At 44.3% G+C, this 72,089-nt stretch overlaps 1 protein-coding gene and 1 long non-coding RNA gene across 3 annotated transcripts; one reads left to right on the plus strand and one right to left on the minus strand.

Moving 5' to 3' along the window:
- Nucleotides 1–7,718: 7,718 nt before the first annotated feature.
- On the minus strand, nt 7,719–41,685 carry LOC145536444 (uncharacterized). 2 transcript variants are annotated; one of them, XR_014075853.1, is made up of 7 exons: nt 41,517–41,685; nt 18,486–18,582; nt 17,258–17,421; nt 9,996–10,152; nt 8,838–8,922; nt 8,704–8,748; nt 7,719–8,316 (listed from the first exon to the last, which is right to left on the minus strand). It is a non-coding gene; the product is annotated as an uncharacterized LOC145536444 (long non-coding RNA). The 2 variants fall into 2 exon arrangements; XR_014075854.1 differs by lacking the exons at nt 9,996–10,152; nt 17,258–17,421.
- LOC145535461 (histone H2B-like) lies at nt 23,504–25,794 on the plus strand. The gene has a single exon (XM_081563898.1). The coding sequence runs from the start codon at nt 24,956–24,958 to the stop codon at nt 25,433–25,435; it is 480 nt and encodes a 159-aa protein (XP_081420024.1). The 5' UTR covers nt 23,504–24,955; the 3' UTR covers nt 25,436–25,794.
- Nucleotides 41,686–72,089: the final 30,404 nt, after the last annotated feature.

Here is a 72,089-nt window from a genome sequence, read left to right on the forward strand (position 1 = left end):
TATGTTCTCCATAGCTCAAATATGAAAGCATGCTGCAAATTTTCACTCATGAAATAGAAACTTCGTACATTTCAAAAATGAAAATTGAGGTACAGATGATCTTACCTGAAATTTGTTATATTTTATACTTCACACAAAGACTTTTGGACGCAGGTTTCCTTTGTTTACATATGCAATACTCTATTATTTCACATATGAATATATGAGTGCTGTTAGTTCAGTTCAGTCGCTTAGTCGTGTCCGACTCTTTGGACATCAGGGATCAGTGAGAGGCGGCCTCCGGTCTGAGAGAGGAAATACGTCACGGAAAGACATTACTGAGCAGTGAGAGGCGGCGCCCTCTCCTAGAGAGGAAAGACGCCGCGAAGCCATGAGAGACGGTATCCGGTCCTAGAGAGGACCACCTCAGGGAACAGTGAGAGGCAGCGTGCGGTCCTAGAGAGGAAAGATATTACGGAAAGACGTCACGGAGCAGTGAGAGGCGGCGTCCGGTCCTAGAGAGGAAAACCTCAGGGATCAGTGAGAGGTGGCGTGCAGTCCTAGAGAGGAAAGATGTCACGGAAACACGTCACGGAACTGTGAGAGGCGGCGTCATACCTGTTTAATTTTCTGTCTTACAGTCTTGTTCATAGATCAAAGCTATTAAAAATTGAAAATGACATTTGAAATGGTCATCAGTCTTAAAATTCCTTGTGAGTTTATTCATTGGCAGTTTATAAAACTGAATGGATTGTGTGTGGCCATACTTTCTTGTTGTCATTCTGTGAATTTGAAGAATGTTTGAAGTTTTTTATGCCTTAAACATTAATACAGATGATGTCCAATATTTATCTGAATAGACTTGCTTTCAATTTGTAGTAGCCTATGCGTATGTCTTTCTTTATGGATTTGGGTAGAACTTGTGTTGGAACACTGAAAAATCTGTTACAGCAACCATGCTGACCTTTTTTCTGAGGGACATCATTAAGATTTTCATTGTCAATGATGAGCATGACATTTGTACTGTCATTTTGCACAATGCCTCGGATCCTATGGAAAAACGTGCTGTTAAGCCTCCTTTTGTGAGGATTGAAACGATCGTAGAACCTGGAATTTGTTGAAATATTTATGGTTTAAATACATCTTGTGTATATAATTACCCAGATTACTGTTGGGTATTAGATTGCAATGTTACAATATGTATGCTATACATGTGTTCCACTGGTATCCATTGGAAATGTGGTGAAGAGATATTTTGGTGGTGCAAGTGATGTAAATGATGTGTTCACAGTGTTTATATTCCTGTTATGCGAGTAATGGGTCTTGGATCCAGGTTTGAAATATGACTCCCTCGTCTTTTGTTATGCATGTGAAGTGCCAAAATTGAAGATGATGCAGGTACATACTTCAAAAGGTAAGTCTAGGGTTGAGGGTGTGAGTAGGGTGTAAGTAAGGGTGTGGGTTAGGTTTAGCGTGTGGGATAGGGTACCGGGTTAGGGTTAGGGTTAGAATGTTGGGTTAGGGTTAGGTTGTCGGTTTAGGGTTAGGGTGTCGGATTAGGGTGTCGGGTTAGGGAGTCTGCTTAGGGTGTTGTGTGTCGGATTAGGGTGATGGGTTAGGGTGTTGGGTTAGGGTTAGGGTGTCGGGTTATGTTGTCGGGTTAGGGTTAGGGTGTCAGGTTAGGGCTAGGGTGTCAGGTTAGGGTTAGGGTGTCAGGTTAGGGTTAGGGTGTCAGGTTAGGGTGTCAGGTTAGGGTTAGAGTGTTGGGTTAGGGTGTCGGTTTAGGGTTAGGTTGGTGGGTTAGGGTGTCGGCTTAGGATGTCAGGTTAGGGTTAGGGTGTTGGGTTAGAGTGTTGGGTTAGGGTTCGGGGTTTGGGTTAGGGTTAGGGTGTCGGGATAGGGTTAGGGTATCGGGTTATGGTGTTGGGTTAGGGTTAGAGTTTTGGGTGAGGGTGTCAGTTTAGGGGGTCGGGTTAGGTTTAGGGTGCTCGGTTAGGGTTAGGGTGTCAGGTTACGGTGTCGGGTTAGGGTTTGTGAGTCCAGTGAGGGTGTCGGATTAGGGTGTCAGGTGTCAGGTTAGGGGGTCGGGTTAGGGTGTTGGGTTAGGGTTAGGGTGTCGGGTTAGGGTGTCGGGGTAGGGTTAGGGTGTCGGCTTATGGGTAGGGTTAGGGTGTCAGGTTAGAGTGTTGGATTAGGGTTAGGGACTTGGTTTAGGGTAAGAGTGTCAGGTTAGGGTGTCAGGTGTTGGGTGAGGGTGAGGGTGTCGATTTAGGGTTAGAGTTAGGGTGTCGGGTTAGTGATAGGGTGTCGGGTTAGGGTGTTGGGTTAGGGTGAGGGTGCCAGGTGAGGGTGTCGAGTTAGGGTGTCGGTTGTCAGGTCAGAGTGTAGGCTTAGGTTAGAGTGTCGGGTTAGGGTTAGGGTGTCAGGTGAGGGGGTCGGGTTAGGGTGTCGAAGTAGGCTTAGGGTGTTGGGTTAGGGATAGGGTGTCGGGTTAGGACGTTGGGTTAGGGTTAGGGTGTCGGGTTAGGGTCTCAGGTGAGAGTGTCGAGTGAGGGTTAGGGTGTTGGGTTAGGGTTAGGGTTAGTGTTAGGGTGCTGTTATTTCTGCACTAAATGTATGTAATTCTCTATAGCTCACATTTGAAAATCTAGGCACAGATTGTCCTGCATGATATACAGAATACACTCTAAGAAAATTTGGAAAAAGATTTCCCAATGGAAATATTGACTTCTTTATGTTACATTTATGAATATCTGTGAGCACATTTTCCTACACAATATATGGAATTCTCCATGGTAAACCTTTGAATATATGGACATTCATTGTCCTACATTAAATATTCAATTCTCTCTACAACACATAGGAAAATATTAGCCTGGCTTTTGTGGGCATAGATTTTCAAATGTGGAATACACAATTCTGTATGTTTCACGCATGGCAATCAGTGTGCAGATTTTCTTACATAAAATATGGAATCACATACATTTTGCACATGATAATTGGAACAAAGACTTTTCTGCTATATTGACATATGAGATGCTGTATATTTCATATATGAAAATCTTAATTAAGATTTTCTGATATAAGTATGTAATTTTCTATATTTCATGTTATAGAAATCAGGGAACCAATTTTCCTACATGAATTAGGACACCTCTACATTTCACAAATAGAAATCTGTGAACAGATTTTCAGGCATGTCCCATGAGATTTTTCACATTTAGTATAAGAAAATCTCGGCCCAGACATTTGTACAAAAAATACAGAAATCTTTATGCGTCATATATGAAAATATGAGTGCCAATATTCCCATAGGAAATATGGAATTCTCTATATATCATCTTTCAACTAGGGCCGTCCATTTTCTACATAAATATGAAATATCTATGTATCACATATAAACAGCTCTGCTCAAACTTTACTAGAGGAAGTATTGAACATTATGTGTATCACATAGGAAAACCTGGGTGCCAGTTTCCCCACATGCAGTCAGGAATTCTGTATATTTAAGGTATCTTTCAAATTCTGCATACCAATTTTACTACACAAAATATGGAACCCTGTATAATTCAGATATGAAAATCATTGTGACATTTTTACTCTATTAAAAATAGATTCTCTGTATGTTACACATGACAATCTCAATGATGGTTTTACTATATGAAAGGTTGAATTTTTTGTATTTCAATTTATTAAAATCTGTATCCAGAGTTTTTTACATGAAATATGGAATTCTCTATACTTCCTATATGAAAACCTAGGTGGTGATTTTCTTACAGTAAATATGGGATACTCTACATTTCACACATGAAAATCTAGGCATTGGTTTTCTTAAGATACGGAGATCCAATATAGTATTGGTATTGCCCCTGTTTCACAAGGGAAAATATCGGCACCACTGTTTCTTCATGAAATGTGGAATTCTTTGCATTTCTCATACATATATCAAGACAACGATTTTCTGTCATGAAATATGGAATTCTGTATATTTCCTATAACAAAAACTAGGCACGAATGCTCCTTCATGGAAGTTGGACTTTGGTATAGTTCACATTTGAAGATCAGAATGGAGATTTTCTTATAAGAAATATGGAAATCGCTATATTTAGTATGAACCAGTGGTTCTCCAAGTACTGCCACGTGTTACCTGTTTGCATTTTTGTCCCTGTCCCTGGCGCGTGTGTGTTTGTGTTGCATGTGTGTGTGCATGGGTCCTGCCCACTGCAGACACAGAGATAAAGGTGACAGAACATGAGATGTGGAGCAACCAGAAGAGGAGGCACGAGGCGCTCACAGACTAGGGGAGACAGGTCCATGCATCTCTGTGATGCCCCTGTCCAGGACAGGAATGAGGAAAGGATGACAGGTGACAACTGTGGACAGTGACTCTGCAAATCTGCAGTTACATCAAGAGTCATAAACAAGCTCACAATTCCTGCTGTGATGTGTGTTTGTATCAGTAAGCAGTGGTGGGGGATTTGAAGAGTCACCCAGAGGAAATAAATCAAGTGATGTGGGGATTTAAAACCAACGTTTGTGGACCCCTCAGTCTCTGATTCATTGGCTATCCTGTGGAAATGCTGGACGAGGTTAGGGCAAGACCCCCGATTTTGAGGAGGCCAGGTTTCCTTCGGAGAAAGGAAGTGACTGGAAGGAGGAGGATTGGAATGAGAGCCGGGCTCACTGCAGATTGTTCCACAATTGTGAGAAGGCGATCTGGGCAAGTCCTAGGCTAGTGCTGCCTAGGATCAGCCTGTCAGCCAGCACACTCCCTCTCCAAGTGTGTTCCATATTGGCACCATGCGAGACAAATGACATGCTAATGTAGGCTCTCAGAGTGAATCCCCAGGCACCCTAGGAGAGCCTGGGTGTGAGCATGCAATCCGTCCGGGCACTTCCAGCTACCTGGCAGTGCAGAAAGGTGAGGAAAGCGCAGGTGGGCAGTGTGTGTGAGTGCCCCTCTGCCAGTGTCTGCCTGTGAGGGAGGGAACAGGGATGAAGCAAGGACGGCAGGCTGTTTGCATGCAGGGACCCTGGGACAGTGAGAGACAGGTACCTGTTCAGAGCCTGCTGTATTTAGGCTCCAGGCATTAGTGAATAGCACTCATGAGGAAGACACCACATTGCTCGTTTAAAAATGTCCTGACGTGAATTCCTTCCTTTTTCCGAGTGTGCTGCTGCACCCTGGATCCCTTGCCGAAAGGATAGGCAGGCAGAAAGCACCAGTGGGAAGTCAGTGACGATGGAAAGGAGCCAAGAAACAGAATGGGGTGGATTTCCAGGCACAGAAGAGGGGGCGGGGCTACAGCCCCTTGGATCTTTCTGTCCTTCTCAAGTGTAGCAGCATTCTTTCCCAAAAATGACCAGAGGCATGAGCACACCTTGCTTTGTATGTAAGCTTTGGTTGACTGACGGGACTCCAGCATAAGCAGCTGCTACCTGCAGACTTTGCCAGTTGAAAACATCACTCTTTATTCTCTTCCCAGAACGCTTGGATATCAGGACTATGCAAAGGATGGCTTCAGTTGCTCCTTTGCTGCTCCCGACCCCACAGGGCTGGGGAGACAGGGTAGGCTGCGGTGTGTTCTCAACCCGGAGGCTGAACGAGAACAGCACCATTTTGAAAGGGCCTGTATACGCTAAATGGGCAGACTTCAATGCCTCTGGCACCGGTGAGTAATGGCCCTTAATGGAGAGATGTCCTTAGTGTCTCACTGACTGGCATTTAAGCACATTTCATGGAGCTCCCTCATGCCAGCTAGAGCATGCCCCGTTTCTCCCCCTGTCCAAAGTGTGGCCAAGCCACCGTAGTCCTGTGCAGTGTTCATGTCCACCATGCGAGGGAGGGAGGGACGCCTGTCTCCTTGTGTGGTTCAGCAGAGATCGCCTGTGTTTGCCTCTAAGTTTGAGAAAGCATTCCCCAGCTATGTGAACTGACAAAGTCAGATCTCCCGTGGGTGCAACTCACACAGGAGGAGAGCTTAGGCTTTATGCCTAGGTTAAGTGTCTTTTATGAGTGCCGGTGTCCGGAGAGTGGCAGAGGGCAACAGCACCAGTCAGAGAGACAGAGACACACAGACACAAGCCCCTACTACACACGGAGAAAGATGGACAGAGAAACAGTGCGTGCCAGAAGCAGAGACAGAGACACAAAGAGCTCTGTACCCTGTGGCTCTGGGGTCCCTTAGCAATGGAGCTCAACTGTATCAAACTGAGTTTGTACCCACTCTCCTATCATCCAGACCACATCGGGTTCTTTGCTCTTTGGAGGAAACTATCCAGCCACATTGACCCCCTGCGTTTCATGGGACACCTTGGGAGAGCACCCTGAGGTTAAAGGTCCTGTGGGACACAGGAGTGTCTTTTTCGGATATGGAAGTGGGAATTCATGGTTTGAATTTCTGGAGGCCCTGGAAATGGCAGCTCGCAACTGGGTTTTGCCAGATGGAAGACAGGTAGTATGCCTGGAGGCGGGCACTCAGAGAAGTAGAGGCATCACATGGCTCGCTGGAGCCCCGGAAGCCAGGAAAAGTGGGTGAGGTGGGCCCGAGGCGACTCCCTTTGGGCTAGGGGCCTGTCCGGGGAGCGTGACGCCCACTACTCCCTCTGCCAATGGCTGAGACTGGGCCAAGCAGCCTGGGAGTGGTTCACAGCTCCAGCAGCCTAGGGGCCATTAGCCTGGGCAATCCGGCCGGCCTGCGCACCTTGCTCCAGGTGGTCCCCCACCACATTGTTCAGTCTCAGGGCACCCCCAGAAGGAGGCAGCTATGGCCACTGGGTGACGGCAGCATTTGCATCGGCTGTGCGGGCCGTCTGCTGTGCTGTCATCTCCAACCCCTTCACAGCTGCACCAGCTCGAGCCACAGCCAGGGCCACGTCCAGAGTGAGACGCTGCCAGAGGATGGAGGGAGCACCCTGGGACTCTGGATCTTCTTAGCTGGGAGGCCAAGGTTTCAGGGGATGGAGGCCCTGGGACGTGCTCTTGTGGTGGGGGCATAGGGGACCTTGCAGGCACCAGGTGGCGTACCAAGCAAGGAGGCGGCTCTCTTCAGTGTGGGGGTGAAGAAAGGAAGGTGAGGGCCTGGAAGAGTGAGAGATGCTGGGGATTGTGCAAGAGGTCAGGATGCTGGTGGAAGAAGACACCACGGAGGAGGTGGAGGTGGTGGCGGATATGGAGCTGGAGCAGTTGTCCTCACAGGAGCCAGAGGAGAAGCCGGAAGAGCAGAGGCAGGAATGTGCAAGGCCGGGAGCCCCGAGGGATCTACTGGCCCAGGCTGGAGTGGCTGGAGTCACTGGCAGCCCTTCAGACAGTGAGTTTAGCTCTGGGAATGTGAAAGACCACAGGGCCTACATTCTTATCAGGTGGAACAACCGTCAGAGGAGGAAGTGTCACTTGGTTCAGAGATATGCCATCATCCAGGGCATCGCAGGCTTCTGGGCCCAAGCCCTATCCTGACTGCTGCTCCTCAGAGTCAGCTGCTCAGGAGGAGGAGAAGGACCAGCAGCAGGAATAGAGGTGGGAACAAGGGCACAGGCAAGGTGAAGGGTGGCCGCGGGAAATGGGTGCTGGGGTGTGGAGGTCCAAGAATATGGCTGGAGCAGAATTCGGGCATGGCCAAGACACCTGTAGGTGTCTGAGCCATGACTTTGGGTGACTCCTTTTGGCCTGCATCTAAAGAGGAGCAGTACCCGGGGGTGGGGATTCTATATCAGGAGTGACCAGAAACATTAGGCCAGAGTAGCATTCCCAGAAAGTTATTATTGTATTTGTGGATAATCCCAGGCAATAACAGAGACAGCGCGAGCCCCTCAACCCATCCCGGTCAATCAGAGCCCCTGTAGTTGATCCCACTCGTGCAGTGCAGAAGCAGGAGGTTGTCCACACCCAAGGTGGAGCTGGAAGGGGCTGCTGTCTGGTACGCTGTGAGTGCCAGACGACTCCAGACACACTCTTGTGAAGACAGGGAGAAGGTGGGAGACCCAGGGCTTTCTTGTTAAACACAGATACCCACACACTCACCCGCAAACAAGGTGTTGCAATGGGAATGCCGTTCCTGACGTTTTAAGCAGTGACATGCCACTACTCAGCAGACACCAGCCAGTCAGAGATCAGAAGTGGTCAGAAACAGACCCTCCCTTGGCGAACGCAGACAACTTCATACGCCGAAGACCACAGGGGACTGAGAGCCGTGAACATGTCTGATGTAACGGCACTGCCTGGGGACATTGGTGGGGCGGACAGGCAAGCGTTGAGTGCCCAGAGTGCTTCCAGATGCCAGTTCCAGTGTCCCTGTGAAAGGTGGTTGCTGAGCCATGAAAGACGCTGGGATTCTTGGCCTGAGGAGGAGAGAAATTCAATCCGGGGCCAGTGACAAGGTTTCATCACTTAGAGCTTCTGTGTAATCAAGTTTTATTAAAGTATAAAAGAGATAAAGATTCTGACATAGATATCAGAAGGGGGCAGAAAGAGTGCCTCCCTGCTAGTCTTTAGCAGGAAGGTATATACCGAAGAGCAGGTTGCTGATTAGAGAAAGGAAATGTCTCAACACTCAGAGAGTGGCACCCGGCCCCTTACCCACAACATGTATCTTGAGATAACATTGGCACAAGGTGAGTCATCCTGGGCCATAAAAGGATTGACATGAATCTTGAAGAAAGGCAGGTTTCAAAGCAAATAGTCTTATTAACACAGATTAGGAGAACAATTGTATGAGTAAAACGTACTGGTTTGTTGAGGCATTCTCCCTTCTGAGTCCTAGGCGGAACCAACTTGAAGAAAGACAAGAGTCTAGGATAAATACATAGTTCATTAACTTAGCTTAAGAAAAACATTTCCATAAGAAAAACTCATTGGTTACCTCAAGGTTTGAGAAAAGTTAAGTTCAGGTGGAACCAGGTGTCGTCATGGCAACACAGAATTTTAAAGGAAACCTCCTTTTAATTCTGTAGAGAGAAGGGGAAAAAAATCTGACACTTGTAGTTTGTATCCTTCTGCCGCTTAAGAGAGAGAGAAAAAACGTCTGACACTTGCAGCGAATTTCCTCCGTTTGCGGGCCCATAGCCTTCCTGCCCCTTACCCTCTCACTTGTTCCTTCCCAGACTAGCCCTGTTGCTTGTGGCTCTACCTGACCAGGCATGTGGCATGACTGCCTCCTTGACCTGCAGCGGATTGTGAACAACCGCCAAATATCCGTCATGATCAGTGAAAAACATGAAGTCTTGCTTAGCTACATGATTGATTTGAAGGTCAGTGAGGGAGAATGAGGACAGGTGGGTAGGGGAGCTGGCCAGGGAAGTAGGGGATCATCTTATGCGGTGTGAGCACTTGGAGTGGAGAAGAGAAGCTGATGATGCCTGCCCCGCAGGCAAGCTGCGGACCCTAGAAACTTGCACATTTCCCCTCCTCCTGGTTCTGGCAGGTGCAGGAACTGAGGCATCCCTGGTCCCGCTGCACACTCCTAAGTTTCTTTTCAGAAAAAACCCTAGTTCAGGAACACAGTGATCATTAAGGAGGACTACCTTGTCATCACTGGTACAACCTGCCTCCCAGGGAGGTGAGGGTGGGTGGGGAAGGGAGTGGTTGCACCTCCTGCACGACCTTCCCTGCTTCCCCTGTCTTCCTCCAGGATATACGCCATGTCATTCCACTCTAGTCCACTAGTTCTGGGTTTATAAACGGGGAGCTCCAAGCCCCAGGCTTGAACCAGCAGCCTTAACTTCCTCAACTGGCTGTTGGATCACAATAGTCCAGGATCAAACAGGATTGCTGAGATGAGGTTGCTCTGGGTCTCTGCAGAATTGGCAATTTGTGTTGAGTTCTTCACTGTTCACGAAGGGTTCGGGTCCTGGTGAGCCCCATGCTGGTGAGCCCCCCTGGTGTTGCTAGCAGATAATCAGCGAAGACCTGTGGGTCGACCTCCTGCAGTATTTCCCAGGGAGGTAGATCCTGCCATGAAAGGTTACTGACAGAAACACAGGTTGTGAGGGGATCAAAGGTGGGCCCTGAAGGGACATACATGTAGAGGCTGGGACACTCTCCTTTCCCAAATGGGGATGCTCAGGCTCATGCAGGCTGGATGTGGAGCCTGGATTCAGGTCATACTGGTAGCAAGTGACTGGTAGCTGGGACTGGAACCTTGGGGACTTCGTGTGTCCAAGTCTCACTTGAAGAAGCTGTGATTACAAGATGAGAGAGTGCTAGGTGATTCTGATAGAGGCAGGGTGAATCAAGCACCTTTATCAGAATCATCTTTCCCCAGGTTGAGCCACCCCCAGGCCTCCTGCTGCTCACTGAGTTTGAGATTCCCCTGGGCCCCTAAGTCCTGACCTTCCTCCTGGGAAGCACCACCACGTGGAATGGGTTTCCCTCCTGTGTCCTTTTGCATTTTTGTGCTGACTTTGGGGTCTTCTGTCAATTTCCACATCCACTGATGGGCCTCTCAGCACCACCACCACAAAGCCAGAAACAACTTAAAGCTGGCTGGTGATACTACTGAACATCTGGGGAAGAAATGGACAGGGATCCCAAAAGGGCAGGACACGGTGCCTACTGACGCCATCTCCCATATTGCGGGACAATGGCATCCTCAGCTACTGAAACACCTGTGTTCCCTGTTTGTGTTTGTGTCACTGTTCCTTCCTCGTTTGTGTTTAAACGGGTGTGCTTATGTCGCCTGTGTTTGCGTGTCTTTCTGTGTGTGTGCATGTGTCTGGCCCACATCAGACGCAGAGATTAAGGTGACAGAACATGAGACTTGGAGGAACAAGAAGAGGAGGTATGAGGCATCCACAGGCTGGGGGAGACTGGTCAGTGTATCTCTGTGGTGCCCCTGTCCAAAAGAGGAATGAGGAAAGCATGGTCAGTGACATCTGCGGACACTGGTTCCACAAATGTACAGTTACATCAAGAGACATAAACAAGCTCACAGTTTCTGCTGTGTTGACCCCTTTTTTACTACCAGCCTTTTCCCATGACTGATCTCCTTAACTGGAAACAGCACACCCCCTCATACTCTGAAAAGCCCCAAGTGGTGATTGGTCTCTTAGAATCCATCTTCCAGACGCACCGCCCCACCTGGGGAGACTGCCTGCAGTATCTCCTCACCCTATTCAATACAGAGGAAGGCCAATGAGTCATGACAAAGGCTAGAAAATGGCTCCAGGCCAATGCCCCAGGGGGCCAATTAGATGGGGAGAACTGGGCTTGGGAGAACTTCCCAGAGGAAGAGCCTTGCTGCTACCCCAATACTGAGGGGGGAAGAAACCAGTTGGAGAGATATGGACAGTTCCTCTCTCCTACAGGGGATAAAAGATGGGGCTACGAAGCCTGCTAACATGGCTAAGACCACTGAGGTGCGACATGAACCGGATGAAAGTCTGGCCGATTGCTGCAAAGGGCTGTGTGAGGCCTTCTGGGTTTTCACACCTTTTGATCCTGAAACCCCCGAAAATCAACGGATGATAAATTCACCCTTTGATGGACAGGCCCAATCGGGTATCTAATAAAAAATTACATAAGTTAGAAGGGTTTGCAGGTAAAAATGCCACAGAACTGCTTTGCCAACAAAGTCTTTGTCAATCACAACTAAACAGCAAAAAGTGGATGAAGCAAAAAGTCACATTCTTGGCAGCTGCCCTGTCAAAATGTGCACCCCCGGTGGGACCACACCATAAGGAAAGGGGCTCAGAACCGAAAAGGACAATTCCCCTCAGCCACGGTCAGTGTGCCTACTGCAAGGAAAAGGGACACTGGAAAAATGAGCGCCCCAGTCGCCCTGAGAAGAAAAGCAAAGCAGCAGGCCCACCGAACCGGTATCAACCTGAGCCACCGAGCACTAATCTGATCGGGCTAGCTCAAGCAGAATCCAACTTGAGGGGACTGGACTCTCTCCAACTGGGTCCCTGAGAGCCCATGGTCAGAATTCAAGTAGGGGCCATCCAATGGGCTTTATAGTGGACACTGGCGCTGAGCATTCCATGGTCACTCAGGAGATAGTCCCCTTATCAGAAAAAGAAACTACCATCAATGGGGGCACAGGCACCCACACCCACAGGCACCCAGACATGCAGGCCGTTTTGCAGTCTTTGACAACGCCGACTGGGGGGCCATGAGGTAGAGCACGAATTCCTGTACCTGTCCGACTGCCCTATTCCCTTCATGGGAAGAGAACTGCTTGCTAAGTTGGGGGCCCAGATTTCCTTGTCTGCTGATGGGTAACCTCACCTAAAGCTAGCAGGCCCACCCTCCTCCTGGATTATGACTCTTGCTGTAAGGTGAGAAGAAGAATGGCGCCTGTATCCCTCCCTTCCAGAAGAAGGGACCATTCCTCTTGAATCAGAGACTGAGTACCCACCACTTTGGGCTGAGGAAAAGGCTCCGGGCCTGGCAAAACCCCTTGCTCCCATCCTGATTGATATGAAACGAGGAGCTCAGCCTGTAAAACTACAACAGTATCCGATTCCCAGGTAAGCGTGGCAGGGCATCCAGCCTCATTTAGACAGACTACTCCAACACGGACTTCTGATGAAATGCCAATCACCCTGGAACACCCCACTACTACCCATGAAGAAGCCAGGGACTCGTGACTAACATCCGGTTCAGGACTTAAGACCTGGAAACGAGGCAACAATTACTCTGCACCCGGCAATGCCTAAACCGTACACCCTACTAGGACTGAACACTTCCACAGCTGAACGGTTTACTTGCTCGCACTTAAAAGATGCCTTCTTCTGCCTCCAGCTTGCACCTGTCAGCCAAACACTATTTGCCCCTGAATGGGAAAACCCACACATGGGAAACAAGGTACAGCTCTCATGGACGAGGCTTCCTCAGGGTTTCAAGAGCTCCACTACTCTCTTCAGCGGAGCTTTGTCCACTGACTTCGTGAAATTTCCTCGACAGGAGTTACACTGTGTCCTGCTGAAACAGGTCATTGAGCACAACACAGGCTCGATGCCTAGAAAGAACAAAGGCCCTCGTCTTCTTGTTAATGGAAGCTGGGTATGGGGTATCAAAGAAAAATGCACACATCTGGAAAAGACACGTCAGACATCTAGGTTTTAACATCATCTGGGGCCAGCGAATGCTGGGAACTGAAAGGAAAGGAGCAGTTTGTGCTAACGCTACCCCTACCACTCGCCAGAGGGCCCATGAGCTCCCGGAAGCAGGAGGATTCTGCCGGATATGGATGCCTGGATGTTCAGACCTGGCCAGACCCCTATATGAGGCACTGAAAGAAGAAAAGGCTCCCCTTAAATGGAAGCCAAGAGGCGGCATTTCAAACAATTAAGGCCAATGTCTTCGATGTCTCAGCCCTAGAGCTTCCCAACGTAACCAGAGAGTTCAATCTGTGTTCACCAAAAGTACAAAATGGCCTTTGGAGTCTTGACCCAAACTTCAGGCCTTGGCAAAGGCCGGTGGCCTACTTGTCTAAATAGATGGCTACCCTACCTCCGAGCAGTAGCAGCCACTACCTTGATAGTCAGGGAGGCTGACAAATTAACGTTGCGGAAAAACCTAAATGTTAAGGTCACACACTCAGTTGTAACCCTGATGGATAGCAGAGGCCACCATTGGCTCACACATGCACGGATGACTCAGTATCAAGGGTTCCTATGTGAACATCCACGGGTAAAGGTGGAAGTTGTACGAACTCTAAAACCAGCTATCTTCCTACCAAAAGAAGCAGGGCCCTTGGAACACGATTGCTTGGAATTACTAGATCGAGTGTTTTCTAATAGACCAGAGCTGACAGACAAGCCACTCCACAACCCAGACCTGGTCGTATATACTGATGGTAGCAGCTTAATGGAAAACAGAAAGAAGATGGCTGGGTATGCTGTGGTGTCAGACTCTGAAGTGGAGGAAGGAGAGGTGCTTCCTCAAGGATGGTCAGCACAGAAAGTGGAGTTATGGGCATTAATCAGGGCACTGGAACTCAGCTGAGAGCAGCGAGTCAATACTTATACAGACTTGCAGTATGCTTCTGCTACTCTACATGTCCACCGAGCCTTATACAAGCAAACAGGACTCCTTACAGCAGAAGGGAAATGGATCAAAATGCAAGTCGAAATCCTGAAACTTCTGGAAGTAGTATGGGAACCAAAGGAAGTGGCAGTTGTCCACTGCAAAGGCCACCAGAAGGGAGGTGACCCGGAGGCCAAAGGGAACTGTCACGCTGATGCAGCCACCAAGGAGGCTGCCCGGGGGCAGCTGCCAGACAAATCGACAGCCCTGCTAGCCCTGGAGATACCAGCTGGCCCCAGGTACTCTCCCGAGGAGGAAAAATGGATAAAAACGGAAGGGGGAACCAAGGCCAAGATGGGATGGTGGCTCACACAAGACCACGAGTCTATGTTCTGGAACCCCTTGCCTACAAGCTGGTGTACCAGGCAACATGAACTGACCCATATGGGCAAGATTATCTTAGAGATGTTGCTAGGCCCATACTATCTCGTTGCTCACCTCCTCACACTCTGTTCTTCTGTCTCCCAGCGATGTGTAACCTGTTTACAAAATAATGCTCGCCAGGGGCCTAGTAGGTCGGCAGGAACACAACATTGTGGACTATCCCCCTTTGAGGATATGGAAGCAGGTTTCACTGAAATCACTCCAGATCAAGGATTTAGATACCTTGTAGATTTGATCTGCACCTTTTCAGACTGGGTGGAAGCCTTTCCTGCCCAAACTGTAAAAGCAGGACAAGTAACCAAAGCACTCCTGAAAGACATTGGCCCCAGATATCGAATGCCTCTGACCATAGGGTTGGACAATGGACCGGCATTTGTAACTGATGCAGAACAACAGGTGGCAAAGGCCTTGAAAACCCAGTGGAAATTGCATACTGCCTGCCATCCCCAGAGCTCAGGGAAAGTGGAACGCGTGAATCGAACCCTCAAACAAACCCTAGCAAAACTATGCCAGGAGACCAGCTTATCTTGGGTAGGCATGTTGCCTGCGGCGCTCTTAAAGGTGAGGGGTTCACCCGGGGCAGGGATACGGTTTTCGCCATTTGAAATCCTGTATGGACGACCACCCTCGCTAGTCAACTTAAGGGGAGACACCAGAGAACTGGGGAACTTGGACTTATATAGGCAGCTGCAAGGGTTAGGACACACAATCTCTCAAATACATACGTGGATAATTGATAGAATACCCATTTCCTTAGGCAGAACACTACATCCTCCCTAACCAGGGGACCGAGTATGGGTAAGGATTGCAACAAACAGCCTTTAAAATCCATGTGGAAAGGGCCCTATTTTGTAATCTTAACTACCCCCACTGATCTCAAGGTGGCAGGAACAGATGCTTGGACTCATTACTCCAGAGTCAAACCTGCAAGTCCGACTGATAGCCAAGAGAAGTGGGAAATGACCCTTATTCTGGAGGAACCCCTGTGCCTGCCCTTGCGAAGAAGGAAACAAGCACCCCAAAGCCCCGCTGGGGGCCACACTGGGAGCTGGTCCAGAAACACACGGCTGAAGCTGGAGGAACCAATAGGACCTACAAAAGGCAGATGTATTGGTTATTAATTGGCCTGGGACTCCCCCTATTCATCTTATTTGGAATAGGGCTTTCCTCTCTCCCCCAGAGTGGACTTGTATCCAAAAACTCTCTCTCTGCTTTGCCTACTTCTTCATAGTTCTTGTTTTTTGGAATCTCCTCCGACTGTGATCAACTTAAATATGAAAAGAGCATATTTCAGCCTTATAGTTCTGTTATGTTGTAAAGTCCCCTCCTCATCTGAGAGCCAGGATGATTGTTCTGAATGTATGGAGTCTTTCTACCATGAGGGTAAATGGGCCTAAGGATTCACTGACTATACATACAATCCTGTCGCATGTTACAGTTCAGCTTTCGCATGGACTAGGGAAGGGAAGCATTACTGGGAGGGAAAATTGGAGCCCACAGTGTGAAAGGCCTAACGTGCAATGGCACCCCAAGACAGATGGCCTGCTGGACTCGAGAGACTCATTTTGGGATGATAGATGGGGGTGGGGGGAGACCAGGCTAGGAAAGAAAGAGCCCAAGAGGTGGTCAAATGGTTAAAGGCCCAAGTAACCAAGTCAGACCCATTGGTATCGGTTCCAAAGACGGGGTCCTCTGGACTGTATAACCAGCTTCGAGCTTCCCTCAAAGATGAGTTAGAAATTCCCACTATTGGAAATAATCCTTTTATCCATCTAGCTGAGGAGGTGGCCCTGGAATTAAATGTCACTAGCTGCTGCGTTTGTGGAGGAGCACTGATGTGTAAAACATGGCCCTGGAAGTGTACTGCACTAGATGCCTTTCTGCTACTAAAATGGAATCGAACAACTAGCAGGCAGGCAGGGGGTCCTATTCAGAGTTGGACCCTGTCCAAGGAAACAGTAGGCAAAGAATGCCTAAGCCGAGAAGGGATAAAATATACCTGGGTCGGAGAAACAAAATGCAGAAGAGCTCTGGTCTATAATGGTACCTGTAAGAAACTTCCGTGGTGGCCAGGGGCCCCAAACTGGGATCAGGCTCCCCAATAAGGAGGGAATGGAAATCACACTTGCACTCCCTTCAACTCCACTTCTGGGATTCCAGAGCAAAACTGTACGGGAAATCAACCTGATACTAATCCTTTTCTTGCAATCCCAGGCATTACCCATATTGGAAGCATTTTAACTCCACAAACCCAGACTTATGGCAGCCCTGAGAGGGACTTTTTGGATTTGCGGGAGAAGGGCCTACTCATGATTCCCATCCAGATGCTGAGGAATCTGCACCATGGGAATAATTCAGTCAGGTTTCTTCCTCTTACCCGACTCACCAGGGGACACGCTGGTGTTCCCAATTCGCGACAACCTGAGACATAGAGAAAAATGATTCCTCGAGCTAGGGGGAAAACAAAGTTGGGGCAAAGATGAGTGCCCCCCAACAGATAATCCCGTATTATGGTCCGGCCACGTAGCCACAAGACGGCAGTTGGGGGTACAGGACCCCCATTTACATGCTCAACCGAATAATCCGACTGCGGGCGATACTTGAAAGTATAACTAATGAAATCGCAACTGCGTTGGAACTGTTGGCACAGCAACAATCCCAGATGAGGACTGCCATCTATCCAAATCGAATAGTGGAGGAAGGAGGAGCTTGTGGGAAATTCTACCAAACTGACTGTTGCATCCCAATAGGTGACAATGGAAGAGTTGTGACAGACATAGCTAAAAATATCGGGAAGATTGCCCATGTTCTGATTCAGACAATGTTTCTGGTTAAAACAATGTTTGGGATTGTCATAGTCATACTCACCGATGTCTGCTTATTCCCTGCTTCATACCTGTCCTAATCAAAGATGTAACAGGGTTCATTCATAGAAAGAGTTGTCAAATGGAGAACAACTACCTAGTTGTTGCTTTTAAGGGGTTACCAGCCAGGTGTGGACGATGATGTTCTCTGAGAGCTGCAGATGCCCCCTAAACATTAAGAGGGGGGAATGAGATAGAGACCAGATCAAAGCCCCCAATTAAAGTAACAACCTTTTGCTTTCCCTTCCTTCATCTTGTGTTAGCAGCTGCTGCTCATCAATCACCACTTCCACATCTGATCTCTTGCTTACTGGTCAACTCCTCTCCTCGGGAACTAGGGCTACCTGGGGTAGGGAGGGATCTGAGCTGTTCAAGCTGTATAAAAGATACCCAGAACAAAGCTGGGGCACTCAGTCTTTGGCGGTGACTCCACTGAGCCCACACCAGTGCTGAATAAACCCGGCTGTTCTGCATCTTTGAGTGCCGCTTGTCTCTTTCTGATGTCATGGATTCTATAACAACACTACTATGTCAATCAGCCAACTCGTGGCCTACTTTCCCATGGCCTTTATTTCAAACAGTCCTCAGAAACTTGGCTTGTCTGTACTTTTGCATTCTATCTGCCTTTTCGTCTTTTTGAGAGACTCTTGTATGGCAGGAGGAATTACTATGAACTGGGCCATCTTTAGTGGTAGGAAGGCTTCTAGCACAACTGGTACAGTTGGAGAAGTGAGAGAAAAGTCCTAATACAAAAATGTAACTTCCAAGTTAGTGCTATCTTCAGGTTGTATAAGTAGAGAAGTATTCAATGAGAAAGAAAATGAAATCCCACATAAACATGGTTATCTCATTATGATCTTGAAATTGAAATATGCTTAAGAGAACAGTCTATATATAGGTGAATCCTGGCTCCAGCTCTATTAAGTATTCACATTGTTTGAAAAAGTGTGACCGAGCAAGTCTCCTTTAAGTCACTGTCCCCCTTTCCTCAAATAATATCTCCTGAATTTCTAAGCCTTTGCACTGCAGTTGGTCTAGTCTAGTATGCTGAGGCATTAAGATTGTCAAAACTCATTGAGGCCAGAGACCACATTGTTTATTACATTTTGAAATATGTCCCCAAGGCTTGCAGGCAGGTCTGGAGCAGCTCCCACCACCCTAAAAAACTAGATCTTTGCTCTGAACTCTCCCCTTCATTCTCTGGTCCATTTTTCCTCCATCTTCTCACCAACCTGCAGCATTCTGTGTTCATTGCCCTGGAAGGATGCTCGGTTCTTGCAGTCTTCATCATCTCCACGAGTGCCTGCCCATGGTCCGTATTTGAACTGTCTGTTGATGGAATGAAAACATTTGAGTAATGAAAATTAGAGGCTGCAGACAGGCTTGCCTGGGAACTTCTTTATTAAGTTCCACAGAGGGACCCTGCCCTGCCTTGTGGCTGAGTTGACTATTATTAGTGATTTGAATCCTGTCGACTGGATCGTCTGGAAGATGAATAGTTTCCCGCTGAAAGTGGCACAAAAGACTTTTATGTGACTTCACTCGCAGTGCACATCTTCTCCACAATATCCTGTACCTGGTACTCTTACATACAAATATTCTCAGTTGGTCCTGTATTTGGCCTCTTTTCAAGAGGAAGTGGGTGTATTGGTTTTCTAGGGTTGCCAGAACAATGAGAACCATTCCAGGTAGCTTAAAAAATAAGTTTTCTCAAGCTTCTGGGGATCAAATCTATAATCAAAGGGTCATTATATTTGTTCTCTTCTGGACTGTGTCAGTCCAGAATTTTCTGGCTTTGTCTTCCCACAGTAATGTCTCTGTGTTCTTCATGACCGATCTCCTTTCCTTATAAAGAATCAGTCGTATTAACCCAACTACCTATGTAGAGGCCCTATTTCCAAATAGGGTCAGAAGAAAAGAAAATCCACTCCCACTTTGACTAAATATAATGTACAGAGAGTTATGTCTTCAACCTACAAATTTTGAGAGAATACAATTTCTTCATAATATTGATTTTCTTCTCTCAACTTGGTACTGCTATATATTCATCTGTCTCCCAAAGCTCACCCTACTATCCAAGTCGCCCAAACTCAGAAAGCAGCTGCTTAAGAACAAATGGGTTGTTTGGGAATAATACAGATGAAAACAAAATTCAAAATTTCTTATCAATCTAGAAATCTTCTCCACAAAGACATAATGGATGGAAAACATTTCTATTATTGAATAAGTATTAAACCATAATGTGATATACATGATAAGCAAACTACTAAAAGACTGGAAAGTAGAAAAGAGATATTTTAAATATGTATCCTAGCCAGCTGTTGACTGTGCTAAAGCCTTTGACTGTGTGGGTCACAACTAACTGTGGCAAATTCTTAAAGAGCTGGAAATACCAGACCACCTTACCTACCTCCTGAGACATCCATGTGCAGGTTAAGAAACAATAGTTAGAACCAAACATGGAACAACGGACTGGCTCAAATTGGGAAAGGAGTACGTCAAGCTTGAATATTGTCATCTTTCTTATATAACGTATATGCACATTACATCATGGGAAATGCAGGACTGGATGACACAGAAGCTAGAGTCACGATTGCAGGGAGAAATGTCAACAACCTCAGATATGCAGATTATACCACCCTTATGGCAGAAAGCCAAGAGGAACTAAAAGAGACTCTTGATGAAAGTGATAGAGGAGAGTGAAAAAGTTGGTTTAAAACTCAACATTCAGAAAACAAAGATCATGGCATGCTGCCCCATCACTTCATGGCAAATAGATGGGGAAATAGTGGGAACAGTGAGAGAGTTTTCTGATGGTGGTGGAGGGAGCTCCAAAATCACTGTAGATGGTGACTTCCGCCATGAAATTTAAAGATGCTTGTTGTTTGGAAGAAAAGCTATTACCAACCTGGACAGCATACTAAAAAGCAGAGACATTACTTTGCTAACAAAGTTCTGTCTAGTCAAAGGTATGATTTTTCCAGTAGTCATGTATGGATCTGAGAGTTGGACTATAAAGAAGGCTGCGCACTGAAGAATTGATGCTTTTGAACTGTGGTGTTGGAGAAGAGTCTTGAGAGTCCCTTCGACAGCGAGGAGATCCAACCAGTCCATCCTAAAGGAAATCAGTCCTGAATATTCAGTGAAATGACACGTGTTGAAGCTGAAACTCCAATACTTTGGCCACCTGATGCAAAGAACTGACTCATTTGAAAAGACCCTGATGCTGGGAAAGATTGAAGGTGGGAGGAGAAGGGGCTGACAGAGGATGAGATGGTTGGATGGCATCACCGACTCAATGGACATGAGTTTGTGTAAACTCTGGGAGTGGGTGATGGACAGGGAGGCCTGGCGTGCTGCAGTCCATGGGATCGCAGAGTCAGACATGACTCAGCCACTGAACTGATACCCTTCTAGAGCACTTTATTTCCTGTTAACATAGCCGCCAACTCCCCTGAGTACCTGGTGCTGCCAGAACCCCTGCAACCCAAGCAAGTGCACCACCCCCACACCTGGCCCCCACAGGGGAAACCCAACTCCTCCAGGGCAGCCTCAGGTGCAAACCCCAGTGGACGACCCACATGCAGAGGTGGAAATGAAACCACAATAGAAACCCAGGGGCAGTGTGGCTAAGGAAGAAGACCCCAGACCTTCCCACCAGCTGCACAAGCTGAAGATTCAATCCACATGATCCACTACGCAGATTCTGTGCCTATGGAATATATAAAAGGTCATTGAGAGCTCCCACAAAAGAAAACGCACTAGTTCTGATAGCTGTGGACGTTGGAGACAAGAACACAGAAGATTAGGACCAGATTAGAATCTGAGCTGCCCCCACAGCAGGTCCAGACAGCAGCACAGTGTTAGAGGGGTTTCTAGGGAGGTGAGGTGAACTGTGACTCCCAGCGAGGGAAAGGATTCTGACAGCAGTGACTCAAGAAAAACATTGATTATTTTTATGTTTTGACTTGTTCTGTACATTCTTTTGGATTTTTTTTCTTTTCCCCCCCTTCCCCCCTCCTGTTGTAGTTGTTGTAAATGTTCTCTCATAAGATTTCTCTAATTCTCCACAAAATACCAAATAATGTTCTTGATAATTGGACTCACATTTCCTAAATATTTACTGCAGTGACCAAGGAGAGCCCTGGAGGCATAATAGCCCATCAGAATTCTTCTATATTGGACCAAAAGATACAGACCTTCATTGCCCATTCTTGAAAAGGCACTGTCCACTTCATACCTGTACTACTCAGGGAGGCTCTCTCTAGTATCTTGCCCCAGGACCTCAATTCTTTTTTTTTATCTCATGAGGTTCTGCCAGTTTCAAGAAAGTGTTCTGTTTTTGTTCTGTCCTGTAGAGCCCTGTCCCTTTCCTGAAAGGCTCAGGAAAAGTTTGATTTCGTGGATTATCAGGATTTCATCTCAATGTTTGGCTGAGAGTGGTGTACTTACAGATTCTTATATCCTACACAATAGGAAATAATTACAACTGTAGGTGTAAAGAATACTTTGTAACAACTGAAAATGATACACTATCTTCTCGCTCACAGAGAGAAAAAGAAATAAAATACTAAAACGAAATTACTGAACATTCACAGAACTGTGAAAATGACTGTGGTGGGGCCACCTTGTTTCTCATAAGTGGTCACCAGTGTTCTCTTATAAGATGGAAGAGGCAGGAGATATGCCCACAATTAGTTCAAAATGCATATCTCCTAAGGGTTGATTTTTGTGCCTCTAAAATTAATGTATCTGTGCCATAAACACTCATATGTGATCATATTTGGAGATAGAGTATTTACCAAGTGATCAAGTTAAAATACATTCATTAGAGTAGGTCTTAATCCAAATGAGTTATATCCATATAATAAGGGAAAATCAGACATACATACATACATATAGGGAAGAAAATGTGGGGAGGTATAGGGAGATTTCGGCTATGTACAAGCCAAGGAAAGTGGCCAGGAATGGAGGCCCCTTATGCATTCACACCTTGCATAAAATCGAACTCAGATGAAACCTTGATTTGGACTTAGAGCCTCCACAAGTATGAGACAATACATGAATGTTGTTTAAGTGACCCAATCACTAGCATTTTGTACAGGAGCTCTAGAATACTTGAAAAGTGTTGAAAGTATTAGTATTAGTATTAGTGTGTCTGACTCTTTGTGACTCCATGGACTGTAGCCTGCTTCGCTCTTCTCTCCATGGAATATTCTTGTCAAGAACACCGAAGTGGGATTGCATTTCCTACTCCAGGGGATCTTCTGGACTCAGGGATTGAACCTGAGTCTCCTGCATTGCAAGTGGATTCTTTACTATTTGGCCATTTTCTAATACTCATATAATATTTAAATGATCTTAACTAGTTTTATAAAATGAACAATAAAGTAGATAAATAATCATACTTGTTACACTACTGTCATCAGACCCGAACACCCCAGGAAGACCATTATTGGTTTAGTCAGGATAACTTCGCTGTAGAGTGGCTCAGTGACTGTGGCTACCAGTTTGACTCCCTCCTTGGCTGACATGGAGTCAACATGAACTTTTTAGCTTCTCTGATTGAATGCCCTCAGCATCCCTATGATGTTAAGCTGAAAATCATGAAGGTATTCCACTTCAAAAACAACAGAATAAGGGCTGGAAAAGAATGACATTAGATCATCTGAACGAGTTAGGGTAAAAACTTCTGATTCTAGGCAGTGTGAAATGAGGTTTTTTCCTGAATTTTTTGTTGCACTTAACTTCTATGCTGTGTTGGGGTCCTCTTTGTAAGTGAACCCTTAAACAATGGTAATGGTGAAAAGGTTTCAGAATGGGGTATGTCTATCTCATCAATACCATCATCCACAAGTTGAGACTTGCAATTGTTAATTCAGCTATGAAGCCATTTCCCTTATTTTGCCTTTACAGAGAACCACAACATTGCAAGGTGATTCCTCACTAGGCTCTCTTATTTCCTCAATCATCAACTGAAGTGAATACTTAACTAGTGTTACTCCCCCTTGGAATCTTCAACATCAAACTGCTTTTCCCTTCTCCATCCTAGATTATCTGTGTATCAGAGACCTTTGAGTTTCCAGTTATCTCTTCAAAACCCAATTGTTTTGTATTTTTAATGTGTTTTTTTTAACTGATGTATTCATTTAATTTCTGAATTTGCAAATGTGAAAGAAACACAGGTCATTAAAATATCTAATGGATTCTATTTCTTAAAATGACTTCGTACACAATATATGTATTAGATTTAGGTCTTTAGTCCATTTTGAGTTTATTTTTGTATATGCTCTTAGAGAATGTTCTAATTTTACTTTATTGCATGTAGCTATCCAATTATCCCTGCAGCACCTATTGAAGAGACTGTCTTCTCTCCACTGTATATTCTTGTCTTTTTTATTATTGACCATGGCACATAGGTTTATTTCTGGGCTCTCTCTCCTGTTCCACGTGTCTGTTTTTGTGCCAATACTACACTGACTGGATTAATGCAGTTTTCTGATATAGTTCAAAGTCAGGGAACCTGATTCCTCCAGTTCTGGTCTTCTTCCTTAAGACTGTTTTGGCGATTCAGGGTCTTTCATCTTTCCATACAAAATTTAAAACGGTCTGTTCTAGTTTTGTGGAAAATGCCGTGGTATTTTCATAGCAATTGCATTGAGTATGTGGAATGCCTTGGATAGAATGTTTATTTTAACAATATCAATTCTTCCAATCCATAAACAAGGTAAACCTTTCCCTCTGTTTGTATTATCTTCACTTTCTTTGATCAGGGTCTTAGTTTTTCTACGTACAAGTCTTTCACCACCATAGGTACGTTTATTCCTAGGTGTTTTATTTCTCTCTCTTTTTATTCATTTTCTCTCACCCTGGTGGCTTTTCAGCAATAAGAGTGATCATTTTTTGAGAAATAACCACTAAAAATCATTAATCAATTCCAGTATGTGTGATATTTGGGGGACCTAAATAATGTTTAAAAGAATTTAAAATTTGCAAAATGTTAAATATTTTGTGTGTGTCTGTGCAAGTATTCCTACTTCTGTTTGTGTTCTGTATTTGGAGAATGGGATTTTGCAGTCTCTTCAAACTGATCATTGGTTTTGATAAGTTTTGGAGATAACAGCTGGTCAATTAATTCTTAGGATTTTCAGGAGCACTCTGCTGAGGAAGCCAGGACATTCTGCTCATGTCACTGTAGGTCAATCAGGAGAAGATTCTGTGTTGGAGTAAAATGTCCACCAAGTGACCTGAGTCTCTCTGATGCCTGAAAGAGCTTGAATTATCGAGGTCAGTCAGACTCTCTCAGGAAGCTCTAACTGATTATTTCATTTTTCAGCTTAGGTGACTTTGGTGACATCTTTCAAACTTCTCATGCATCAATAGTAGACATAAATCAGCTGAGGTGAATGGATGCCTGTTTCCTACATGAGGCAGAGTTCAAAGATTTTTCTGGTGGAGCTCACGGAAAGTTTGAAGATACCACTGAGTTTGGCTGACTGGGGGTTAAGCGTGGGGGAGGGGCGTGGCAGGAGTTGGGAGGTGGGTCATTCAGTGAGAAGTGACACGGGCTGCCATAGTAACAGGCCTCCCTGCATTGCATTTTATCCAATCAGATATGGACAGTGTCTGTGACGTCAGGGAAAGAGGGCTTCTAAACTCGGCCAACGGCCTTCAACGCCCGCACTGTTCTTCCCTCTGAGCTATGGAGGGTGGTGGCTCCGACATGGCTGAACCATCCTCTGACAACTCTCTGGAAGACCTGAGCTCCAAAGAAACTGGCACCTCGGAAACAGAGATCTCGGAAACAGAGCCCTGCAAACCAGAGTCCTGTGATGCCGAGCCAAAGAAGGCAAAGCGGAAGACAGCTAAGGGCCGCTGTCGCCGCCGCTGCCGTCCAGACAACTTCTCGAGCTTTGCCATCTATTTCCGCAGGGTGCTGAGGCAAGTCCATCCAGGCCTGAGTCTCTCCCATGAGGCCGTGAACGTCATGGATTCGTTCGTGAAGGATATGTTTGAGCGGATTGCCGAAGAGGCCGGGCGCCTGGCCCGCTCCAACAAGCACCGCACCATCACAAATCATGACATCCAGACAGCTGTGCGTCTTCTGTTGCCTGGGGAGATCGGCAAGTATGCCATGTCCGAGGCCACCAAGTCGCTTATCAGATACATCACCTACAGATAAACTGCCTCAGGATCGCCTGAACATCGCAAACGAGACTTTTTGTCTCTCACTTGGAGAGAAAAGACCTGTAGCGATGAAGAGGCACATCCACTCTGGGTTCTCCCCGTATGCCCTACTTCCATCTTTAAAACATTTCTACCCCAACGAAAACATTAAAAACTTCATTAACTTTGCTTCAATATGTGTCGGTTGTGTCATTCGTTCGATGGAAAATCATGTACTTTTTTCTTAACGTATTGCAACTCGTCACTTTCCTAAATGGTTATATCTATTCGTGGTTTCTCAGCGATTTTAGGGATCTTTATGGTCAAAATGCTTTCCCTAAAAGTTTCATTGGCCTTTTTCATTTTCATCCTCCCACCTATATTTAGGTATCATCCAGAGATTTTTATATGGGGTATAGCAGCTGATAAAGAACAGTGTGGTCTTCCCGGGTGGCTCAGCAGTAAAGAATCTGCCTGCAATGCAGGAGTCGCAGGGGACGCAGGTTCAAACCCTGGGTCATAAAGATCCCCGGGAGGAGGGCATGGCAACCCTCTCCAGTATTCTTTCCTAGAGAATCCCATGGACAGAGGAGCCTGGTGGGCTATAGTCCATAGGGTCTGCAAAGAGTCGGGCACCACTGTCGCGAGGTAGCATGCATGGACACAAAGAGCAGTGTGTGTGTGTGTGTGTGTGTGTGTGTGTGTGTGTGCGCTCAGTCACTCAGTCATGTCTGACTTTCTGACCCCATGGACAGGAGCCCGCCAGGCTCCTCTCTCCGTGCAATTTTCCAAGCAAGAATACTGAACTGGGTTGCCATTTCCTACTCCAGGGGATCTTTCTGACCATGGGATAGAAAGCGTGTCTCTTTCGTCTCCTGCATTGGCAGGCGGATTCTTTACCACTGCACCAGCAGTAGCAGATATAAAAATCACACTTACCCATTCTATCTCTTCAATCCCAATTCACTTCCATGTGTAAAATAGGACTCAAACACAGTGTAAAATGAGAAAATTCTAAATTTCTGGAATCAAGCACCATATCTTCTGAAATTACCTTATCCAGATTTCTCTTATCCTATTTTTTTGTTTGCAAACTAGAACATTTGGCTTTAAAAAAAAAAAATCCGGACTGAATTGCAAACTTGCAGGGATGATGGGATAGTCCAGTGACAGTGAATGCAGCGACAGTCTCCACAGTAGCAGCCAATGAGGGACTGGTAGCCCATGAGCCAAAGCAATTGGCTAAACGTATGGTGGAGTGAGGAGGGCTGAACAAATAACAACCTTCCTGTGGCACTCAACCTAGAGATGGAGCGGGAAGGTGGGGTGATAGTTTCCCTGATGTTTTTCCATTCAAGCACCTGCTTTTAACCATGGCGATGTAAGTACAGGTATCCATTTCTTGGGGCTTCCCAGGTGGCGCTAGTGGTAAAGAAACTGCCTTCTTATGTGGGAAACGTTAAGAGCCACGGATTCAATCCCTGGATTGGGAAGATGCCCTGGAAAAAGGCATGGCAACCCACTCCAGTATTCTTGCTGGAAAATCCCATGGACAGAGGAGCCTAGCGGGCCACAATCCATAGGGTCTCAAAGAGTCGGACACGACTGAAGCGGCTTAGCATACACGCATCCATTTCTTGGGTCTTCCCAAGTGGCGCCGGTAGTAAAGAACCTGTCTGCAATGCAGGAGACACAGGAGACCCAGGTTCTATCCCTAGGTGGAGAAGGTTCCCTGGAGGAGGGCATGGAAACCCACTCCAGTACTCTTTCCTGGATAATTCCCAGGGACAGAGGAGCCTGGTGGGCCACAGTTCATAGGGTCACAAAGAGTCGGACACAACTGAAGAGATTTAGCACATATGCCTGCATCCATTTCTTGTTGTGGGACGTGTCTCTAGCTCCTTGCATCAAAATAAGAAGGAGGACGATGTTCAGCAATTAAGAGAAATAAGATGACTCCTTCTTCTACCTCAAGTATTTGACTGCTACTGCTTATGATAATATTTACTGAATTTAACGTCCATTGTGTTTTCTTCTTGGTGCATTGACATTTTTATTTCTATAAGTATATTGCTGAATTTCAAAGTAGTTGGTGATTTTCCTATTCTTTTTATATTTGTTTTCAGATATTTTTTATGTTTTTAATTAATTAACTTTTTATTGAAAGTTTATTGCTTTACAGAATTTTGCTGTTTTCTGTCAAACATCAACATAAATCAGCCTAGGGGATACATATATCCCCTCCCTTTTGGAACTCCCACCCCATCCCACCCCTCTAGGTTGATACAGAGCCCCTGGTTGAGTTTCCTGAGCCATACAGCAAATTCCCCTTGGCTATCTATTTTAGACATGGTAATGTAAGTTTCCATGTTACTTTTTGCACACATCTCACCCTCTCCTCCCCTTTCCCCATGTCCATAATTCTATTTTCCCATTTCTTTTTTAAAAGATTGATTTCAAGCTTACTATATCCTTGGAGAGAAAGCACTCTGTGATCTCAGTCCTTTGTAATTTACAATGGTTTTCATTAGAACTTAGTATTTCATTACCTTTTCAACTATTCATTTTGAAAAGTAAGCAACAAGGATATGCTATACAGTACAGAGGAATATCCCAATTATCTAATAATAAATGTAAACAGACTATAATATATAAAACAACTGAATCACTATGTTGTAATTCTGAACAAATATAATATTGCAACTCATGAATACGTCCACAAAAAAAATTTTAAGTTAAAAAGAATTTATCAGTACCACTGTTATTGGATGTAGAAATCTGTGAAGGATGTGAATCTCAGCAAAACAATGAGAGAAAAGCTAGGAGGATCTACAAAATTCCAACCTCTTGATCCCAGCTGTAGTGTTTTCTCTAGGTCGGTCATGATAGAGTTCGGTAAGTTCTAAATAATTTTCCTAGCAATTTCATTTCCTAGTTTATTCTCATTCTCCCAAAGTGTACTATGGAATTCTTCAGAAGCAGTTTATGTGTGATATGCAATAGATAAAGTGAAGAAACTGATATACCCATTCACTACCTCTATTACACTTTTCCCACATATCTCAATTTATTTACATATTTTCCATATATGCTAGTTAATCATGCATTTAAATATATAAATGGGGACTGATATATAGTACAGAAATGGCAAAACAAAAATTTCACACACATTTCAATTTTCTAATTCCCTGGTTTTTCAAATTGTTTTAAAAATTCATACAGGAGAACAAGATGGCAGAGGAATAGGTGGACGTGGAGTACATCTCTCTCCACAGATACATCAGGAATATACCTTCAGACACAGAAGTGCATGCAGAAAAAAGTCTTGTGCCTCTGCATGCGGGGTCGCTTCAGTAGTGTCCTACTCTTTGCAACCCTGGAGATTGTGGCCTGCCAGGCTTCTCTGTCAGGGAGCTGGGTTCTCCAGGCAAGAATACTGGAGTGTGTTGGCTAATACTGGTTTCCACGGTTGTGTGGCGTGGAGCGGCCCTGAGGAGATACACCATGTCCAAGGTCAGAGAAGCCCCAGTAAGATGGTAGGAGGGGAAAATTCGCATTTAGAATCAAACCTCTTTCCCGCCAGAGATGCTCAGAGGGCTCAAACAAACCTTGTGCACACCAGGACCCAGAGACCCCACAGAGACTGAGACAGAACTGTGTTTGAGTGTCTCCTGTGTAGGTACGGGTCAGCAGTGGACTGCTGCAGGGGCAGGGGCCCTGGGTGCAGCAGACCTGGGTATGGCATAAGACCTCTTGGAGGAGGTCGCCATTAACCCGACCATAGAGACGCCAGAACTTACACAGGACTGGGAAATAGACTCTTGAAGGGCACAAACAGAACCTTGCGCGCACCAGGACCCAGGAGAAAGGAGCAGTGACCCCACAAGAGACTGACGCAGACTTGCCTGGGAGTGTGCAGGAGTCTCCAGTGGAGATGTGGGTTGGTGGTGGCCTGCTGCAGGGTTGGGGGCACTGAGTGTAGCAGTACATGCATGGGGCCTTTTGAAGGAGGTCGGCATTATCTTCATTAACTCCACCATAGTTTGGCCCCAGGTAAATAAGAAGGAGGGAGCACAGCTCCACCCATCAACAGAAAGGTGGATTAAAGATTTACTGAGCATGCCTCCGCCCATCAGAACAAGACCCAGTTTCCCCCTCAGTCAGTCTCTCCCATCAGGAAGCTTCCACAAGCCTCTTATACTTCTCCATCAGAGGGCAGACAGACTGAAACCACAATCACAGAAAACTAACCAACCTGATCACATGGACCACAGCCTTGTCCATCTCAGTGAAACTATGAGACATGCCTTGTAGGGCCACCCAAGACAGACATGTCATGGTGGAGAGTTCAGCCAAAATGTGGTCCACTGGAGAAGGGAATGGCAAACTACCTCAGTATTCTTGCCTTGAGAACCCCAGGAACAGTATGAAAAGAGAAAAACATAGGACACTGAAAGATGAACTCCCCAGTGGGTAGGTGCCCCCTCGAGATCAGTGGAGAAATAACTCCAGAAAGAATGAAGAGATGGAGCCAAAGCAAAAACAACACCCAGTTGTGGATGTGACAGGTGATGGAAAGAAAGTCCGATGTTGTAAAGAGCTATACTGCACAGGAACCTGGAATGTTAGGTCCATGAATCAAGGCAAATTGGAAGTGGTCAAACAGGAGATGGCAAGTATGAACGTCAACATTTTAGGAATCAGTGAACTAAAGTGGACTGGAATGGTTAAATTTAACTCAGATGATCATTATTTATACTACTGTGGGCAAGAATCCCTTAGAAGAAATGAAGTAGCCATCATAGTCAACAAAAGAGTCTGAAATGCAGTACTTGTATGAAATCCCAAAAACGAGAAAATGATCTCTATTTGTTTTCAAGGCAACCATTCAATATCAGAGTAACCCAAGTCTATGCTCTGACCAGTAATGCTAAGGAAGCTGAAGTTGAACGGTTCTATGAAGACCTACAAGACCTTCTAGAACTACCACCCCCAAAATATGTCCTTTACATTATAGGGGACTGGAATGCAATAGTAGGAAGTCAAGAGATACCTGGAGTAACAGGCAAATTTGGCCTTGAAGTACAGAATGAAACAGGGCAAAGGCTCATAGAGTTTTGCAAAGAGACTGCACTGGTCATAGCAACCCTCTTCCAACAACACAAAAGAAGACTCTACACATGGACATCACCACACTGTCAACATCGAAATCAGACTGATTATATTCTTTGCAGCCAAAGATGGAGAAGCTCTATAGAGTCACCAAAAACAAGACTGGGAGCTGACTGTGGCTCAGATCATGAATTCTTTATTGACAAATTCAGACTTAAATTGAAGAAAGTAGGGAAAACAACTAGACTATTCATGTATCACCTAAATCAAATCCCTTACAATTATGCAGTGGAAGTGATAAATAGATTCAAGGGATTAGATCTGATAGAGTGCCTGAAGAACTATGGACGGAGGTTCGTGACATCATACAGGAGACAGTGATCAAGACCATCCCCAAGAAAAAGAAATGCAGAAAAGCAAAATGGCTGCCTGAGGAGGCCTTACAAATGGCTGTGTGAAGAAGAGAAGTGAAAAGCAAAGGAGACAAAGAAAGATATACCAGTGTGAATGCAGAATTCCAAAGAATAGCAAGGAGAGTTAAGAAAGCCTTCCTTAGTGATCAAAGAGGAAAGCAAAGAAAGAGAGGAAAACAATAGAATGGTAAAGACTAGAGATCTCTTCAGGAAAATTAGAGATACCAAGGGAACATTTCATGCAAAGATGGCCACAGTAAAGGACAAAAATGGTATAGACCTAACAGAAGCAGAAGATAGTAAGAAGAGGTGGCAAGAATACACAGAAGCACAATACAAAAAGGATCTTCATGACCTAGATAATCACGATGGCATGATCACTCACCTAGAGCCAGACATCCTGGAATGTGAAGTCAAGTGGGCCTTGGGAAGCATCACTGTGAACAAAGCTAGTGGAGGTGATGGAATTCCAGTTGAGCTATTTCAAATCCAAAAACATGATGCTGTGAAACCAGTGCACTCAATACTCCTTCAAAATTGGAAAACTCAGCAGTGGCCACAGAACTGGAAAAGGTCAGTTTTCATTCCCGTCCCTAAGAAAGGCAATGCCAGAGAATGCTCAAACTACTGCACAATGCACTCATCTCACACGCTAGTAAAGTAATGCTCAAAATTCTCCAAACCAGGCTTCAACAATATGTGAAACATGAACTTCCAGAAGTTCAAGCTGGTTTTAGAAAAGGCAGAGGAACCAGGGATCAAATTGCCAACATCCGCTGGATCATCGAAAAAGCAAGAGAGTTCGAGAAAAGCATCTATTTCTGCTTTATTGACTATGCCAAAGCCTTTGACTGTGTGCATCACAATAAACTGTGTAAAATTCTGAAAGAGATGGGAATCCCAGCCCACCTGACCTGCCTCTTGAGAAATCCGTATGCAGGTCAGGAAGCAACAGTTAGAACTGGACATGGGACAAGAGATTGGCTCCAAATAGGAAAAGGAGTATATCAAGGCTGTATATTGTCACCTCGCTTATGTAACTTATATGCAGAGTACATCATGAGAAACTCTGGGCTGGATGAAGCACAAGCTGGAATCAAGATTGCCGGGAGAAATATCAATAACGTCAGATATGCAAATGACACCACCCTTATGGCAGAAAGTGAAGAAGAACTAAAGAGCCTGTCCCCAGGCCCCACACCTTGCTACCCAGACCAAGGCCAGAGGACCTGGAGGGCCATGGACAAAGGCTGAAATATATCTTTTACTACACTCTGCTGAGAGGCTGACTATTGGTGGACCTGGTCTTCTAACCTCTATGGTCTTTAGCTAAGGACGGCAGCTCCATGCCCATCTTGCCCCTATTACAGTATCTTCTTTGGTGAGATTATTCAACCTTTGACTGAAAGTGGGTAACTTAGACCATCATGGTCTATTTCCACTATCCCAAGATAATCACATTCTGCTCTGTTTCTATAACTCAGGTAAATTAACTAACAATATCATGTGATGATATAGTTTTTATCTTCCTCTAACTGAAATATTATACTTAAAAAGCATAATGTCCCCTCAGACATATATATTGCAAATGGGGGAACCATTTATTCATTCACTGCTGGAGCTATAGTTGAATTGTTATATTTCGAAAACAATTTTTATTGGAATGGAGTTGCTTTATCATCTTATATTAGTTTCCGTTGTACATCTAAGTCAATCTATTATAGGCATACATAGATCCCTTCATTTTTGGATTGCCTTCCCATTTAGGTCACCACAGAGCACTGAGTAGAGTTCCTTCCACTTTTTTCGTTTTTGAATTCAAATTCAGTTATTTGTTTTAACTGGAGGATAATTACTGTACAATATTGTGATGCTTTTTGCCATATATCAACATTAATGAGCCATAGGTATACATGTGTCCCACACATCCTTAAGCCCCACTCACCTCCCTCCCCACCCTATTCCTATGGGTTGTTCCAGAGCACTGGTTTTGAATGCCCTGCTTTATGCATATATAAACCTGAATGATGATTTTCCTGAATGATGAAATATGCAATTTTCTCTATATCACATATGAGTTATGGGTGTAGTTTTTTCTACATTAAATTTGATATCTGTATTTATGTTTGGAAATCTAGCTGTATATTTTTGGTCATGATAGATGGACTATTGTATGTTTCACATCTGGATATCTCTGCACTCTTTTCCCTACATAAATACGGAATGCTGTATATTTCACATAGGAAAATTTGAGCACATGTTTTCCTGAATAAAGTATGGAATATTTTGCAGTTTTCTAATGAAAATCTCACTTAAGGTTTTCGGACATGAAGTATATAATTCTCCATAGTCCAAATATGAAACACTGAGGCAAAGTTTCATTACTGAACTAACAAATTTGTACATTTCATAAATGATCATCTAGGTAAAGATTTTCCTGCCTGAAAGTTGGTATATTTTATATTTCACATAAAAAAATATGGACACAGATTTCCTTGTTTGGGGATACTCTGTATTTCACATATGAAAATATGGGTGCTGATGTTTCTACACTAAATACGTAACTCTCTATATTTTCCATTTGAAAATCTAGACACAGGTTTTCCTGTATGAAACATGCAACACGCTATACGAAAATCTGGAAAAAGGTTTTCCTGCTTAAATATCGAATATTTTGTTTTACACTTATTAAAATCTATGTGCACATTTTGCACATGATATATGGAAGTCTTTGTGTTTCACTTTGGAAAATAAAGACATTCAGCAACCTACATTAAATATTAAATTCTCCTTAGAACTCATATTAAAATATTAGCACGGGTTTTGTGGGCCTAGATTTTCAACTGTGGAAATATATAATTCTGTATGATTCACGTGTGGAAATCTGAGTGCAGATTTTCCTAAATGAGGTATGAAATCATGTATGAAACCATAGCCTTGACTAGATGGACCTTTGTTGGCAACGTAATGTCTCTGCTTTTTAACATGCTGTCTAGGTTGGTCATAACTTTCCTAACACCATACACAAAGATAAACTCAAAATGGACTAAAGACCTAAATGTAAGACCAGAACGTATACAACTCCTGGGAAGAAAACATAGGCGGAATACTGTATGACACAAATCACAGTAAAATCCTCTATGACAAACCTCCTACAATAAAGGAAATAAAAACAAAAATAAACAAGGAGGTGCTAATTTAATTTAAAAGATTTTGCATAGCAAAGGAAACTATAAACAAAGTGAAAAGACCACCCTTAGAATGGGAGAAAATAATAGCAACCAAAACAACCGACAAACTATTAATTTCCAAAACATACACACAGCTCCTACAAGTCAATACCAGAGAAACAAACAACCCAGTCAAAAAGTGGGCAAAAGTCCTAAACAGATATTTCTCCAAAGAAGACATACAGATGGCTAATAAACCCATGAAGAGATGCTCTCCATCACTCATGATTAGAGTGTTAGTCGCTCAGTCGTGTCCAACTCTTTGCGACCTCATGGACTGTAGCCTGTCAGGCTCCTCTGTCCATGGAATTTTCCAGGCAAGCATACTGGAGTGGGTTGCCATTTCCTCCTCCATGGAATCTTCCTGACCTAGGGATTGAACCCGGGTCTCCCGCACTTCAGGAAGACTCTCTACCATCTGAGGCACCAGGGAAGCTCATTATTAGAGAAATGCAAATCAAAACTACAACGCGATATCACCTCACACCAGATGGAATGGGCATCATCAAAAAATCCACAAGCAACAAGTGCTAGAGAGGGTGTGGAGAAAAGGCAACCCTCCTACACTGCTGGCGGGAATGTAAATTGATACATCTACTATGGAAGACAGTATGGAGATTACTTAAACAAACTAGGAATAAAACCACCATGTAACCCAGCAATCCCACTATTAGGCATATGCCCTTCAAAAACCAAAGCCGAAAAAGACACACGTACCCCAGTGTTCACTCCAGCACTATTTACGGTAGCCAAGACATGGAAGCAAGCTAGATGTCCATCGACAGAGGAATGGATAAAGAAGCTGTGGTGCATATATACAATGGAATGCTACTCAGCCATAGGAAAAAAGGAATGCATCTGGGTCAGTTCTAAGGAGGTGGATGAAACCAGAGCCTATTATAAAGAAGGAAGTACGTTAGAATGAGAAAAACAAATATAGTATATTAACGCATATATATGGAATCTAGAAGGATGGTACTGATAAACCTGTTCCCAGAGCAGCAATGGAGACACAGACATAGAGAACAGACTTATGCACAAGGGTAGGGGAGAAGAGGGAGTGGGTGAGATAAATGGAGAGAGTAGCATGGATGAATATACATTAACATATGTAAATAGATAGCCAATGGGAATTTGCTGTATGACTCACGGAACACAAACGGGGGCTCTGTAATAACCTAGAGGGGTGGGAATGAGCGGGACGTGGGAGGGATTCAAGAGGGAGGGGACATATGTATACCGACACCTATGGTTAATTCAGGTTGAGGTGTGACAGAAATCAAACCAATACTGTAAATAATAATCAATCAATGAAAAATAAACATTTTTTCAAAAGCTAAAAATAGGTGATTGGGAAATTATCTAGAATGTCACACTTGAGAGGGAAAAAAAACACCGTAAGATGTGATCTACTGCCTTTCAGGTTCTGTTTTCTTTATTTTTAAAAAGTATGAGATAGGGGAGTTAATGTCTTCATGATACTGTATCTATTATTTGGACCAGGAACTGTTCTCTGTGATATGTGCATGCTGACATGACATCCCATGGTCTTTCATGCACTTAGGAGACACTGTGTTCAATCCATACACAGTAAAGTTTCCTGCGGATGGACATGTGGATCTGCCTTTTGATCCAGAGTACACTACACACCGCAATGCGTTCCAGATTGGGGGTCAGATACAACACGTCTCTGTTCCTCTCTGGCCTGGGCACCAATCTGACTCAGTTCTTGCCAGGGAGGTGACTTTGGGTAAATTCATTCACCCGTTAACCGCTACGTGTTTCTGCTTCCTCAGCTGCCGAAAGGGATGGTAGCATTAAAAGTGCTACCTCATAGTCTTGTGATGAGTACTCAAAGACTTCATTATATGTGCACACATGGAGAGCTAACCACGGTTCAGGAGGGTGAGCTTATCTTCTAGCCTCTCTTCACTTCCGTTTCTGCTTGTACTCACACCCCCGTCCCTGCCCCCACCCTTTTCCCCTCCCACCCCAACTCCACTCTCTAGCACCCGTGTCCCATCCTCAGACTCTCCATCCAAAATCATGGCTGACAATCTCCTCATGATTTACCTCAGAAAATATCCATACCATCACCCTTGGATTAAAAATCATGAATATTAGCAGAAGAAATAAGAAACACACTGAAACTGGCAATGTGAAAACTAAACAAGAAATAAAGCATTAATGATGAAAGTTTGACTATTAACATTTTCATATCTTCATTAGATTGAGATTTTCAGAATTTGATATAGGAGAATTAGACTTGATAAAAAGAAAACCTATGTGATGAAGTTTCTTGGCCTTTAAATGACCCTCTATAAGGTATTTAAAACTTTATATACACATATTTGATAACCGTCCAGTGACCACTTACTTCCTGTCATTATACATATCATATGAAGGGGTCATTAGACTTGTAACTTCATAGAGAATATGCACTAAACTTTTCCATATGAGCACACGATGAAGCCTCAGTGTTGTATTTAGGCTTCACAATGTCCCCATAGGAAGAGCCGAATACTCATTATGCTAAAAAAAAAAGCATATCCTTCCCCCATGCCTCATACACTCCGTTCTTGAGGCCCTGAAGGGCTGAAGTGATGTTGCAAGGTCCATGCGGTGAGTCAAATGTGGTCTTGACATTGTGTCATTGGAGCACTATCCAGGGAAATGTGGAACAGCAATAAAATAAACTACAGTAATGACAACAGCTAGAATTGACTGGGAACGTATCATATGGCACATACTGTTCTGACACTTTCCCCTGTCTTAACATGGTCAGTGTTTTACACTGCCCCATGAAGTAGTTAAATTTACTCCAAGCTAGTGTTTCTATTGGCTAATGGAAGAATGAGGCACAGAGACGCTATGTTACTTGCTCAGAGTCGCCCAGCAGTCAGGGAGCCACTGGTCTCGAGGCATTGTGGAAACCTCAGTGTGTTCTCTATTTATTCAGTCAAGGCCAAGATCCAACGGCTATGGCAAAATATGTAGAATAACAGCTATCACATAACACAAATTGATCATACATCATGGACATGCACACGAAATAGAAATCGGATTTCTTCACAAATCTTTCAGATAGAGGCTTGAAAACACTAGAATCAGGATGTTTTGTAGAAATGATGGTCTGAGAGCCTCCTCAGAACAGCAGACAGCAGGTCAGTGAGTCTCCTAGACTGGAGGTCTTGGGTTTGTGCATCAGAGAAGGCAGCAAACCCCTGTCACCTACACATGCTCCCAATGGAGACAGAGCCTGGCAGGAGGCAAAATAAGACCATTCCTGTGCTCTGGTAGTGCCTAGACAAGTTGTTCACGTCAGTCAGAACTGAGGAATTCTAAAAAAAGAAAAATAGAGATTTCATGATCCGCACTCAGTGCATCTCACTTACTGCAGCTACAATAGTGCCCTAGAATCTGTCCGTTTTCACTACGCTTGGGAAACTCTCAGGGACTTTATTAAACCCCTTGTGTAGGGAGAGACTCTCAGCAAAATAAGGGAAATGGCGATCAGAACAGATATGAGAAAAAAAAAATGGAGATGATCAACAAAACCCAAAGCTGGCTCTTTCAAAAGGTCGATACAAATTCATAAATTTCTACTCATGTAGACCAAAAAAAGCAAGATAACTAAAGACAACATTTACCAAAGTCGGGAGTAAAACAGATTTCAGATCCCACAGAAATTAAAAGGATTCTGTGAATGATTCTATATAACTACATCTGGCAATTTCAGGGAAAGGTACTAACTAACAAAGTTCAGCCAAAAAGAAATAGATAATCTATTTAAAAACTGAGCTTGTATTTGAAAAATTTACAGAAATCTCCAGGCCCACGTGATCAATGCAAAGAAATAGAGGAAAACAATAGCATGGGAAAGATTAGAGATCTCCTTAACAAAATTAGAGATACCAAGGGAACATTTCATGCAAAGATGGGCTCAATAAAGGACAGAAATCTTAGGGACCTAACAGAAGCAGAAGATATTAATAAGAGGTGGCATGAATACACAGAAGAACTATACAAAAAAGATCTTCATGACCCAGATAATCACGATGGTGTGGACACTCACCTAGAGCCAGACATCCTGGAATGTGAAGTCAAATGGGCCTTACGAAGCATCACTACGAACAAAGCTAGTGGAGGTGATGGAATTCCAGTTGTGCTATTTCAAATTCAGGAAGATGATGCTGTTGAAAGTGCTGCACTCAATATGCCAGCAAATCTGGAAAACTCAGCAGTGGCCACAGGACTGGAAAAGGTCAGTTTTCATTCCAACCCCAAAGAAACGCAATGCCAAAGAATGCTCAAACTACCGCACAATGGCATTCACCTCACACACTAGTAATGCTCAAAATTCTCCAAGCCAGGCTTCAGCAATACGTGAATCATGAACTTCCAGATGTTCAAGCTGGTTTTAGTAATGACAGAGGAACAAGAGATCAAATTGCCAACATCCACTGGATCATTGAAAAAGCAAGAGAGTTCCAGAAAAACATCTATTTCTGCTTTATTGACTATGCCAAAGCCTGTGACTGTGTGGATCACAATAAACTGTGGAAAATTCTGAAAGAGATGGGAATACCAGACCACCTGAGCTGCCTCTTGAGAAACCGGTATGCAGGTCAGGAAGCAACAGTTACAACTGGATATGAAACAACAGACTGTTTCCAAATAGGAAAAGTGGTATGTCAAGGCTGCATATTGTCACCCTGCTTATTGAACTTATATGCAGAGTACATCATGAGAAACTCTGGGCTGGAGGAAGCACAAGCTGGAATCAACAATGCCAGGAGAAATATCAGTAACCTCAGATATGCAGATGACACCACTTTATGGCAGAAAATATAGAAGAACTAAAGAGCCTCTTGATGAAAGTGAAAGAAGAGAGTGAAAAAGTTGGCTTAAGGCTCAACATTCAGAAAACAAAATCATGCCATCTGGTCCCATCACTTCATGGCAAATAGATGGGAAAACAGTGGCTGACTTTATTTTTCTAGGTTCCAAAATCACTGCAGATGGTGATTGCAGCCATGAAATTAAAAGACGCTTACACCTTGGAAGGAAAGTTATGACCAACCTAGAGAGAATATTAAAAAGCAGAGATATTACTTTGTCAACAAAGATCCATCTAGTCAAGCCTATGATTTTTCCAGTGGTCATGTATGGATGTGACAGTTGGACTATAAAGAAAGCAGAGTGCTGAAGAATGGATGCTTTTGAACTGTGGTGTTGGAGAGGACTCTTGAGAGTCCCTTGGACTGCAAGGAGATCGAACCAGTCCATCCTAAATGAGATTATTCTTGGGTGTTCATTGTTAGGACTGATGTTGAAGCTGAAACTCCAATACTTTGGCCACCTGATGGGAAGAGCTGACTCATTTGAAAAGACCCTGATGCCGGGAAAGACTGAACTGAACTGAACCAGGCCCAGGTGGTATCCCTGGCACAAAAGAGAAAGAGAGGGAAAAAATGGGTAGGGACAGAGAAAGGGTGACTATATTCTGATACAATCAGTTACTCAAGGTAAAGTGGGCCAAATCCAAGCAATGTGATGAAACCATTGGCTTTTATTTTCTCATTGTCCTCCAGCTTCCCCTTCCTGCCTCCTTCCTTTGCCCCGCTTGCTTTCTCCTTTTTAAGTCCTGCCCTCCAAAGAGTAGCAGTATTATGAGGCACGATTCCCATATTTTAACTGATACCCACTGGCTGACTGACATTCAGCATGGATTCTATCATCCCTGCAGCTGGTATACTCAAGCTCTCTGTCTCTCATCATGGACCAGAAGGTTTCACTCCTAATTTCAGGTATAGCTAGGAGAGAAGGTGCAGGGCACACGTTGGAGCCTTGAGTCCTTCATCTGTGAAATGCGGATGACCACAAATTGTGGGAGAAACAGAGATTTCGGCACCAGACCCTTTGCAATGAGTGCTAAACCCAATGAAACATGACAAACTCAGAGCATCACGGGACTCCTTGACATTCAGAAGCACCTCAAGTAGATTTCCCTGCCAGGACTGTTGCGTTTATTGCTCCTTCTGCCTGGAATGCTCTTCCCTTAGGTAAGCCCACGGCCTGCTCCCTCACTTCCTCCACATCTCTGCTTAATTGCCATCTTTCAGGGAGACTTTCCCTCATTGCCTTGAATAAAATAATAACATCATACCCACACACACCCTTTAGCCTGATCTAGCATTATCTTTCTTCATACTGCTGGCCACGCTGATTTACTTACGGACTACCAGGTCTGAAATGAGAGACTTGGTCCGTTTTGTCCTGTCACAAACTCCTCAAATAGCGCTCTGGTATATTGCAGGTGCTCAGAAAACATTTGCTGAAGGACAGTCGGGAGCCAGGCCCTTTACACACATTGCTAACATGCACAGGTACCCTCCAAGATGGACACTGGCCCCACTGTATTAATTATCGTACATGCTCAACGACACACAGTCAGCATGTCAGGTTCCAGGCTTTGGAATCGTATCTGCCAGCTTTCAAATCCTCAGTTCCTGGACAGAGACCTCACAGCTAAGAACGCAAGAGGCTTTATTTCCAACACAACGACTCCAAACAGCTCAGGTAGATACCCAGAGACACCAAAAACAGGTCACTGAGTATTTGCACAGAGAGCTCACAACTCGAGTCTCAGACCCTCAAACACGACAGAGACCAAACACACTGCGACAAAGAGCCTCCAAACAGACCAAGGTCTTCAAGACAGAAATAAATGAGAATTGCACAGATACTTCACATCACGGAGACTGACTTCAAACCACTCCGGACACTTACTAACCTAATACAGAAACCCCTAAGCAGAAAGACAGAACTTTGAGTAACTCAAGAACATCATACAACCTGCAGATAAAGTCCCCAGTCAAATGGAAAACCTGCACCCTGTGCGCAGACCCCAAGCAGCTGAGAGTTTCCACCTTAAGACAAACCCCCCTTCAAACCAGCTCAGAGACAGCACAACTTGGGACCCAGAATCAAAAGCTCAGAGATCTCACATTCTGGGGCAGAGACGCCTACACAGAGATCTCACACCCAGGGACTCAAATGCCCCAAAGCTCCAAAAATGCACATCCCGGCACACAGGCACACACATCCTAGAGGCTTTGGACTACGGCTCGCAAAATCCACTCCGATCAAATATCCCATCACACACAATCCTGGCCAATGGCTCAGAGAGATCAAACGTACCCAAAACAGCATCTGTGATGTCATACGTAGTCATACACAACCCCAAGCTCCCTGACACAGGTTACTCTCCAGGGAGAGACGCGAAAGAAGCCCTGAGACCTCTCCCTGGTCATGAATTGCATGCATCTGTGCGACTTACCGCGCGTTGCCACATGATCCAGACTGAGTGAGAGCTAAGTAAGACTGAAACACCGTCACGCTGCACAGCCACTGACTGTGCCGAACCTCGCCAGTAACCAAGGCAGCTATTCAACCCCTTCGGGAAAAGCGGTGAAACTCGAAGAAAAAATGGCACACTCTGAAAAGCCGCGTAAACGAACGCAGGCGCACTGGTATACACACGCCTCTCGCCCAGAGGTCCAGCTCCGCGACCTCAGTGCCTGTCTAAGACAGGCAGCCAATGGGGACTGAGCAGGAGAAAAAGGAGGGCGGGAGTAGCCGGACTTCCGCATATACTCGCGCCCCGGAAGAACTAATTCCGGCCATCTACCCACAAAGCGGCAGCCAATCTCTCGCTCTGGAGCCAGCCCCACCTTGGATGTGACCATGTCGAAATGAAGGGGTGGAGTTGGAAAAGAGACAAAGAATGTTGCAGCTTAACATCAGTGTCCACTCAAATTCAAATGCGGCGGGAAGACGGAGTGGAGCGAATGCGGTTGGACCCAGTGGCGCCATGAGTGCCTCCGCTGGGAACTGTGGTCGATGCCCGACGCAGTGTTAGCGGACCCTCCCAATGGTACCTTCCAGAGTGGGTGGTCCTACCGCTACCCCTCAGCGGTACATCTCAGGGCAGAACTGTTCCATATCGAGCGCCCCTTGGTGGTGAGATTGGGGAACAACAGACGTAGATGCCCCTACCTTCCCAGGATGATTATGTGAAGGGTGGAAAGACAAAGTCAGGAGGAAAACCCCACAGATTGCCACACTCTTGGACTCGGAAAAAAAATCTTCATAAACTGAAGATTACTCCTCTGTGGTGGCCACGATTGTAACAGGAAGCATTCGAAGAATTTTCTCTGTGCTGAGCGTTGGCATTGGTGCTTGTTTGTGCTTTCCTGCTTAACACAGAATAGGTCTCATGGGGAAAGCCAGCCACAATCCCCCAACTGGCAGGAGAGATAAAGCTTCTGAGAATGTAATCTGAAGGCCTGGCGTGGGGACGGCCTCTGTCGCTGACTGCGAGTGATATGTGAAAGGACAACAGGACTTTCTATTCTGTTAGGAAAAGGGTCATCTCCAAGGGGACCCAAGGACACCGTGTAGGTGAGACAAAGACCACAGCTTTGTCATCATCTTGTCATCTCTGAATATGTTCCCTAGCAGAATCCTCAGCCTGTCTAGCTGTGCCTCTCTCAACGAGTTTAAATTTATTCATTCTGTCATTCAGTCATGTGTGAAGCACATGTATGTGTGAAGCACAAGTATGAGTGTTAGGAAGGAGAAAATCAACCTTGCCCTCTTGGAATGTACTTTCTGTTGGGATCATACAGCCCCAAGCTCTAAGTAATTTTTCAGGTGTTTGTAAATGCTGTGATTAAAATTAAATCAGGATAGTGAAATAGAGAGAGGGGATCATGTCTAGAAAGAGTGGTCAGTGAAGTCCTTTCTAAGATTGTGACATTTGAGCAAAAGCCTAGAGTGCCGGAGTCCTGCTGCAGCTGGTCCAGGGGTTCCCTCAGGATGGACGGCGTCGGCGAAGAGAAGACACAGCGAGACTAGGCAGGTGTGAAGTAGCATCAACGTCTCTTAGCTTTATTTTTCAAAAGGAGCTTTTATATCTTTAGTTGTATGAAGAGGAAAATGTAAAATGTAGAGTCATGCCAAATCAGCTCAACGGGTCAGCAGTTTTTGACCTTTATCTAAACCAGGATACCGTTTGTATAGCATAGTTACAAAAGTCTCATGTTGTTTACATCATCTTCTGGCCTGGGGGCCTGCTAACATCTTATGACTCTTTATTGATAAGGGTTGATCAGCCAGAACACTTTTTCTAAAGGTATTCTTGTATCAGGCACAGAACGTACCTGAGCTACATTTTTTAAAGAATACAGGCACAGTAGATTATGACAAGGAAAAGATTCATTAACTCAAGGTTTCCAAGTAAAACCTGTTTTTTTTAATCTATCTTATGCCTTGAGCCTAACAGAAAAGAATGTGGTCCCATAAAGTCATGGTACAGCAAGCTGAAACAATGTAGCACAAAGGTCAGTTCTTTAGCAAAAATCACCAGCTAGGTTAACAATTGTCTTATTATTTATATTAAGGCTAAACCTTTATTTATATAAGTCTCTAACTAGTCTACTTTTATTATACAGGCTAAGCACGTTAAGAGCAAAAACATAGCAAGTAAATATAGATTGAATAACAGTTTCATAAAGTAATATTGCTTATGTTTTCCAATAGGCTTTCTCCCCCACGAAGGGTTCTGTGCCCATTGGAACTTTTTGTGCATTCAGGCTCTCAATGCTGTTTATTGCTAAGGAGCAGTCATGCACATTGTCTCCAAAGGCACAGGCACATTTATCAAACAAACTAATATGCTAGCAAGAGGAGTTTAGATTAAAATACTCTCTTTTATGGATAATCTTATAGAGTGCCACCATTCAGGGGGCATGTCGATTGAAGTTTTAAATTGATCTGTTTGGGAAAATATCAGGGAAGGCCTTCTGCCTAAGTCTCAGAAATTAGGGAGAAGTTTATTATAGCAAGCATCAGAAAGATAGATATCATCTTCATGGTGAGCGCCGAGGCAGCTTTTTTGAAACCCCTGAGGCCTGAGTTGCCTTGCTAGTCAGGTCTTCTCCTCATGACCTTGTCATAGGTAGGATCTCGTGAGCTGGCTCCCGGCACTAGAGGAGATGCCTATCTGGGAGAAAAGTTCCCCAGACAGAGATAATGACCAGTGGAAAAACTGGGGAGTGGAACTCAGTGTCGTGTGTGTGAAAATGTGAGGAGGCCGATGTGACTGTCACAGCGTGATGGAGGCAGAGCCAGGAGATCCGATGAGAGAGGTAACGAGGGGCAGGTCCCATAGGGCCTACTGGCCATGGGCAGGACTTTGACTTGAGCCCCAGGAGGATTGTTACAAGAGAATCCCCCATGCTTCCTTCAGAGGCCCAGATCAGACAATGATTGTTGAGGGACGCCTGGTTTACCCCCAAGAAAACCACAGGCCCTCTGAAGCTGAATGTACCTTTCCTCGAATCCCCACTCTCAAGGGGAACGCCCCCTACTGCTCCCAGTGAACATCCATGTCAGTGGATGATACCCTCAGGAGAGCCAGAACAAGGACCCTCATGGTGTGAGTGAGGTCACATTCAGTCTTACAAAGGCAAAGAGGGACGATGTAACAGGCACGGAGTTGTCAGGGAGAAAGACAAAGCTAGAGCATTAGATAGGAGCAGAGAGACTCTTTCTGGAAGCAAAGTGTCCCCACTTAGTTATCAGCCACCTATGGGTGCCCAGCCCTGCTACTGGATGATGTACCTGTCTCTACAGGAGAAAAGAGGCCCCTCCTCAGGGACTGCCTCTAGGGAGTGATTGAGTTACCCATGGCCAGGGCATCGGTCATGCTCCCTTGACACACATCAGGGGCCTCTGCCCATCAAGACAAGGACATGTTCCAGTCATGGGGAGGCTCATGCTGTACACAGGGTCCCTTACCACCTCTTCTTTCCAGACTACCCTCCTGCTGACCTCAGTGACAATGAATGCTTTAATGGGGGAAAGAGAGGCAGGGATCCCTGCATTTGTGGTGGAACTTCATGCAAATTGCTGAATGTGAAGTTTCTCCCCACCTGTTTGGAGCCTCACCTCTGTGACTTTCAGCACCACCTCCCTGGGAATGAGAAGGTTACATTCCATATATCCAGTAATGAGCTGGGTGTGTGATGGGGAGACACAGAGAAATATCCTGACAGTGCGTCAGTCACAGGGTCCTTGCGGCACTGTGCAAACGCCCCCCCTCCCCTACTACCTGGCCAGGGTTGTGCTGAGTCTTCCCTGCCTCCTCCAAGGAACCCAGGCTTACATCCAGTTTCTCCCCTCCTCCGGTGCTGAGACCTTGCATCTGCACTGGGCTTTGGGTTGGGCTCCCATCTACAAACAGTGCCCTCCTTGTTGTGGGTTGGGAAGATTGAATGAGTGAGTGTGTGAACACAGATTTGGTCACAGGGCCCCTATCAAGGGTGGTCATCATGTCAGAAAGTTTTGTTTTTATCAGAATTATTTCCATGGGCTCCTGTGAACTGCACATCACTTACTCTCCCTGAGGATGGGGCCCCAAGCTTTCATCTCTGTAGGCAGGCATGGTAGAAATCATAGCAAATGTGAAATCACAGGTCTACTTCTAGACCCGTGAGAGTGGGGTCTATCCAGCCTTCATCTCAAGAACACTCTCATTTGCAGATACATGAACAGCTCAGAGGCCCATCCCTCTGGACAAAGACCACCCCTCCTCCCCATAGTTCAGAGACTCCATACCTGGGACAGAGATCCACAAATATTTCAGAGCTTGCTCATCCTGGACACCAATACGAAGCAGCTCAAATACATCACACCTGAGGACACAGACCCTAACCAGCTCAGAAATTCCCACTGTGGCCTCAGATGAGTTAGGATCCCTAAGACAAACAGCGTTGCTCACAGCCAGTTCTATCGGGTGAGGTTGTAACCTCTGTGGTTGCTGAATGACACTGCATCCTGAAGGAATTCAGAGTGAAAAACAGTATGAGGCACACTATGCTTTGGACCAGCTGGCCTTTATTTCGTTGCACGGATACCTCAGGAAAAGGTTCAGTGACCCCAGATTCTTGCATCTTCCCATATACAGAAAAGCATGAAGAGCGGTAACTTGTGATATCTGATCTATGTCTTTCACAGTAATCTTTTACCAATATCCATACTTGACTGAGGGGGTTTATAATGGTGGCTCAGAGGTTAAAGCGTCTGCCCGCAATGCGGGAGACCTGGGTTCGATCCCTGGGTTGGGAAGATCCCCTGGAGAAGGAAATGGCAGCCCACTCCAGTATTCTTGCCTGGAAAATCCCATGGACAGAGGAGCCTGGTGGGCTACAGTCCACGGGGTTGCAAAGAGTCGGACACGACTGAGCGACTTCACTTTCACTTTCATACTTGACTGAGGAGAAGGCAATGGCAACCCACTCCAGTACTCTTGCCTGGAAAATCCCATGGACGGAGGAGCATGGTGGGCTGCCGTCTATGGGGTCGCACAGAGTCGGACACGACTGAAGTGACTTAGCAGCAGCAGCAGCACCATACTTGACTGAATGTATTTCCTAGCCAAAATCATATTGACTTCTCTGCTACCTCCTCAGAGCAGGTTCCTCAGAGCTAACAGTGTAGCTGTGTCCTGGGTTCTAGTCCCCAGAAGACCCTGAATCCAACTTAAACTCACAACACTTCCACCGTATGTTTTTCTCTAAGTAGACACTACTCAAGCTAACAGCTCCCCTTTAGCTCGGAGGCGTCACACCCCTCCGCACAGGGCCTACAGGCTGCACCCTGGGACACAGAGCCCCAAATCTTTCCCTCTGGGCTTCTGTGTGGGCAGTGGGAGTGAGGCTCTGTTTCAACCCCAAGGGAGAGAGGCCGCCAGTCTTGCAACCCCTGCAGTCTGCATTCACCAGCATGTCATTCTGAGGAAGGCAGTTTCACTCCAGGGGTGTGGTGTGCCTTAGAGCTGAGGGGTTCTGAAACTGATTTCCCATGTCTGGGTCCTGACTTAGGCCCTAACACTCCCCGCATCACCGGTCACCTCTGGTCATGGTAACTTTGTATCCTGCCCCATGGGAGGTTCAGAGTGAATCCCAGATCCAGAGAAGAAGCCCCGGGGACCTGGTCGTCTCTATCTCAACACCCACTGTGGGCTACTGAATTCTGGAGATCAGAGAGGTTTTCCCCTCACTGTGCCTATGACAACTCCCTTACATCCCTCTAATCATCTGTCATTTTCCAGAGTCCCTCTCCTGGTGACAGCTGCCACAACTCCTCTCTCTCCCCAAATTCCCACCCTCCCCTCATCTTCCAAGAGGCCTCCCCTCCCACCTCAGGGGCCTCTTTAGCCCCTCCCCCAGCCCTACTCCCAGGGCCTCATTGACACCCTCACTCCAATTGTGGCCTCTCAGCTGGCACCCGCCTTCCTCAGAGGATCCCCTGAGGACCCTGTCTACTCCCTGCATTCTTCAGGACACCTCTCTCCTGCCCACACACAGGGGTCTGTCATAAATTCCTGCTGAGGGAGGAACGGAAAATCTCTCCAGGATCCGGCGAATATCCAGACCCAGACCAGGAGTCCAGGGCACTTCCCTCAGGGCTGGTGGGAAAGGGTGAGGGTCTGTGAGAGAAAGAGCCAGACTCAAGGTCCCACAGGTGTGACAGGGTTTTCTTCAAGGGACCTACTGAAGAAGAAGTGAGATGGCACCTTAGAAATGCTTAGGACACTGCAATGCAGAAGCATGATTACCTGAAACTCAGAGCCCCGCCACGGATGCCTGCTGACTCCTAGAGTGACCTCGCTAAAGCAGCCACTGACTGGGGAAGCCTCTCCAGCCTGTTGACTGGGCAGCGAACACTCCTGGAAACTGGGTTCCACTGGTCCTTCAGTGGTCAAGCCCAGGCCCCCACTGCAAGCTCTTGCTCATCAGCCTCAGTGCCTGACTGTGTGAGCCCTGGTCTGATCTGGAGTCTCTGTCGCTGTACCCCGTGAGAGCCTGAACCTGCATTTTCCTCGTGGGCTGTGCAGAGTGGTCTGGTATTCCTTGCCTTCCAAGCTCCACAGCCAAAAACTGCTGCCAGTGTATTCTAATGTGCAGAGGACGGGCGTGGGCAAAATGGGGTTGGAGTGGCCTCTTGGACATCTGAGAAAGGGGATTCCCCTCTGTCCGCCCTGAGAATGATGTGAGGAGGTAGGAAGCAAGCTTGACTTCTCCTGCACCGTAGATGGACTTCATTGGGGCAGCATCTATCAAAGTGAAAACTCCTGACAAAATCCTTGTCCTGTCCCCGAAGGAAGGATATTTTCTGTCCAGTTTTGTCAGTCACCCCAGTGCCCAGCACATAGTAGGTGCTCATTGGGTGATTGGTGACTGACTGAGTCTTGATCCAGCAGCTCCACTTTAAAAATGTATAATCAACACACCCACATTTGTAGACCTGTGTGTAGAAGGAAGGTGGTAGCAAATACTTGTGCAAAACCTCTTTATGTCCATTAATTGTCAATGATCTTTGGATGGTAAACTAACAGTGAGGGGTTCATGGTAGAGCATGCAGCACGCACTGGCCGTGGAACACAATGAGGGGACCAGTGTGTACTGATCCTATGGAACTGCTTCAGGAGATGCTGTTAATAGTTGTGGGGAGGGGAAGCAAATGGGAGATGCTCATAGTGGGGCCTGCTCTGTGTGTGTATTTGTCTGTGTGTGTGCTCTGCTGTGCTTAGTCGCTCAGTCATGTCTGACTCTTTGCGACCCCATGGACTGTAGCCCTCCAGGCTCCTCTATCCAAGGGGATTCTTCAGGCAAGAATACTGGAGTGGGTTGCCATGCCCTCCTCCAGGGGATCTTCCCAACCCTGGGATCAAACTCAGGCCTCCTGCATTGCAGGTGAATTCTTTAGCATCTGAGCCACCAGGGAAACCCAAGGATACCAGAGTAGGTAGCATATCGCTTCTCCGGGTTCTTCCCAACCCAGGAATCGAACCAGGGTCTCCTACATTGCAGGCTGGTTCTTTACCAGCCGAGCTACCAGGGAAGCCCTGTGTGTATGTGTGTGTGTCTGTGCGTGTGTGTGTGTGGTTTAAATACAGAGAAACGTGTTTGAAAGGAACAGGGAGGCAGTGATATCTAACCCCACTGTTAGGCCCTGGAAGCAGAGAACATGGAGTGAGATGACCTGTGTAGTCCGTGTACTGATATATTAATGGAATCTTTCACCAGCCCTGTACTCAGATAATATTTGAGTAACTATTAATATATAAAGCAAGGTCATATGATGAAAACAATACCTGTACCACAGAGCATTTGTATGTGAGGGCGTCTGGAAGATGTCCAGGGACAGGGTTCTCAAACTTACATGGCCCAGGGCCAGGCAGTTAGTGTGCATAAGGGAACCCAGCTCATGTGAGGGTAGGGAAGAGCAGCACATGGCCACGGTAAATGTTCCCTGCTGATCCGCTTCTGGTGTAGGTACAATAGAGAAGATGGGGTTGGTGCAGACTCCAGACCCTCGTGACAACCTCCACTGCATCATAAATAGTGGTAATTTTCAGGACTGCATCAAAGTTGTTACGTCTTTGCACTGGTGTAAACTCCCTGGAAGTTTCACTCAAACCTTTTCATCGCAGGACACACACACACACACACACACACACACACACACACACACACACACACACACACACACGTCATAGGGAAAGATAAGTTACCCTCTGAACCCAGAATTCAATAACTAACTAAGATGGACTTGAGGGGACTTCCCTGGTCATCCTATGGTTAAGAATTCACCTTACAGTGCAGGGCATGCCGATTCACTCCAACCACTGAGCCTGTGGCACAGCTAGAGAGTCCGTGCACCCCAAGTTGAGTTGCGGATCTTCCCTTGTGGTGCATGGACACTCAGTTTATTTATGTTACAGGTTTACTATTGTGCTAATAAATTATGTCTTTTACAAAATAGATACAGAAATGTAAATTGTAAAGAGATCAATTAAAGATAAACTTTTGTAAAAACAGGACAATTATCCAATTAAAATAAATAAATACATTTTAAAAAACAAGACTGACTTAGGAATTGGTTCAGCCCATGAGGAATTAACAGGCTTGGATTTATCCTCCCACTTTAAGTAACTCAAGTTTTGTGATGGTTCTCATACATAGTAGAACCTGCAAGATGCTGATGCCTGAGAGAAGGGGGAAAACGAGGTGAGAACTACAATTTTCCCTGGCTTACTTCCTGAAGAAGTTTCCAAGCATTAGTGCAGGAAGAGGGAACCCATCCAGAGGCCAGCACTCTGCCAGATCTGAGGAAACAGAGTACAGCATTCAGGGAGGCCAACACAGCTAGAAATCCTGGAATACAGCACAAGAGAAAGGGGAGCTGCACCTAGCAGGGAGGACTGCAGAGAGAGAGAGAGAACAGGAGCGAGCGCTACCGATATTTGTACAGGGTTCCCTGGGAGCCCCCTGCTCCATTCTGATCAGCTCATATGTGTGAAGAATGTACCTAAGGCCGCAGAAAGAACCACCGAAAAGGAGTGGGTGGAGCGATCTCAGAGTTCACAGAGGGATGGAGATAGTTCTTCTTCTTACCTGCCAGAGGGAAGAAACCACTCATAATATGCAGGTATCTTGTACATTACTCAGCAAGATATTACCTCAGTAGCGGGGCAAATTAGCCCTAGATTAGTGGCTGCTCTTGTCCAATCTAACAATGATTGAAAGCAAGCCTGAAAAGGATAAATCTCCTTCTAATCATCTGAAATGCATCACAGGATGGGTCTCAAAACTACTGAAAGGAATTATCATTATTGCTATTTCTATTTGCATAAAATCCAGAACCCAACAAGGTAAAATTCTCCATGTCTAGAGTATAGTAAAAAATTGTATTGCATCGAAAATGTCTATAGCCAGAAAACAACTGGAGGCTAGGTCAACTACTGAAAAGATTGACTCAAACATCAGCAGTGATTCTGATGTGACATCAGCAGTGGCAGAAAGAGAAACAAAAAGACACGTTTCATACACAGGAACAAAAGTGAGAAAGCAGAATTCTCATCAGAATTTATATCACCCAGAATTGTCTAATCAGTGCAAATGCTGTTTGAAAAGTGAAGATGAAGTGAAAATATTTAAACCAATGATTATCAAACTAAAAATCTAAGAATATTCATTGCTAACGGATCTACCATACGAAGTCTTTTAATGAAGTTCTTAAGGGAGTTGGAAAATGATAGAAGAACATGTGGGTCTGTACAAAGAATTGACTAATACTGGAAATAGTAAAAGGTTTTTTTTATAAATATAGATTTCAAAAATATTTAATCTCATATGATAATCGTCTAAAGCAAAAATATTAAGTGTACTGTGGTGTTTGTTACATATGCAAAAATAAAATGTAAGAAAACCATAGCACAAAGGATAGGAGGAAGGAAAGGGAAACACAGTTTTAAGGTTCTTCAATAGGAGCTGGGTATAGTATTAATTGAAGGCTTAGTGTACGAAGTATAAAATGCATATTGTAAACTCTAGAGCCACCCCTAGAAAGATTATTTTGGCTGTGCACTCAGCTCGTGGGATCTTAGTTCCCTCACCAGGGACTGGACCTGGAGCCATGGCAGTGAAAGCACCAAGCGCTAATCCTTGGAGTGCCAGGGAATTCCCTAGAAAGATTTTTCATAAGATGTATAGCTAGAAAGCCAATAGAGGCAATAGAATGGACAAATTAAAGAAAACAACCATCTAAACGAAGAGAAGAAATGGACAACTTGGTCGCTAAAAAATATACGTGATATAAAGAAAAGCATATCCAGATGGGAGATTTAAAACTGAACTGTGTACACACTAATTGTAACTTGCCTACACATGTCAACTAAAAGACCTACTTTGGGGGACTCCTCTGGTGGTCCAGTGGTTAAGGATCTGCTTTCCAATGCAGGTGACACTGGTTTCATCCTTGGTCTAGGAGCAAAGATCTCACATGTCACGGGGCAACGAAGCCCTTGTGCTGCAACAAGAGAAGCCCATACACTGCAACTAGAGAGAAGCCTGCATGCAGCAGCAAAGGCCCATGAAGCCAGATAAACAGATAAAGACCTAGTTGGTCAGATCACATTATGTATGGTCAAAAATAATCTCACCTTAAATAAGTTAATAATTTAAAATTAAATGGGTAGAGATACTTATGCCTCCAAATTCCAAATCAAATCAAAGCTGGAGAGGCTGAATTAATCCCATTAAAGTATACTTCAGAATGAGGACTTTTACTGAAGATAAAGAAGGACAGTGCATAATGATAGAGAATTCAATTCATTGAGACGATATAACAATCATGATTGTGTACGCAGTTTTAAAAATATAGGAGCCAAAAGCTGATAGAATGGAAAGGAGAAACAGACAAATCCACAGTTGTAGCTGGAGACTTTAACTTTTCACTCTCAGTCATTAATACAATAAGAGAACACAAAAATGAGAAAACATAGAAGACTTGAATAATTCTATTAACCAGCTCGACCTAACTGATATTTATAGAATGTGTTCAGTCACTCGGTTGTGTCCAACTCATTAAGACCCCACGGAATGTAGCCTGTTGCATGGTTAGTCGTATTGGACTCTTTGTGACCCTATGGATTGTAGCTTGTCAGGCTCCTCTGTCCGTGGAATTTTTCAGAGAAGAATACTGGCTTGGGTTGCCATTTCTTACTCCAGGGGATCTTCCAGACCCAGAGACTGAACCTGCGTCTCTTGCCTCTCCTGCATCGGCATGCAGATTCTTTACTACTGCACCACCTGGAAAGACCAACAGAACAACAGCAACCAAATACATATTGTTCTAAAGTGAATATGGAAGTTCATAAGATATGCGATTTTAAAAACGTCATAAGTTCAAAAGGACTGAAATACAAATTATATTCCCTGACCACAGGAGAATTAAAATAGAAACTAGCTGTGAAAAGATAGCTGGAAAATCACAAATTATTTATAAATAAAAAAACACTTCAAATTAATGCAAAGATCAAAGGAGAAATAGAAAATATGACAGATCAAAATTTATGAAGTGACACCAAATCTTCAAAGAGGGAAATTTATAGCATTAAATCTTTGTATTAGAAAAGGGAAAAGGCCAATGATCATTCAAAGATTAGTAATCTTCTTACTGAAGAAGCTAGAAAAGTACAATGAAATTTAATCCCAAACCAGCAAAAAAAAAAAAAAGAATAACAAACATCTGAGGAGAAATCAATTAATTAGAAATCTGAAAATCAGTAGTACCAGAAAATTCGGTGAAACCAATTGTTGATATCTTGAATAGATTAACAAAATAATAAACTTTCAGCCAGATTGATTTTAAAAAAGCGAGCGAGAGAGGAAGAATGTAGTGACACTAATTACCAATTTCAGTAATGCCATAGTGGACATCAAGACAGAGCTTTCAGATATTAAATGCACAATGAAGGAAGATTTTTATAGTATTATTCAAAATTTGTTGCATGGTTAGTCGTATTGGACTCTTTGTGACCCTAGGGATTGTGGCTTGCCAGGCTCCTCTGTCCATGGGGTTTTTCCAGGCAAGAATGCTAGCTGGAAAATTTCCAGGCTCTAGAGTTTGCATGGGTGGCCATTTCCTCCTCCAGGAGATCTTCCTGACCCAGGGATCAAACCCGCATCTCCTGCATCGGCAGGTGGATTCTTTACCACTGAGCCACCTGAGAAGCCCCGAAATTTGTTGAGTGTTGGGAGCCGCGATAGGCATTACTGACAAAATGGAGGCACGGCCCCAACCCCCTCTCCTCATCCCACAGGCACGGTCCCGGGATGAATGAGTTGTGATTCTGACTTGTTCTTTCCTTCCTCCTGTTGAGTTGGCTGAAAAGAATGTTATAATCCATAAAGTTAACTGTTGACATTTGTTCAAGGATCTTTACAAAGAATGTTCCAGGATGAGCACATAGGCTGCAGCTTGAGACCAGGGGAAACATTGTTATCTGAAACCTGCCTGTAAGGGGAATGTTTATGGCCAAAGAAGTTTGCTGAGTTTAGGGGTTAGGAATAATTAAGAATAGTTAGAAGCTAAAAGTTTAAGGTATGTTGTAGTGTTGGCATATTTTACTATAGCTGATGGAAACTAGGTATTTTAGAGATACTAATAGCTAAAAGCCTTTTTAGGAGATGATGAGCTTAAGTTACTAGGGGATAACAGGATTTAGAAAGATAAGAAATAAACTGAGGAATGTAATATACAGCCCAGAGACAAACTTGAGTTACAATGTTATCACAAAGACGCTTAAGAGGGAACTCTGAAGGACAACAATGGTTTATGGAGACAGTAAATATGGGTGAGGGGAAACTGAAGATGTCATACCTCTGACATAATGCTTTTGTAAAAGTATAAAGGAAAACCTGATGCTTAAAGTAAACATGCAGCCCAGTGCTTTGAGCGAGAGACTGCATCATTTTCTCCGCTGACGCCGTCATCCTGAGGGAACCCTTGGACCAGCTGGAGCAGGACTCTGGCAAGTGGTGCCCAGAACAGGGACCTGAAGGTAATCCCCCCAGTGTTCAGTTTTCGGGACGGATAGAACCCCACTAAGGGTGCTGCAGACCCCCCTGCATAAGATAGCTGGGTAAGGACTAGTGGGTAGTTTTGAGTTTATTTTGAGAAGAAACTTGAGAACAAAAAAGATTGTGTTTATTTTGAGAAGAATTTTGTGAACAAAAAAGATTAAGATGGGTAATTGTGAGTCAAAAGAACGGCAACTTTTTATACAAGTAATCTTACAATTATTGAATAAAAGAGGAATTAAGGTGAAGAAAGCTAGTGTCCAATCTTTTCTTATATTTGTACAAGAACAATGCCCTTGGTTTCCAGAAGAGGATACTGTTAACTTAGATACTTGGGAGAAGGTAGGAAAACAGTTGAAAACTTATTACACTCTGCACGGTCCAGAAAAGGTGCCTACTGATACCTTTTCCTTATGGAACATGATTAGGGATGCCTTAGATCCCGTGCATGAATCTAAAAAAATACCTGTTAAAGAAGAAAATGAGGAGGAAGAGCCCAAGCCTAGCTATCAACAGTGAAGAAATATGCTGGATGCCATGACCACTGATGGGCTTACAGAGAGTAGAGATAAAAAAGAAAAACAACTTTCGCACCAGGATGAGGGATATTTAGAGGAAGCGGCAGCTCATTACCACTCTGATGAAAATTGGTCCTTTTTAGCTGTAGAGATGGGTTAGATGTCGGGCAGTTTGGACATAACTTGACTATTTGTCTAGCTGTCTCCCTAGGGATATTAAACTCATGCCTTAAAACAGCTGCATATTGATGGTGAATTCTGTGAGAATTTTTAGCCTTGTCAAACTTTTTATGTAAGTTTAAAGCAATTACTTTAGTTAATGCATCTGCCAAAGCATTTCCCTCATGTAAAGGGCTGGGCAAGCTGGAATGGGCTCTAATATGTCCCACAAAATATTTTTATCTCTATGCTTAATCTCTTTCTGTAAATCAAATAACAAGGAGAAGATGGTAGTCTTATTTTCCAGAATATTAGCAGTCTCAATATGAGGAAACAACCCTACAATATATCGGGAGTCAGTTAAAAGTTTGAAAGCATGGTCTCTCAAATGTTGAAAAGCCCAAATAACTGCTCTTAACTCAGCTCTTTGGGCAGATGTCTCTACTGTTACCTGAACCGCTCTCTGGCAAATGGACGTAACTCACACCCCGGTCTTTGGAAAACTGTCCTTTGTGCATGTGACCATGGATACCTTTTCTCATGTTATTATAGCCTCTGCCAGATCAGGTGAAGCAGCAAAAGATGTAATTCAGCACTTGTTTCAATGCTTTGCCCAAATAAGACTCCCTGAACAGATACAAACAGATAATGCCCCAGCTTATACTTCTGCTGCCTTTAAGAAATTTTGTCAACAATTTTCTATAGTGCATTCAACAGGAATACCTTATAACCCTTAAGGCCAAGCCATAGTGGAAAGGGCGCACCAGATTTTAAAAAAATCAGATAGCTAAATTAAAACAGGTAAAATTTAAGTATTCCTCTCCACATCATGTTCTACACCATGCTTTGTTTGTAATTAATCACTTAAACGTAGACACACAGGGGCAGACTGCAATGATGAGACACTGGATTCCTGAGGGGGCTGCGACTCGGCCCCTGGTCAAGTGGAAAGACCTCCTTACCAGAGAGTGGAAAGGGCTAGATATGCTGTTAACTTGCGGGAGAGGGTATGCTTGTGTGTTTCCGCGGGATTCCACTTCTCCTGTTTAGATTCCTGACCTGAGGAAACCAAGGAGAAGCCGAAGGGCGGCTGACCCTTCACCTGCTAGTACATCGCTTCAGGCACCTGGCGCTTCAAGAGAGACATACTGATCGAGTCCAACCGCATTCTGCTCCACCTTGTCGCCGTCATCATACTCAAGCAACTACCTCCAGCACGGTGCCAACATGGGGCCAGCTGAAACACCTCACTTAGCAGGCTGAAGAATTAATAGAAAGGGGGAGATATGAGGCCACTCCTATGGTAATGTTTGTGGCTATGCTTGTTGTGTTGGCTTGTCAGCCGAGGCCCTCCAGTGCAGAAAAAGTTCATTGGACTTATTTGCCTAATCCACCTTTTTTCCAGACTGTAGATTGGATAATTGAGCCCATTCGTGTTTTTGTTAATGATACTCATCTTTTGGGCGGGGCTTCCACCTATCCTAATAATGTTAAAACAGTGGTCTGCGCTCACTCCCTTCAATTTTTCAGGCGTGTCCGTTTATCCACCTATTTACTTTGTCATACCTTCCTCCTTATTAGGATCAACTCCAGTTTTGAATGGATGTGTTAGCACTTCCTTGAAAGGCATGCTTACTGATTCTCCGAGAGGCAATGGCAAGAGAGACTTTTGGTCCTTACAGCTGCTGATGCTGGGGGCGCAAGAAAGACAATATGATGCCATAAAACAGGCAGCCCCTCATTTAAAGGACTTTCCGAGCTGTGCACTCCCCGCCCCAGATTCTGATGAACAAGGACTACAGGCCTGGGAAAGTATAAGCAGAATTTCTGGCTTTCCTCGTTGGAAAGAATGCATGTATGCCCTAAAGTTATTTATTCCCATTGTTGCCACCAGACATTTTCTGATTGAATGGGGGTGCCCCTATCTTTCGGATCAATGGTTGAATTTAATTTTTGAAGAACCTTATAGATCCATATGGAATAATTCATTTATCCCTTATCCTTTAGCAATTACTAGGTGGCATGTTAATGGATGGGTTCCTCCTTTAGTGAGTTTCGATGAAATAGGTCCCATGCAACCTGAATTATGGAGAGCATTGGCTGCTATGGCACCTGTAATTTTACACAGATCTTTAAATGAACAAACATATATTGTATGGGCCTACATGCATTCTCCCTATGCCTTTCTGTTGGCCAAAAATCGGAATGATTTGAGAGTTTTAAAGGAGAAACTGTTTATAATGTTGAATGTGTGAATTGTTTTATATCAAATTGTGTGGATGGGAATGATTATAGTAAGTATAAGACGGATGATTGTAAAGCAACCACCATATTTGATGGTTCCTGTAAAATTAGAGGGACGATGGTTTGATGATTATGCATTGAAAGTTTTATATGAATTTAACGGCTTAATTTCTAGACCTAAGAGATTCATTGCAGCTCTGATTGTGGGAATAACTGCCTTAATTGCCACAATTGCTTCAGGTACGGTTTCTGCTGTTGCCCTGTCAAAAGAAATGCATACTGCCTCGTTTGTCGATCACCTGTCCAAAAATGTCTCCGTAGCTCTTGCTACACAGGAAATTATAGATAGGAAGATAGAAAATAAGGTCTATGCTTTAGAAGAAGCAGTCCTGCTTGTAGGGCAAGAAATTACAAATTTAAAAATTAAGTTGTCTTTAAGGTGCCATGCTGAATTTAAATAGATGTGCGTTACCCCTCTACGAGTGAATGATTCCGTGCATTCTTGGGAACGCATTAGAAACCATATTTTAGGCGTTTGGAATCACTCAGATTTTAGTATTGATATTTCTAAGTTACATCAAGATATCCAGAATATGAACCAGGCGGAGTTTGCCTTTTCCTCTCAATGGCTTTCTAATTCCCTTTTTAAAAATCTGGAGGGATATCTTTCCCATGGATCGTTTTTTACAATAATGATTAATGCAGCCATGTGCTTATGCCTGTTGGTTCTGATTTGTCTATTAGCCCCGTGCTTTTTCAGAATACTCAACTGAAGTGTTTCTGCTTTATCTACTGAGTTTCACACCTATACTCTAAAAAATAAAAAAGGGGGAGATGTCGGGAGCCGTGATAGGCATTACTAACAAAATGGAGGCACGGCCCCAACCCCCTCTCCTCATCCCGCAGGCACGGTCCTGGGATGAAGGAGTTAGGTCTTGTGATTCTGACTTGTCCTTTCCTTCCTCCGGTTGAGTTGGCTGAAAAGAATGTTATAATCCATAAAGTTAACTATTGACATTTGTTCAAAAATCTTTACAAAGAATGTTCCAGGATGAGCACATAGGCTGCAGCTTGAGACCAGGGGAAACATTGTTATCTGAAACCTGCCTGTAAGGGGAATGTTTATGGCCAAAGAAGTTTGCTGAGTTTAGGGGTTAGGAATAATTAAGAATAGTTAGAAGCTAAAAGTTTAAGGTATGTTGTAGTGTTGGCATATTTTACTATAGCTGATGGAAACTAGGTATTTTAGAGATACTAATAGCTAAAAGCCTTTTTAGGAGATGATGAGCTTAAGTTACTAGGGGATAACAGGATTTAGAAAGATAAGAAATAAACTGAGGAATGTGATATACAGCCCAGAGACAAACTTGAGTTACAATGTTATCACAAGGACAATTAAGAGGGAACTCTGAAGGACAACAATGATTTATGGAGACAGTAAATATGGGTGAGGGGAAACTGAAGATGTCATACCTCTGACCTAATGCTTTTGTAAAAGTATAAAAGAAAACCTGGTGCTTAAAATAAACACGCAGCCCAGTGCTTTGAGTGAGAGACTGCCTCATTTTCCTTCGCCGACCCCGTTCATCCCTTCAGTGCTTCCCTGGCTGCCGGAGCTGGACTCCAGCAGTTGAGAGTGTATCTAATATTGTGTTCTCACTATACATGCACACATTTGTGCATACTATGTCACTTCAGTCATGTCCAGCTCTTTGAGACTCTATGGACAATAGCCTGTCAGGTTCCTTTGTCCAGGAATCATCCAGGCAGGAATACTGGAGTGGGTTGTCATGCCCTCCTCCAGGAGATCTTTCCAACTCAGGGATAGAACCCACATCTCTTGTCTCCTGCATTGGTTGGTGGGTTTTTTTTTTACCACTAGTCCCACCTGGGAAGCCTCCCACACACGTAAAACCCAATAAAAAACAAAAAATAAAGGGACACAAGCAAAGTTTAGGAGGTGTTGGATATGTCTATTATCTTGATCGTGGTGATGATATCATCATTGTTTGCATATGTCCAAACTCATCAAATTGTACACATGAAATATATACAATTTGTTGTATATCAATTATACTTCAATAAAGCTACTTTAAAAAGGACAGAAGAAAAATATTTTACAAAACAATTGATACTTAGATAAAATAAGAACATTCCATGAAAAGTGCTGACTAGTAAAGGTCACTCAAAAAGAAATAAATATGAATAACTTCATATCTATTAAAGAAGTTAATTCCTTTACCTAATTTTATGAGGCTGTTGTTACCCTGATACCAAACCAAAGATAGCACAAGGAAAGAAAACCACAGACCAATAATTTTATTAATATAGACACAAAAAGACTTAATAAAATACTAGCAAACCAAATTATATAGCATGAGCAAGTGGGATTTATCCCAGGAATGCAACTTTGATTTAATAATAAGAATCAATTAATATACCACACCAACAGAATAAAGGACAAAAGACACATTATCATCTTGGTATCTGCATAAAAACCATTTTGCAAAATTCAGCATCCCTTCATGATAAAAAAGACTCAAACTAGAAGAAGGAAAAAAAAGGAAAAGGACTCAAATTAATAAAATTAGAAATGAAAAAGGGGAAATTACAACCAACACTGCAGAAATACAAAGGATCATAAAAGAATACTACAAGCAACTGTATGCCAATAAAATGGACAACCTGGAAGAAATGGACATATTCTTACAAAGGTACAACTTTCTAAGACTGAACGAAGAAGAATTTGAAAATATAAACAGACCAATTTCACAAGTACTGGAAGTGAAAGTGTTAGGCACGCAGTCATATCCTACTCTTTGTGACCCCATGGACTGTAGTTGCCTTGGCCACTTGATGCGAAGAGATGATTCTTCTGCCTTGGAATTCTCCAGGCAAGAATACTGCAGAGGGTAACCATTTCCTTCTTCGTGCGTTCTTCCTGATCCAGGGATCGAACCCAGATCTCCTGCATTACAGGCAGATTCTTTACCATCTGAGCTGGAACCATAATTTAAAAGCTTCCAACAAACAAAATTCAGGACCAAATAGCTTTAAAGTTGAATTTAACATCTAGAGAAGAGCTAACAGCTATCATTTGCAAACTCTTCCAAAAATTGCAGAGGGAGGAACTCTCCATGAGGCATCACACTGATACCAAAACCAGACAAAGATACCATACACAAAAGTGAATTACAGACGAATCTCACTGATGAACATGGACCCAAATCTTCAGCGATATGCTAGCAAGCGAAATCCAGCAACACATTCAAAGGATCATACATCATGATCAGGTGGGGTTTATCCCAGGGATGCAAGGATTCTTCAACATACTAAAATCAGTCAATAAGATAAACCATATTAACAAATTAAAGAGTAAAACCCATCTCAATAGACACAGAAAAGCTTTTGGAAAATTCAACACCCATTTATGATAAAAAATTTCCAGAAAGTGGGCATAGAGGGAAAGTTTCTCAACATAAGAAGAAAAGCTGAAGGCAAAGGAAGAAAGGAAAGATATACCCATTTGAATGCAGAGTTCCACAGAATAGCAAGGAGAGATAAGAGAGCCATCCTCAGGTATCAGTGCAAAGAAACAGAGGAAACAAAACAATGGGAAAGACTAGAGATCTCTTCAAGAAAACTACAGATACCAAGGGAATATTTCACGCAAAAATCAGCACAATAAAAGACACAAATGGTATGGACCTAACAGAAGCAGAAGATATTAAGAAGTGGCAAGAATACACAGAAGAGTCATACAAAAAAGACCATCATGACCCAGATAATCACGAAGGTGTGATCACTCACACTCACCTAGATAGAGCTGGACATCCTGTAATGTGAAGTCAGGTGGGCCTTAGGAAGCATCACTACAAACAAAGCTAGTGGAGGTGATGGCATTCAAGCTGAGCTATTTCAAATCCTAAAAGATGATGCTGTTAAAATGCTGCACTCATTATGCCAGCAAATTTGGAAAACTCAGCAGTAGCCACAGGACTGGAACAGGTCAGTTTTCATCCCAATCCCAAAGAAAGGCCATGCCAAAGAATATTCAAATTACCGCATGGTTGCACTCATCTCACATGCTAGTAAGGAATGCTCAAAATTCTCCAAGCCAGACTTCACCAATACGTGAACCGTGAACTTCAGATGTTCAAGCTGGATTTAGAAAAGAGAGAGGAACCAGAGATCAAACTGCTAACATCTACTGGATCATCAAAAAGAAAGAGAGTGCCAGAAAAAACATCTACTTTTGCATCACTGGCTACCCCAAAGCCTTGGACTGTGTGGATTACAACAAACTCTTGAATATTCTTAAAGTGATGGGAATACCAGACTACCTTACCTGCCTCCTGAGAAATCTGTATGCAGGTCAAGAAGCAACAGTTAGAATTCGTCATGGAACAACAGACTGGTTCCAAATTGGAAAAGGTATAAGTCAAGCCTGTATATTATCACCCTGCTTATTTAACTTTTATGCAGAGTACGTCATGCTGGATGAAGCACAAGCTGGAATCAAGGTTGCCGGAAGAAATATTGATAACCTCTGATATGCAGATAACATCACCCTTATGGCAGAAAGTGAAGAAGAACTAAAGAACCTCTTGATGAAAGTGAAAGAGGAGAGTAAAAACGTTGGCTTAAGTTTCAACTTTCAGAAAACTAAGATCATGGCATTTGGTCCCTTCACTTCATGGCAGATAGGTGGGGAAACAGTGGATATAGTGACAGACTTTATTTTCTTGGCTCCAAAATCACTGCAGATGGTGACTGCAGCCATGAAATTAAAAGATGCTTGCTCCTTGGAAGAAAAGCTATGACCAACCTAGACAGTATATTAAAACGTAGAGACATTACCAACAAAGGTCCATCTAGTCAAAGCTATGGTTTTTCCAATAGTCATGTATGGATGTGAGAGATGGACTATAAAGAAAGCTGAGTGCTAAAGAATTCATGCTTATGAACTGTGGTGTTAGAGAAGACTTTTTAATGTCCCTTGGACTGCAAGGAGAGGAAACCTGTCCATCCTAAAGGAAATCAGTCCTGAATATACATTGTATGGACTGATGCTGAAGCTGAAGCTCCAATAATTTGGCCACCTGATGTGAATAGCTGACTCATAGGAAAAGATCTTGATGCTGTGATAGATTGAAGGCAGGGAGAGAAGGGGACGACAGAGGATGAGATGGTTGGATAGCATCACTGACTCAATGGACATGAGTTTGAGTAAGCTCCAGGAGTGGTGAAGGAACGGGAACACTGGCATGCTGCAGTCCATAGGGTTGCAAAGAGTCAGACACAACTGAGCAACTGAACTCAATACTCAATACTGAATACTGATTTCAACATAGTAAAGGTCATATACGATAAAGCCACAGCAAGCATTATTCTCAATATTGAAAAACTGAAAGCATTTCCTCTCAGATCAGCAACAAGACAAGGATGTTCACTCTTGCCACTTTTATTCAACACAGTCTTTGCAGATGTAATTAGTTATGTTAAGATGAGGCCATACTAGATTAAGGTGGGCCCTAAATCCAAAGAATGGTGCTCTTATAAGAAGAAAAGCAGACACACAGAAACAAGTGGAGGGGAAATCACCATGTGAAGACAAAGGTGAAGACTGAAGTGGTGCACCCATAACCCAGGTAACATCAGGTCTTGCCAGCAGAAGCTAGGAGAGAGGCATGGAACAGATTCTCCCTTAGAACATCCAAAAGAACCAACTTTGCCAACATCTTGATTTGGGACTTCTGGCCTCAGGAAGTGTAGAGAATAAAGTTCTGTTGTTTTAAGCCACCAAATTTGTGATAATTTGTCATGGCAGCCTCAAAACTAATATAGTTAAGCAAAGATTTCTTACAAGCACAATCCATACAAGAAAAATTGATACATTAGACTTCAAGGTTGCTCTTAGACACAAATAGATGGAGAAATATACCGTGTTCATGGATTGGAAGAATTAATATGGTGAAAATGAGTATACTACCCAAAGCGATCTATAGATTCAATGCAATCCCTATCAAGTTACCAATGGTATTTTTCACAGAACTAGAACAAATCATTTCACAATTTGTATGGAAATATAAGAAACCTCGAATAGCCAAAGCAATCTTGAGAAAGAAGAATGGAACTGGAGGAATCAACCTGCCTGACTTCAGGATCTACTACAAAGCCACAGTCATCAAGACAGTATGGTACTGGCACAAAGATAGAAATATAGATCAATGGAACAAAATAGAAAGCCCAGAGATAAATCCATGCACCTATGGACAACTTATCTTCAACAAAGGAGGCAAGAATATACAATGGAGAAAAGACAATCTCTTTAACAAGTGGTGCTGGGAAAACTGAGCAACCACTTCTAAAAGAATGAAACTAGAACACTTTCTAACACCATACACAAAAATAAACTCAAAATGAATTAAAGATCTAAACGTAAGACCAGAAACTATAAAACTCCTAGAAGAAAACACAGGCAAAACACTCTCCGACATAAATCACAGCAGGATCCTCCATGACCTACCTCCCAGAATATTGGAAATAAAAGCAAAAATAAACAAATGGGACCTAATTAAAATTAAAAGCTTTTGCACAATGAAGGAAACTATAAGCAAGGTGAAAAGACAGCCTTCAGAATGGGAGAAAATAATAGCAAACGAAGCAACAGATAAACAATTAATCTCAAAAATATACAAGCAACTCCTGCAGCTCAATTCCAGAAAAATAAACGACCCAATCAAAAAATGGGTCAAAGAACTAAACAGACATTTCTCCAAAGAAGACATACAGATGGCTAACAAACACATGAAAAGATGCTCAACATCACTCATTATCAGAGAAATGCAAATCAAAACCACAATGAGGTACCATTTCACACCAGTCAGAATGGCTGCTATCCAAAAGTCTACAAGCAACAAATGCTGGAGAGGGTGTGGAGAAAAGGGAACCCTCTTACACTGTTGGTGGGAATGCAAACTAGTACAGCCACTATGGAGTGGAGTGTGGAGATTCCTTAAGAAACTGGGAATAGAACTGCCATACGACCCAGCAATCCCACTGCTGGGCATACACACTGAGGAAACCAGAATTGAAAGAGACACGTGTACCCCAATGTTCATTGCAGCACTGTTTACAATAGCCAGGACATGGAAGCAACCTAGATGTCCATCAACAGACGAATGGATAAGGAAGCTGTGGTACATATACACAATGGAATATTACTCAGCCATTAAAAAGAATACATTTGAATCAGTTCTATTGAGATGGATGAAACTGGAGCCCATTATACAGAGTGAAGTAAGCCAGAAAGAAAAACACCGATACAATATACTAATGCATATATATGGAATTTGAAAGATGGTAACGAAAACCCTATGTGCGAGACAGAATAAGAGACATAGATGCATAGAACAGTCTTATGGACTCTGAGGGAGAAGGTGAGGGTGGGACTTTCTGAGAGAATAGCATTGAAACATGCATATTATCATATGTGAAACAGAACGCCATTCCATGTTCGATGCATGAGACAAATGCTCAGGGCTGGGGCAATGGGATGACCCAGAGGGATGGGATGGGGAGGGAGGTGGGAGGGGGATTCAGGATGGGGAACACATGTAAACCCATGGCTGATTCATGTCAATGTATGGCAAAAACCACTACAATATTGTAAAGTAATTAGCACCCAACTAAAATAAATAAATTTATTCAAAAAAAAAAAAGATTGCTCTTAGAAAGACATGGTGGAAAGAAAGAAAGACAAGCCACATACAGGGAGAAAATATTTTTAAAACCACTATTTTATAAATTGCTTATAACCAGAATATAGAGAAACCCTCAAATCTCAAGAATATAAGAAAATAGGACTTCCTTGGTGGTCCAGTGGTTAAGAATCCACCTGCGAATGCAGGGTACACAGATTCAATCCCTGGACCGGGAAGATTCCACATGCAGGGGGGTTACTAAGCCCATGAACTAAAACTACTGAGCCCACACACCTTAGAGCCCCTGATCTGCAACAAGAAAAGTCACCATAATGAGAAGCCGATGCACCGCAATGAAGAGTAGCCCCTGTTCGCTGTAACTAGAGAAAGTCTGTATGCAGAAAGGAAGACCTAGAGCAGCCAAAAATAAACAAATAAATAATTTAAAAAGAATGTTTATAAAAGAAAGAATAAAAATAAACAAACTAATTTCAAAGTGGGCCAAAGATTGGAAAAAATATTTTACCAAAGATGTATGGATCACAAATATACACATGAAAAGATATCAGTAGTCATGTAATGAAATAGCCACCTAAGTCCAAGAATCCCAGAGAGGCCCACACGGGATACCCTAAGGCTAAACACACAAAGACGCATATTAAACTAACAGAAATTAAGCAAGGTAAGTGTGTCAAGAAATGAAGAGGAACATCAGGGACAGGAGGATTCCACCCCATTCACACTTGGGACTCACAGGGACACACTGTACAATGACCCAACAATGTTTCTGGGCTGATGGGTAGCTGCAGTTTAGGAGTTTAGCTTTCTGGAGCTGATCTTGGTTCCTGCTCTGGTACAGGTGAGACCCAAGGGAGGGATCTGCATCACATGAGGAAGAAATGTGGAAAGGGACTGAATCCAGACAAAGCCTAAGCAGGCAATGGGCTAGGGGACCTTGCAGCTGAGGCTGAGGAGTGGACATCCCTGCCCAGGGATGGGCTGGACAATGAGACCCAGATTCAGAGGGGTCTTCAGATGCCAGCAGGGTGATTGAGGCTCAGTCATCCAGGGAGCACCGTGTCCACAGCAAGAGGAGGGAGACAAAAAGGCAAGTTTCACCACCCCCACCTGTGGGCGGTACAGGTCAGCATCACCAGCTGGAGCCAGGAGAGGAGAGTCAACTTTCCCTCAGGGACCACTGAGGCCACAGTGAGGAGCACAGGTATGCCATGTTATAGATTCCCCCTCCCACATTACTGTGAGCCTTGCAAGCGACACATAGCCCTGCCCGATGGCTGAAAGAAGTAGAGAGCATTTTCACCATAACAGACTGAGCATTTGTATCTGTGGACATTCAGTTGGTTGCATGCAACCACACTTTCCAGGTTAGAAGTAAATTCAGTGGGGGTTTTCCCCTTACTAACCAGTATGAAGGGTGAACACTCATGATGAAGATCAGATCAGCCAGGGAGAACAAATACACCCAAGTGCCCATGGAGTCTGAGGTGCATACACTGAGACTGTGATCTCAGCAACCCGTGCCCCCTACCACCACCCTGGCTCTTCCCGTGACCATGGGTCGTAGAAGCAGGATGGGGCTCAGAGGGAGAGGAAAGAAGTCTTCCTGGAACTCCACTGCTGCTTTGAAACCACCAGACTCCCCGCTCCTCAACTTGAAGACTCACCTGTGAGGCTCATTCCAGTTCTCCACTCTGTCTTCTAAACAACATTCCTGATGATTCTTTGGAATTTTTGGAACTTGCATCCTGGTCTTTTTGGTTTGGGGAACAGAAAATAGCGTACCCTGCAAGCACACAGCCCTCTATTTTCAATACCCTGTGCCTTTGATTCCTTTCAAGCCATACTTCATGAAAGTGTAGACTCCAGGAGCATCCTCTTGATTCCTCCTTCATGTGCCCATGCACAGAACATCCCCTTGCTAACATCTCCCAAGAGCTCCATGGGCCTAACCATGGTACCTAGTGCTGTATTGGCCACAGACACATTCTGTTTTCAAAACCACTTTCCTTGGTCAGAGTCTGTGACAGAAGCCCACCCTGGCTTTCCCCCTACCTCTCAGTCCATTACTTCTAAGTCTCCTTGTCTGTCCATTTTCTTTGATCCCCTTCTAAATCTTGGTTTCGTTTTCCTCTGGTTTCCAACTTCTGCCCCGTGCTCTTCCATTCTATATATGATCCTTGGGTGACCACATCACCCTCCAGAGCTTTTACCCCTCTGACTTGTTTTCATCAGTATCTCCTGTGTGCTGATGGCTTTTCCTATAACCATATCCACCTAAGATGTCTCAACTGGGCCCCAGATTCCCCACAGGCCGAGATGTATGGGGCATCTGCACTCAGGTGTCCCATAGGCCCTGCAGACCTGCTAGTAGCCCCAGACCAACATTCTCTGTCTCATGGATGGGCACTGCCATCCACCTGATTCCTTAAACCACAATCCCGTGCATGCTGCTGGATGTGATCTTCACCGTGCCATGACTCCCCCATAGCTGCTCTGGAAAAGGCTCACCTGAGATCTTCCTGTTGCCACAGATGGGGATCAGCTCCTCTGCGAGGCCCTGTTCCTACAGACACGCTCTGAAGATGTCCTGAGCACAGGCCATCACCCACTTTTGGATCTCTGAGAAAACCCAGACACTGTAATACCCCTGAGAGGTTGAAAGCCCTGTCTTTAACAAGACGATGAGTCAGGACACAGCAGTGTAAGCTCATCATTGGGGAATGTGCCAAAGAATATCCAGAAGAGATCCCTCAAAGAGAACGTTTAGGAAGGTGGGTCTTCATGGGTGTGCACCAAACAAGGCATTGCTTAACTGTGTTTTTCCCAATAGACATCCTGTTTCTATTTGGTCTTCATCTGAACATGGGAGTTAATTTGATAACACAGGAAAAAGTTTAGAACTGCAACTGAGCACAGGCAGCAGATAAGCTGATAGTCGATCCTTCTACATCTATATCAACAGCTACAATTCTCAGCCATCTTTAGTCTTTGGAGCAATATTCTGATCTGTTGCATGAAATGATCTCCACAGTATTTTAGAAATGTATTCAAATAACTAGGCATAAGGGATCTTGACAAGAACTAAAACGTACTGAGTTTCATTAAAAACAGCAGGGTTTTAATTGTAAAACTTTGGATTCAGAACACACAGCAGAGCAAGCACAAGGTGAGTTTTCAAACAAGTATTAATTTGGGCAAGTTGTCCCTTTCCTCAGCCTAAGATAGCCCTCAAGCATAGCGGGTCATGATGAAAGCCTGCTTTCCTATAGACAGGAGTTGCCAATTTTCTATTTCCTCTTGTAAGAATGGGTTCTGTTTCCACAGCTGCAATCTCGGCTTTCATAAGAGAACGTTTTCAGATAATGCTCACGCCAGGGCCACATTCCAGACCTACTACTTCAGACTCTCTGGGGGTGTCCTGCCAGCATAGGCTCTTCTAAAGCCTCTCCAGGGGAGATTTGATGCACAGTTTAGGTTGAGAAGCACAATCTCATGATGCTTCACCCATCCTGGTTTTAAGTAGAATTCTGAACTGAAGAGCCATGTTTGCTACTAATGAAATTTTTTTTAAAAAAATTGTAACTACGTGTTTCCCTTCTGAGAGGTATTTTTGACATATTTATTCACAGCCATATTCAGAACAACTTCAATGACTCAGTGGTGTGGTTTTGCCACACCCCCCCCCAGTGCCCTTCCTTATCAGACACTCAGGCAGATGGTGGGGAGAGAATGCACCTCAGTCCTGGCAGCAGAAGGAGGCTGGATGGAATTCCATTGTATTGGTTACTGCTCTGCTGAGCATCCCTCCTGTGTTGCTGAGCTCAGGCAGGGGGCCTCACACCTGGCTATAGGTGTTCCTGTGACCAGAGGTTGGAGCTAAGGGCTGAGGTCTGTTACTAGGAAAATGGAAGCTGGGCCCATGTGATTTGAGAAGAATGGAAAAACAGCTAAGTATAATTTCAGATGCAGAGTATGTTCTGGGAGCCTGTCCAGAGCCACTGACTTGTGGTCACACAATGGGCAACTGTGCATGAACACAGAGACACAGTAGACATGTGTGCTCACTGGGGATTCCGTCATGAAGTGCACAGTGAGTGTTTCTGGAGGGAGCATCTAGTGCATGTGGAGGAGGCCAGACCCAGAACGTGGAAGGAGCAGGGGCACTCCTTATTGTTAAGAAAGTAATGGCATATCTTTTCCCATGTGTCTCACTTGGACATCTGTGTTACCTTCCTAAACTGCTTTACTGAGGTATAATTACATATCACAAATCACACCCATTCGATGCATCCAGTGCAATGACTTTTAGTAACTTCACACAATGGTGCAACCACCACCACAGTGCAGTTGGGGAACACTGCCAGCACCGCAGAAAGGTTCTGTGTACCCATCAGCAGTCAATCCCCAGTAGGACCTGCTGGCCCTGGCATCCTCTCATCTAATTTCTCTCTCTGTAGTTTTGCCCTTTCTGGGCATTTCACACAAAGGAACTCCTGCAGGAAGTGGCCTTTTGTGTCTGGGTCCTTTCACCTAGCATAATGCTTTGGAGGCTCACCCACGTGGTAGCAGAAAGCAGAATTTCATCACTTTTCATCCATCTATGCTATTCCACTATATGGGTACAGAATACTTTGTTTACCACTCTCCAGCTGACAGACTTTTAGGCTGCTCCACTATTTGGAGATTACAAACATTGCTGCTGTGAAAGACATGTATGGACAAGTATTTGTGTGGACATAGGTTTCATTTCTCATTTCTCCACAATTTCATTTCTTGTTTTGCATGGTGCACATGCTAGACACTTCAGTCAGTGTGGAACAGCGGTGTTTGAAGCAGATCTATCCTTGGTCTGGATCTCAAGAGGAAAGCATTCACTCAAACACTAGTAGATGTGATTTGACCAGAGCTGGATGTTTCTCAGGGATGTTCTTCAGCACAGTGACGACAATCCCTTCTATCCCGAGTTGGTTGACCATGTTTATTGATTTAGTTAGTTACTTATTTATCACAAATGGATCTTGAATTGTGTCAAATGCTTTTTCTTTGTCTGTCAAGGTGACAGGTGGTTTCTGTCCTTCATTATATTAATACACTGTTTCCCATAAGTGAAGTGGAGTGTTGATCCAGTACTGCAACCCCGGGATAAATCTTGCACAACCCTTCTCAAATGTTTCTTGATTTGACTTGCTAATACTGGGTTGAGGGTGTATGCATCGCTATTCATGATAAATATGGGTCTGTAGCTTTCTGATGATGTCAAGTCTGGCTTTGGTAGTGGGGTAATACTGTCTTATAGGATGAGTTAGGAAATATTCCCTCCTCCCTGCTGTCTATTCAGGAACAATCTGTGAAGGATGGGTGTTATTGCTTCTTAAAACATTTGATAGATTTCACTAATGAAACCAGGAGGCCCATGACTTCCCTTTGTGGGAAGGTCTTTAAGCATATGGTTCAATATCATTGCTTGCTACAGGTACATTCAGATTTGATATTTGGCCATTGCATTTCAGGCAACTCCCATCCAGTATTCTCTGGTCTGTTGGTTCCTATGGCTCGGACTCTGGCCTAGAATTTGACGTGCTGGACATATGCACATCACAGGATTCTGGCTCCTACTCTGAGACTGGGGAGAGTACGCTGTCTCAGAAGTGACCACCAGATCACCAACACCCAATAGGGAGGTTGGGGATACAGACTTTGAGGTGGGGAAAGGATGGCACTGCTGATACCCTCATTTACACCCACCCATCCATATTCTGGGTGCCCTCATGCAGGCTGTGGGTAATTCTGCAGTTGGGACTGGCACAGCAAGCACCCAGAGTATCCTGTCCCCTCCCCGCCATGTCCACTTCATCCTACCCTGATCCTTCTCACTCCTCTCATCTCTTAGCAATGCTGCCTCAGAGGTGATCAATGATTCACTCGCCACCACATCTAAGGGTGTCAGATTTCCTCTCTGCTTAATGACTCAACTCTCGAGGGCAGTGACGGGCCATGCAATTCCTCCTCACCTCTCCTTCTCAATAGGCAGCCTGGCACGGCATGGGGGGGAATGTAACAGTTACAGTGAAGACCTTCATGATTCGCTAAAGGAGGGACTGTGGTTGGGGGATTGACCTGGGTTGGCTGCTGGAGTGAGCCCATGGCATCCCCACCCTGTGGAACTTGTGCCAGGTGGGGATCCCTGTCCCTGCCCCAGTGCATGTGGGGAGCATCAATGACATATCTTATCCAGACGTGGTGTGCCTCCAGCTCTGGACGGACACTGAACTCACCAGGTCTTCTCACTTCACCCCAGCCTTTACGGAGGGTACAGTTGGGGATGCTCTGTCAGAAATAAACCTGTGCTCATGTGGCCTCTTACTCTATCCTAAAGGAGCCAAGAACATACATTAGGGAAAATGCTTTCTCTTCAATATGGGAACACTGGACCCCTTTCTTACACAACGTTCAAAAATAAACAACAACAACAAAGATTAAAGATGAAAACTATAGATCTTAAGCCATGAGACTCCTAGAAGAAAACTTAGCCAATATGCTCTTTGACATCAGTCTCAGGAATAGTTTCTTTGACCCGTCTTCTCAGGCAGGAGCAACAAAAGCAAAAAGAAACAAATGGGAGTTCAACAAACTGAAAACCTTTGACACAGCACGGGAAACTGTAACAAAACCAAAAGGCAACCTGCTGAGTGGGAGAAGATATGAGCAAGTAATATATATCCGAAAAGAGTTAGATATCCAAAACAGCTAAAGGACTCATAGAATGTAT

Source organism: Giraffa tippelskirchi, chromosome X (genome assembly GCF_054371585.1).
Source record: "Giraffa tippelskirchi isolate mGirTip1 chromosome X, T2T-mGirTip1v1.2.pri, whole genome shotgun sequence".
Taxonomy (NCBI): domain Eukaryota; kingdom Metazoa; phylum Chordata; class Mammalia; order Artiodactyla; family Giraffidae; genus Giraffa; species Giraffa tippelskirchi.

Bases quoted from the DNA above. Each gene is read 5' to 3' on its own strand.
- LOC145535461 (XM_081563898.1), top strand. From the start codon at position 24,956: ATGGAGGGTGGTGGCTCCGACATGGCTGAACCATCCTCTGACAACTCT.